Here is a 66,554-nt window from a genome sequence, read left to right as displayed (position 1 = left end):
TAACTTGGCTCCTCCTGCCACACATGGGCACAGAGCTGCCCTTAGGTTCTGGGGGCCTCAGTGGCACCCCGGGCCCTGGCTTCCCCAGAGCTTTCTCCTCTCTGGTCTCAGCTGTGCCCTGCCTCTCTTGGTTTTGAGGCCTTTCTAGGCCTTTCTCTCAGCTCCATGCTCCTGTTTCTTGGTGTGTGCATGTGTGTCTGTGTGTGCGTGTACCTCAGTTTCCCTGAGATGTTGGTGTAAACTGTCTCAGTGCCCATCAGTGCCCCTGTGAGTTGGGCGCAGCCCCAACTCCAGGAGAGAATCACACACACACCCTCCCTTGTCTTAGCCTTCCTCTCCGCTTGGGCTCTGCTTGTCCTGACCTTTGCGGGGGCTCGGTGACCCTGGCAGGCCCCTCTGTTCCTGCCTCAGAGGTTTCACCCTCTCCTTCCCCTCTGAGAAGCTTGGACTCTCAAGAAGACTCTGCCCACAGAGATTTCACAGAATTTTCAGGATACAGGCAGGAGGTGGGGGCTCCTATGCCTTTTCCCTCAAATGCACCACTGAGTAATACGGGCAGGTAACGGAAGAGGAGCCCAAGAGGCCTTGGGGTGGGAGGGGAAGCTAGAGGGATTTTCTCACAGGTTGGGCTGGGCCAGATGGGTGAGGTGGCCACTCCCTGATCCAATCTCCTGTGTCCAGGGCTGTAACTTCCTTGTCATCTCAGGCTGGCAGGCAGGGAAGTGCTGGAGAAGCAGAGCCAGGAGGAAGGGCCCGCCCAAAGTGGGGCCCCCGTCTCAGGGTAGACAAATAGCTACTGTTTTCAGAGAACCCCCATTCTGAGGGGGGAGACCCAGTCCCTGCCCTCTGAGATCTGGGAAAAAGAAGTGTGTCTTCTCCCTGCCATTTTCAACAGCTGTATTCAGAGACACACGAGGCAGAGAAACAAGAGCAGATGCCCCAAACAGACAGACAGAGCTCCAGCCAGAAGGGCCTGGGAAGGTGCAGGAAAGGCTTGAAGAAAGATCTCTCCAGGGTGGGAATGAGCAGTCAGGTTGAGGGGGGATGGGTAGGCTGGGGAGCCAGCAACTGGATGCAGGTCAGACAGAGCCAGAGTCAAGGATGGGGTGGGAGGGGAGGAGGCGATGCAGAAAGAAGATAAAGGAAGAGCTCAGGCTGATGAATTAGGGCTCTTCTGGATTAAACCAAACACAATACTAGTATCCAGAAGGCCCAGCCTGATTCACTTTCTATTTCTTCTTCTTTTAATTTTTGGCGGCTTGGGGGCTTTGTTGCTTTGTGTGGGCTTTCTCTAGTTGTGGTGAGTGGGGGCTGCTCTTCGTTTTGGTATGTGGGGTTTTCATCCCAGTGGCTTCCCCTGTGGCACGCAGGCGCAGCAGCTGCAGCTCTCAGGCCCTAGCGCACACTGGCTTCAGTATTTGTGGTGCACAGGCTTAGTTGCTCTGGGGCATGTGGCATCTTCCCATACCAGGGATCGAACCTATGACCCCTGCATTGGCAGGTGGATTCTTATCCACTGTACTACCAGAGAAGTCCCTCGTTTTTCCATTTCCGAAACCAGCACAAGCAGCAACCAAAGCCAGACAGCCATTCTTGTTGTTTTCTTAGCAGTGTCTTAAAAAAAGAAGTTATTTATTTGGCTGTGTACTGGGTTTTAGTTTCAGCATGGGAATTCTTGGTTGCAGCAAGTGGGGTCTAGTTCCTTGACCGGGGATTGAACCCTTGCCTTGGGAGTGCAGAGTCTTAGCCACTGGATCACTAGGGAAGTCCCCAGACAGCCATTCTTGACACCTTCCTTTTTCTTCCCCCTTTCTAATGCATCACAGTCTGCACCCTCCACCGAATTTCTCTCCACCTTCTGCCTGAGCATCTCATCAGTTTCCTGATGGCTTTCCTTCGCTCCCCTGTTTCTCTGATCTATCTACCTGGCTGCTAGAAGAAGCTCCTTAAAACAGAAATGGAATGCCACTCTCTTTAAAAAAATCCTTCAGTGACTTCTCATGGCTCTTAAAATAAGAAATGCTGGGAATTCCCTGGCCATCCAGGGGTTAGGACTCCAAGTTCTCACTGCTGAGGGCCGGGGTTCAATCCCTGGTCAGGAACTAAGATCCCACAAGCCGCAAGTCTCAGGCCAAAAAAAAGAAAAAGAAAAACGTACTGTGGCCCTCATGTCCTTCAGACTCTTCATAATCCAGTCACTGATGACCCCCAGCTGCTCTGCACTCCAATTATAGGACCTTGAACTGCTCGAACTGTCCGTAGGGCCTTTACCCTGTAATTCTCTCTGCCTAGAGCACCTTCTCCTCTGCTCTACCTGACTGAGGCCTCCAGGGAATCCCTAAGCGCTTTGTCCTCCAAACACCTGCTCTTCTGACACTCCACCCACTCCCATTTGGAGTGAGGTCTTTATTGCACTCTCTTCCTCCTCTCCCCTTCTCCTTCATAGCACTTACCACAACAGGTGATTGCATATTTACTGGTGCATTTATATATATTTATTGGTGCATTTGTATATATTTATTGGTGCATTTATTTTGAATCATCTTTTCCTACTTGAGATCTATTCCCCCTACCCCCCCCCCCACATGCCCCATAAAGGCAGAAATCTTGCCCATTTTATTCATTTCGGTGTTCTCATCATCTAGTGGAGTGCCCAGCACCCAGGAGACTCTCAGGAAACAATAGTTGGATGAATAAATGAAAGGGCCCCTCCCCTGCCCCACCCCACACTCAGAGAGGGGCCTCACTTGCCCGGGGACTCTGTTTCCCTGCCCCCTGGTTCTGACCCTCTGCCCTCAGCCACAGCCTGTGGCCTCTCACAGGGCTGCAGCGGGAGGCCCTGGCCCCGGGGCACCCTGGTCTTGTAGACAGAGGAGGCTCCCCACCCAACACAGAGTCTCTGAAGCGTGGCCACTGAGTGTCAGCACTGATGCGAGAGGCTCCTTCAGGCTATGTGAGGTGCTAGGCTTTGAAGAAGCATCTGGGTGTCAACAGAGAGGGCAGCATGCCGTGCAGGGGAGGTGGAAGCAGACGCCTGCCCCGAAGAGCAGCGCAGGAAAAGCAGAGGCCACATCTTGAAAGGCTTCTAATACCTGTTTGGACTTTATTTTGGACAAAATGAGGGGCGGCAGCTAAGGGGATTTTGTACCTTGTTTTATTGTTTTTTAAACAGGTCGTGTGTGCTGAGTCACTTCAGTCGTGTCCGATCTTTGTGACTCTATGGACTGTAGTCCACCAGGCTTCTCTGTCTATGGGATTCCGCAGGCAAGAATACTGGAGCGGGCTACCATGCCCTCCTCCAGGGGATCTTTCCCATCCAGGAACCAAACCTGTGTCTCTTACGTCTCCTGCATTGGAAGGCGGGTTCTTTACCACAGGCGCCACCTGGGAAGCCCTTTTAACAGGAGACTGACAGAAAACATATTGGGTTGACCAAAGAGTTCGTTCAATGTTGGAGGAAACGCAAATGAACTTTTTGGCCATCTCAATGTTTTTTTGGTTGGGGGGGGGGGGCAGTGGGGTTTTTATTTTATTTTATTTTTTTTTAGTGGGGTTTTTAAAGTTTATTTATTTATGGTGTGTTGAGTCTTCGTTGCTGTGCACAAGCTTTCTCTGGTTGCGGAGAGCAGGAGCTACTCTCTAGGTGCAATGTGCTGGCTTCTCTTTTTTCTGTAGCTCCCCTTGTTGCAGAGCGCAGGCTCTAGAGTGCAGGTGCAGTAGCGCTGAAGGAGGAAACAGACGGAGCTGGACTCCATCTTAGGCCAGGCTGCGAACATTAGGCTACACGCATGGTCAGCCTCCCAGTGGACTCTGAACTTGGTGCCCGGTGTCTATAGAAATGGCATAACAATGGAAAACCAGACCCCCGGATAAAAGAGCCTCAGGACTTGTACTTGGACTCTCCTCCGTTGCCTAAAAGAATATGCTAATTATCTCTGTAACGGAACAAAGTGGTAAATTCCATTATGTTTATCGGGATATGACCACAGGCCTATTCATAAATGTCCACTGTTTATCTAGTCTTGTGATACATGAATCATGGGTTAACTTTGATCGTATCTCTCTTTTACCTTGTCCAGACTAGTTTCAAGGAATTTGGGGAGGTGGGTTTGAGCAAGTACACTTAGGGTATATAAGGTTTTCACAAAAACTGGTTGGGGTCCTTGGCTAAGAGGAGACTCTGCCTTGGGCCTGCCGGTGTAATAAACTGCACTCCACTATTTGCATTGTCCTTTGAGTGAGTTTGTTTCCCAAAACGCGTGGCTACAACAATGCACAAGCTTTGTTGCCCCACTGCGGGTTCTATATTCCTAGGCCAGGGATTGAAGCCATGTCCCCTGCACTGGCAGGTGGATTCTTAACCACTAGACCCCCAGGGAAGTGCCCCAATATGTTTTGAAGCATCCCCTGGCAGCATTGTGAAGGATAGATAAGAGACGCCAAGAGTTTACTATTGCTAAGTGCTATATACTTAATGAGATTTATTTTATTTAACTATTACAACATCCTTGTGAGGTAGATGTTATATATAATTGCTGTTTTCTAGATTAGAAGCCTAAGACTCATAGCAGCGCTCTTCCCTGGATAAGTGCTCCTTCCCATCCCATGGGATCCTGATGGGATTGTTAATCACCTTGCCAGACCTGTTCCTTGGCCATGGGTGTGGTGTGAGGTCCAGGCCCGGCCAATCAGTGGGCCCCTTGCCCTGACGACAGCGACTAGTCCCAGGGGCCAAGGGATGGTCATGTGGTATGAGCAGAAGCAAACTGAATCCCGGGATGTTCAAGATAAAGACTCTGGGAGAGAGTCCCGCTTCTTTGTGGATCTCAAGCTGTTACCGTGTTAGCCGGAGGCATATGAAACCCATTTCCTATGACGTAGAGATCATTTCTCTGTGACAGGATTGAAGGTGAACAATGCACAAAGGAACAGATGAGCAGGATGTGGATGCAAAGGGAGAGGTTGACGTATGCGTTTGAGTCGCTGGATTTAGCCACACCTGAAGTTAGACCCGACTGAAACTTCCCAGTCCCAGTACATAAGCCTTTCAATTACATTGTTTTGTGTTTTAAAAAAGCCAAATAACTGATTCCACAATCCCATATATCCAGAAAAGATGAAAACTCTAGTTTGAAAATACACACATTTCAAAAATATACATGTACTCTGCCCCTGTGTTCAGAGCAGCACTATTTACAATAGCCAAGACATGGAAAAAAGCCAAGTACCCATTAACAGACAACTGGCCTAAGAAGATGTGGAATACTGCTGTTGCTGCTAAGTCGCTTCAGTCGTGTCCGACTCTGTGCGACCCCATAGACGGCAGCCCACCAGGCTCCCCGGTCCCTGGGATTCTCCAGGCAAGAACACTAGAGTGGGTTGCCATTTCCTTCTCCAATGCAGAAAAGTGAAAGTGAAGTCGCTCAGTCATGTCCGACTCTTAGTGACCCCATGGACTGCAGCCCACCAGGCTCCTCCATCCATGGGATATTACTCAGCCACACACAAAAAATGAAGTATGATTATTTGCAGCAACATGGATGGAGATTATCATTCTAAGTGAAGTAAGCCAGACAAAGACAAATATTATATATCACTTATATGTGGAATTTAAACAGTAATATAGGAAATTTCCTGGCGGTCCAGTGGTTAGGACTCGGCACTTCTACTGCAGGGCGCCAGAGTTAGATCCCTGGTTGGTTCGGGAACTAAGATCCGTAAGCCACAAAGTGTGGCAACAAACAGACAAAAGCAAGCGAACTTGTTTACAAAACAGAAATAGACTCACAGATATGGAAAACAAATTTATGGTCACCAAAGGGGAAAGGGGTGGGGGAGGGATAAATTACGAGTACGATATTAATGTGTGTTAGTCACTCAGTCGTGTCTGACTCTTTGTGACCCCACGGATTGTAGTCCACCAGGCTCTTCTGTGCATGGGATTCTCCAGGCAAGAATACTGGAATGGGTTGCCATTTCCTTCTCCAATGATGTTAATAGATACACATTAATATATATAAAATAAGGATTTACTGTATATTCATTATCTTGTAATAGCATGTAATGGAAAAGAATTGAAAAAAATCACTTTGCTATATACCTGAAACTAACACAATATTGTAAATCAACTACGTGTGTGTGCAAAGTTGCGTCCAACTCTTTGTGACTCCATGAACTGTAGCCCACCAGGCTCCTCTGTCCACAGATTTTTCCAGGCAAGAAATACTGGAGTGGGTTGTCACTTCCTACTTCAGGGGATCTTCCCTAGCGCAGTGGTAAAGAATCTGCCTGCCAGTGCCAAAATCAACTATACTTCAATTAAAAAATACGACCCAGATAACTGAGGCCCAGGGAAACCAGGTAACTTTTCTGAAGTCACAACCAGCAAGTGGAAGAACTAGGATTTGAACCTCGCTTATCACTTGTGCTCACTTGGCCCCAATCACATCGTGATAACGTGAATTGCAAACAGGCAAACCAGTTAGGAGCTGCTGCTGGATAAACCAGGTGAGCAATGAGAAAGCTGGGTCTAGTGCAGTGGCGTGTGAAAGAGATCGTGATGGAATTTGGGAAGACACGGAACTGAGTGTGGAGGCTCAGGGAGGTGCGTGGGAGGAGGACCTAAGGGGCTTGGAAGATCCAAGAGACGGGGCAGACGTGGCAGACGGGGCAGAGTGAGAGATTTCAAGGCAGAGACAGGCTTGTCTCAGACACAGAGTGACATGGGCAAGAGCAAGGCCATCCTGTGGGTGGTGATGAGTCATCTGGAGCCACGTGGGAGGCCAAGGCCAGGCCTGTGGTCGCCCACACGTTGCGGTTGGAGGAGAGAGAAGGAACAATCGGAGGAGGAGGAGGGAGCTCTGTCGCCATCACAGGAGAAGGTGGGAGTCAGTTGCTCAGCACCTGCTGAGAGTCAGAGGATGAGGCCTTAGTAACTTTGGAAGCCAGAGCTGGGGACAAAGGAGGCTGGAGGAGGGGGAGTGAAGGTGATGGTCATGGATTCCACAGCAAAGGAAGGGCCGGTGATGAGGAGGGTGAAGGCCAGGTGGTTCCCTCCGCCTTGTGAACCTTGTACCAGTGCTGCTGAAACATCAGACTCTCTCACACTGCCTTTCAAAGGCAAAGCTGGACCCAGGTGACTTACCCAGCCCCTTCCCAACGAGCCAGAGACAGGTTTTATTTCCTAAAACATTTTAATAAAATTAACCAATAAATATTCTACACCGTATGGGCTACAGGGACAAAGAATGGAAGACAGAGGGCCCGTCTTTCCTACTTAGGCCCTCGGGTCCCCTTGCAGAAAAGGAGAGAGATGGTGCTACGGGCTGGTTTGGGGCTAGGACCAGGGTGGGGGTCGGGGGAGTGATCCTGGAATCGGTGATCTGGGCTCCATCCATCGTGTTGATATATGGGGAGGAGAGGAGGGGTCAATAAAAGGAGAGCCCCTGCAGAAGGCAACCCAGAACCCCCAGAAGTGACTGGGATGAGGGGAGAGCTAGCCTAGAGGAAGGGGTGGGGCAGGAGGCAGGGAGCATGGGCGGGGGGCAGCTCTGGTGGCTCTGGGGCCGCAGCCGCTTACTCCCGGATGTAGACCCTGGTGCACACGATGTCATCCGCCGTCATGGTCTGAAGGGAGAGAAGTCATTGTTAGCCTGGGAGGCCCCTGGTTCCTGTGCTTGGGGCAGGAGGGTTGCTTGGAAGTACTCTGCTTGGCCTCCAGGTCCAAACCTACTTCTTGGCTCAGGACGGTTCACAAAATGCCTGGGCATCATGTGATGGAGGACAATAGAGGCCCAGGGTCCATTCTACGCCTCCCTCCCCAAGCCAGGAAGATCCCCCCAGAGAACTGCTGGGGCCTTTCAGAGCAAGTCCTTTGCTCCAGGTGGAAGGGACACCCTTTTGCATTTGCACAAGGGTACTGCCTGGGACACAGACAGCCTAGTTCTGCCCCAGCAGCTCCATCAGGAGGCAGAGACCAGCCACCGTTGTTCTTAAATTTCCTGTACTGTGGAATGTCCTGGAAAATCTCTGAAGGTAGCACTGGGCTTGCCCTGTCTGAGCTAGGAGAAAAGCAGGAAGAAGCCTTACCAGGATCAGCTCTCCATCGTTGGTCAGTTCTCTGGTCCAGGAGGTCTTGGGACCCTCTCCCTTCAACAGCCTCTGCTCACAGACCATTTTGTTCTCGCTCTCCCATTTCACCAGGCTCTGTATGAGAGGGTGGCCAGGTGAGTTGGGCCCACAGCCAGGACAAGGGGGGCCAACAGAGGGACAGAGGAAGTGCCACCTTTCTATCCACCAACACTACTCTCCCCGCTGGAACTGGAGGAAAGAGTCAAGGGAAAGATTGGAAAATGTCATGGTGAGACACCAGGCAATGGATCCCATGACCCCGAGGGACCCCATCCCTGCACGCACCTTACAGGGTCTCCCATCCACAGTCTGCTCTTCAAACTCCTCTCCGATCTTGAAGTTGATCTCTGTGGTACGCACGGTGGTGGAGGTTTTGATGTAGAAAGTGTCCCCCTCCTGTTTGATCTCCACTGCTGGCTTGGATGCTGCAGCCACTGCGATCTTCCTCAGCATCACATTCACCCCTGTAGGGAGGGTAGAGGATGGATGCTCCGGGCACCTGCCTCACACCCTCCCCAGGAGACAGCAGGAGCAAGCTGAACTGTGAGTCGACTGGGAAGAGAAGGAGGCTTCCTGCATGTCCAAAAAGCGCCTTGAAGGGAGGGCAGGTGGTGCAGCCCTGATGGCTGGTGGGTTCAGGGAGGAGGGGCAGAGAGGCAGCGCCTCCCTTGGGATTTCTGTTTCTAGCTTCCACCTGGATGCGTCAGCAGCCCTGCACTGGGATCCCACGTCTCAGCTTTGCAGTCAGTTCTCCCCGGTCCCTTCATCCTGCTACAACTCCCCTAGGCTCCATTCACCTCACTTTTGGTCCTTTGTCCACCTTGCTTGAGACCATCTGCTGGGATGGGCTCATCAGAGTCACTGTGTCCACACCCCCACTCATGTGCAGGGCAGACTCTCCTCAGCCAGCGCTCACTACTCATGTCCTGAAGTAGCGGCCACTTCCCTCTTTGCCTACTCACCTCCCCTGTCTGGTGGCCTTGATTTGCTGAGTCTCTGTCCCTCCCAGAATGAGAAGGAACAGGGATTCTCAACAGGGGAGGGGGTGTGACAGCTGTGTCCCCCTATAGAATGGTCTGTAGCCTGGGGAAGCCACAGGCTGTGAAATAAGATCCATTAGGCCATGATTTCCATCTGGCTCACCCTCCTTTTCAGGCTGGGTGAGCCTGGGCTAATGGCTTAACCTCTCTGAACCTTAGATTTCTCAATTGTAAAATGGAAACAATAGCTTCTTCAAGAGCCTATCAAATGGGACAATGTGTGTTTAGGCTGGAGCACACACAGTGCCGGGCACATCTGTAAGTTTTCAAACAGTAGCTACTCTTATTGTTGTTGTTTTTACTGATTAAAGGAAGGCAAAGAAAAAGCCAGAATTGGGGCTCAAAGTTCCATGCATCAGACTCCTGTTCACCTGCCCTCCTGGAAGACATCTACATCCCTCTCCCCTCAAGGGACACTCCCCTCCCCTCCTGTGATGTACCCCGACTCCAGGATCACCCACCCTACTTCAGGGCCCAGGTCTTCTCATTCAGGTTCTGTGGGTTCAGAGTCCCTGTGACTGTTCCCCTGTCCTTTCCCAGACTGGACCCCTTCTCTCCTCTCCCTAGTTATTTAAAAGGAATGGGGTAGCCGGAGAGAGCAGCCCTCTGCCAGGAAGTCAAGCAGGCCGGGAGGCATCTCTAGTTGGGGCCCAGGTCCAAGCCCTGCACCGCTTCACCTGGCCTGGCCTCCGGCCCTGAACTGGAGCAGAACCATTCCGGGTAACAATGGATGAGGATGAGGGGCCAAACTGGGCTGGGCCAGGTGAGTGGCCTGGGATTCCCCTGATGTGGGCCAGACCCCCGGCTCTCCTCCAGACTTGGATCCCTAGAGAAACAAATCCCCTTTCCCCTTGGCACCAGCACAGACCCACTCTCCTGCAGGCAGAAGGGAGTAGGAGGAAGGCCTGTCCCTCAGGAGCCCAGGGGCCCATTTCTTGGTTGCTGATCTCTTGGGACCAGGGAGCAATGACTGAGGTTCCTAAGACAAATTGACCTGGTAAAAGAAACACATCCTGCTCCAACTCCTTGAACAAACAGACTGCTTCACTCTCTGGTGCTACCTGGGAAATTCATCCTGCTATCTAACAATTAGCTTTCCCGTTACAGAAACAGGAGCGGCTAGCTATGTGCTGTGCATGTGTGCTAAGTCCCTTCAATCGTGTCCAACTCTTTGTGACACTATGGATCATAACCCACAGGCTCCTCTGGCCACAAGATTCTCTAGGCAAGAACACTGGAGTGGGTTGCCATGCCCTCCTCCAGGGATCCTCCCAACCCAGGGATTGAACCTGCGTCTCTTACACCTCTTGCATTGGCAGTCAGGTTCTTTACCACTAGCGCCACCTGGGAAGCTATGTGCCATGACCATCATATTGGATGGGACGAAGAAGTGAAGTGAGTTAGAAGTGAAAGTCGCTCAGTTGTGTCAGACTCTTTGTGACCCCATGGACTATACAGTCCATGGAATTCTCCAGGCCAGAATACTGGAGTGGGTAGCCTTTCCCTTCTCCAGGGGAATCTTCCCAACCCAGGGATTGAACCCAGGTCTCCTGAATTGCAGGAGGATTCTTTACCAGCTGAGCCACAAGGGAAGCCCAAGAATACTGGAGTGGGTAGCCTATCCCTTCTGCAGAGGATCTTCTTGATCCAGGAATTGAACCGGGGTCTCCTGCATTGCAGGCAGATTCTTTACCAGCTGAGCCACAAGGGAAGGTGTGGGTATCCTCCAAATACCTGAGCATCTCTCCCCAGGAGAGAGACCCTTGAATAGGACAAAGAGGAGTGAGAAGGGACTGAGGTTCCTGCGGAAGCAAGGCTAGGTTCAGAGAGGACACCCCTCCCGTGGCCTCTGGTGACTGTGGTGCTGGGCCAGGCTCAGCTGACCTTGGCTGATTCAGGACTGTGTTTGTCTAACGGGTCTGTTTTCAATCTGTCCCCTCAGCAAGCCCCGAGGAGGGCACGTGGCTCTGAGAGACCCCACAGGGAGGACAAACAGACTGAAGACAGACAGACAACAGGGTTGGGCTTGGGATCTAATCCTCCAGCCGGGGCCTGCGGGTGCTCCAGGCCACTGCTTCGTTCACTAGGGAGAGGGGCCAGCATCCAGAGATGATGGGGGAGGAACGGCATCCAGGCTTTCCGAAGGGAAAACTTTTCTCCTTTCATTTCAACAAGGGTAGAGCAAGAAAGGCTGACAGGACTCCGAGAAATACTGCAGTCAGATTGCAAGAAGAACTAACAGTGAGGAAGGGTGTGGAAATCCTCGCTTTCCTCGCAGCATTCCAGACCTTTCCTCATTCCTAACTCATTTCTACAGCTCCCTGCCCCACACAGGGTGCCCTCTGCCCAGTCCAGCCAGAGTCTGTTCAGGCCAGAAATGGAGGGCTCCAGGGTTTCCAGGTGGCTTCCGAGTCGCTGAATTCTTGACTAATCTCCATCTCTCTTCAAAACCCTCTCCCCAGCCAGTCCAGGCTTTCTCTACCCACCCCCCAACCCCCTCACCCCTACCCCGGCCCCTCAGACACCTGAGGGCACACAGGAGTTGGGACAGGCAGTCTAGGTAGGTTCAACTTCTTCCACCTTTAACCAGCTGGGCTGCAGCCGGGCTCTCCAGGGAGGGAGGGAGGGAGAGGAGAACTTGGATTTTCCGAAAAGGAGGGGATGGCTGGGGTTTCACACGAAGCCATTTGTTGAAATCTAAGAAAGTGATAATTATCCAGAGCGATTTTAGGACTCTAGTTGCTCGCTGTAGGAAAATATTTGTCTCACAGATGGAGGGTGGGGGGAGCACAGTGGAAAAGTTCTGAAAGGGGAAGAAAAGGGAATCTGGGGGCCCTGCTGTGACGGATCACCTAGTGGGCGGAACCCGAGGCAAAGAGGTAAGGAATCTGCCCCCGGAGATTGGGTTACCTGCAGGGGGCAAAGGGGAAGGAGGCAGGAATGCCTCCGCGGGGGTTCGGCTGGGTAGAGACCCAGGCACTCAGCCTGGACGCAGTGTGTGCAGCTTCTGAACAGCGGAGAACCCCCTTGCCTCACCCCAAGAGATACCGACCTCGTGCTTCTGGTTTCTACTTGATTCAGAGGCTGAGTCACCGCAGCAGCTGGCACCGGTGGGCGCCCCGCCGGAGAAAGAAGGATTTAGGTATTCCGGCCCAGCGCCCCAGGACCCAGGCGTCTGGCCCCTATTCTTGGGGATGTAGGCGCCCAGCTTCCCACGCCTTGGTTCCAGCTTCCCTTTCTTTCTCATACCCACCTCCGATGCCTCGGCACCCCCTCTTCTCTCCCCAGCGATCAAAAATCTCCTTACCCAGCACTTTGAGCAAATCCTCGAAGTTCTCCGATCGGATGATTTTCCAGTTACCAGAGAAGTTGGGCATGGTGGCGGCGCTAGTGGCGGGCCCCTTAGATCTTTCCACTGGAGCACTGGACGCTGAGTCGTTTACTCAAAAGAGATGTCTCCGCCGCCTTGCGGGACTCAGGAAACCGGGAAGGTCCGAGGACAACCCAAAAGCCGGCCTGGGCTCCTGCGCGGACAGCTTTTATACCCTTCGCGGACCCGCCCTTGCCCAAGAACGAGGTGGCCCCGCCTTCCGTCCCGCCCCCCTCCCCACCTGTGGGGGCCTTGAGCCCGGTCCCTTCATTACCGTCCCACCCCCACCCCCACTGCGGCCTCTGGATCTAGACCCATGGGCGGGTCCAAAATTCACCGAGGGGGCCGGAGATTGCTGGCTCCCGCGCCAGTGGGTGGAGGAGGAGGCGGATGGGGGGCGAGCCCTAGGATTGGGCTCTCAACCGGGAAGGGAGGGCGCCGGGTCCGGGGCACAGAGGCTGGGGTCTCACATCTGCAGTCCGAGGCACAGGGTCGCATCTCGCCTGTTCCCCATCCCTCCCCAACCTGACACTGTGCACTCTGCTCCTCGGCGCCGGACCCGGCGACACCACCAGCTGGTGAACCACTCCTTGCGAGTCGGAGCTGGGGCGGCCGAGGTCCGCTCCGCTGAAGCTGGAGCTGGATCCAGGGTGACCGCTCCGAACTCGAGAGAGGCTGGGGGGTCCTGGGGTTCAGGGACCAGGCACCTAAGTGAGGCAACGGCACCCCCTGCTGGAACAACTCGAAGACGCTGGGAGGGGGTTCACCCTCGCCCCCCGCCCGAGACTCCCCACCCAGGTTTCGGGCTCCAGTAGTGCCTGATGGGCTGAAAGTTGGAGTAGGGAGACTCATTCCTCTTTAAGAATTGGGCGGGCGTCGAAGGGTTAAACAGGAGCCTTGAGCCCGAGCCTACGGAGGGCAGAGGTCACAGCCAATCACTTGACACGAGCTCTTTATTTAGGCGCTTTCTCTGTCACTCTGCTCCCCAGACCCCCGAGGGGATCGCAGTACATGGCAGGGAGGGGAGGCGGGGACAGAGGCGCTGAGCCCCCGGCGCGCAGAGCTGCCACCTCCGGGTGGGGGTGGGGGCGGGGGAGCGCGGGCTGGGTGCCCGGGGAAGGGGAGGAGCAGGGTCTCAGGTGTCACCATTCTGAGCCGTAAAACGGCGGAAGGAGCGGCCGCCCCTCGGCAAGCGTCTTTGAAGTGGGAGATCAAAGGACGGGGGTAGGGCACGGCTCCACGCGGAGACCCAAGTGGGAGTGGGCGAGACTCTGAGGGAGAGGGCCGGGAGACAAACAGAAATGGAAGTCAGGCAGGGAGCTTCGGAGACAGGCCAGGAGGCCGTAGACCGCCGACCGCAGAGGAGCAGGGTCGGGCACGGGGAATAAGGTACTCCTGAGAGAGCGGAACCCGGGGGCCCGTTCCGCGTTGAGGGACGCTGCGGCCCCGCTGCCCTCGGCCGATCGGTGCACGTGGTCCGGATGCCCTTAACGCACCCCCAGCCCCGCCACCCTCCCGGAGCTGTCCTTCCAGCTTCTTCCGAGGCGGGGAGAAAAATCCCCACATCTGGTCGCAGCCCTGGCCCCACCCTGCCAGCGTGGCCAAGGGTGGAGCAGAGGACCAGCTCTGCGAGATTCTGGGCCTTTAGAGCCTGGAACAGTGTAGGAGGTTAGGGGCCTTAGTTGGGGAGGACCCCCGTGGAGGAGAGCCAACGGAAAGGGTCTGGAGGATTTACCAAAGACTGGAGAACACGCTGGAGGTCCAGCCTCTGTGCTGTAAAGAGGAAAACCTCTGAATAATGGGTGTGTAGGGAAGATAATGCAACTAGGGTGACTCTGGCACAGGAAGGATGGAGATTAGACTGTAGAAAGGGCTTTTGACGCCCCCCACCCCCCTCAAAAACCAATAAAATGTCAATTCTGAAAAAGGAGCTGGAGGCTTCAGCCTGGTTTTAGGGTTCCAGGTTTTGTGTAGGGGACTTTAATTGCGGGGAGCAGGGTAGGGGTTGGCCTGGTCTTCTGCAAGTGAGGGGGCAGCGGGTCGAAGGGCTCTGGGAAGATGGATAGACAAAAGCAGAGACGGTGGAGGGAAGGGGTGGTCCCTGGGGGGTGCTTAGGGCTTGGGGTTGAGGCACTGCTCCTCCCCCATCATTCGGCTGCAGCTTCGCTGTAGGTAAAGGGAGGGGGATTAGGTTTTGACAGTGAAATCAGGCTCCCAGCCAAGGGGATGAGGAGACGCTGGGGGAGGGAACGGGGCAGAAACCAGACTCCGGCTGCCTCTCCTGCCCCCTCGCTGCCCCCTGCCTCTTACATCCAGGTCTCCTGTCCCTCTCCGCTCCAGCCTTCTTGAGCCCCCAGGCAGAAGAGTCCAGTCTCCTCCTCAGTAGGCATCTCTCCTACTGCAAAAAAGAAGGGCCAGGGCTGACCCTCTCCTCCACAAGCTTGTGACTAAGGATGTAGAAACCTCACCCAAAAGATGGTCACCAGGATGAGGGGGGCCTGGACCTACAGGAGCACAGAGGAGGGATGTGGTCTGGCTGAGGGAACTAGAGGGGCTGGAGGTGGGGGCTCCCTGGGGTGGAGGCAGGCCAGCCTGGGCCCACTCCCCTCCCTCCACTTCCTCACTCCCCCCATCCCACCCCCACCCCCCACTGGCCAGGCAGCCAGAATTACCAAAGAGACAGAAGTAAGACAAAGGGAAGTTGGGCTGGGAGGAGAATTTTTTCCAGATGTGAGTGTTTGTGGTTTGGCAGCTCTGGGCCTGAGCTCCAGCCCCTGCACCCCAACCCTGGCTGAGAGAGTTTGGGCAGAGGGTCCAGAGCATGGTGCTGAACAGCTAGGCTGGAGGTTTCAGCCTCCAGCAGCCCTGTTACCATAGGAGCATGGAGGCACGTGTGTAAGGGGTACTTAGGAAAAAATGCAGGGGAAGGGGGTTGGGGGGCATGAGGCTGGGGAGTAGTGGATGAGAGGGCTGGGGGACAGGGAAAGGGGGCTAACAGAGGAGGCTGGGGGAACCCAGGGGCAAGGGGCAGTGGCTAGAGCCCTGGAACCAGGTGATGGGGAGGAGCTTAGCCAGCATCAGTCACTCAGTCACAAACAACTGGCTTTAATTTCCCGCCGGGATCCATAAGGAGAAGGAATTTCCTAGTGTCGCTGGCCTTTTAATTATTACCAAATCTGCTGCAGATCTGCCTGGGGCAATGCGTTCCCCTTTCTAGGAGCCTGGGTCATACCTCTCTTGGGGCTCCCCCAGGAATTTGGAGACTCAAGTCGGGTGGGGGGGGTGCCAGATTGGTGAGAAAAGGTGGGGGAGCAGAGGCAGGATAGGGGTGAGGAAGAAACAGACAAGCTAGAGTTAGGAAAGAAACATTCTGGAGCTTTGTTCCCATTGCAGTGTGGCTATGTGGAAAGTGGCTGGTTTTGCAGAAGGAATGCAGATGGGCAGGCTCCTGAATGGTTGCAAGAGTAGGGTGTGAGTGGATGTAGATGTATGCACAATTAAGGGGTCTGGGGGCTTGGGAAGAGGAGGCTGCCCCACCTCTCTCCACCATTCCCTTGAGGCTGAGTCGGGGAGGAGTGATGGCAAGAGCGGGAGTGTTGTGAACCCCTCACCCTCACCCCCAACGGGGACCGGGAGATTCCCAGCCAAATGCAGCACTTGTAGAAGGGCCTCACCCTGCGCAGTGTTATTGCATCTGCTGGATCAGAGAGTTTGTTGGCGGAGAGTCATGTAGAAATTAAACCCAGGTGGGGCTGGACACCTGGGTCTCTGCCATACAGGGTAGGGGCCACGAAGGAAGCAGGAATTCTATAGAGGGTGGGAAGTGGGAGAGTAGAAGAGAGGAGCTGGGCCTTCCCCTGGGCAGGACAGCTGTATATCCTGGCCTCCCTGAGCCCTCAGGATTCCGTGCAGCACGGAGCATAGACTTAAGCATCCTGCCTCCAGGTCTGCTCTAATCCTCAACATTGAAGGAAATGTTCTGTTCTTGTGTCTCCCTGGGCTTAAGGACCCAGCATTTTTCAAATCTGTTAAGGCCCGGCTCTGATCCTCCCCAAATGAAATTGCCATTGCAACAGGATAGATGCAAGACCAAAAAAAGAGCTTCCAGCAAGCTAAAGTGCAAGCTGGGAGTCAGAGAGTAGAAAGGAGGCAACTCATTCCCAGGAACATCTGGGCACAGGAGAGAGATCCTGGGAACTAGGGAAGGTATGGTCAGAGAATCTGAGTGATGGGGGAAGGGGCAGCCAGACTCAAAGGAAGGTATGACAACGGCCCTGGCAAAGGGGGAGGCAGGTGGGGTCAGAAGCGCAGAATGCGAGGAGGGAGCTGCCTGTGACAGGAGGGATCACAGTTAGACCAGGGGAATCTGCAGGCACCCGGGCAGCCAGGCGGCTCCTCTGTTGTTTTTGGCTCTGCTACCTGGTTCCCAGCTCCATCTGCCAACGCTCTCCTCAGGGCTGGGCTGGGTGCACTGAGCTGGGCAGGCTGAGCAGTGGAGGGGGGAAGGAGGAGCTGGGGGTGCACTGGCAGAAGACATGTCCGGAGATCAAATCTCTGTTCCCTGAGAGAGGCCCCTGGCTCTGTTCGCCTCTTCAGGGGCAGGCGCAGAGGTGTGGGCAGTCATCGAAGAGCCTGGAGAACCCCTGCACAAGGCCTGGGCTCTTTGTTCTTCTGCTCCGCTACCCTGCCTCCACCACCCAGACTGCTTCTTGCCAGTCTGCCGTGGTAGCTCAATCCCTTCCCCCACGTAGGCCCTGCTCCGTTTTCTCTCCTGCTGCTACGTCACTCCAGTCGTGTCCGACTCTGTGTGACCCTGTAGACGGAAGCCCACCAGGCTCCCCCATCCCTGGGATTCTCCAGGCAAGAATACTGGAGTGGGTTGCCATTTTCTTTCACTTTCTCTCCTACTGCAGTGAAAAACACCAAATTTGACCCCCCTTCCTCTAGAGCCTCCTCGCTTCTCAAGAGAACCTCCAGGCTGAGGTGGGGATTCAGTGTGGCACGGATTGTTGGTGGCAGCTGCCAACATCTGAAGCCACATGGCCCTGGGCCTGACTCTGGCCAGCCGTGGCCCCTTCCCCACTCGGAAGGAATCCCCCCAGGGCAACACTGCTGGATGAAGAAGCCAGTCAGCCCTGTGACCTGCTGTAAAACTCCTGGCTTTTATGATGCAGTGACTAGGGCCAGATCCCTGTGCCATTTCCACTCTTGGTACTGGCCCCTTAACCCCTGGCAGCCCAAGGCTGTAGCTATGAAAAGCTTGGCAGAGTGGACCTTGGGTTTGCATGGTACCTGGGGACAGTGAAAAGATGAACAGACCCGGGAAAAGATGAACAGCCTGCGGTCCAGCCCAAGACATTTTCTGGGGAGCTCAAGCCCCCTCCCAGATATCTCTTCTCCCACTTTCTGGGGATGAGAAATGGAAGAAGAGCCAGGGCTCCACATAACTCCTCTGTCCATTGAGACAATCTGGAGTTTTTGGAGGAAGAAAGAAGTCGACAGGGCTGCAGGCTGATTCGGGGCTACATTCCTCCTCTGGCCTGAACTGCAGAAGGTGGGCACTGGGCCAGATAATCAGACTCTGAGACTGAAGAGGAAAGAAGTAGGGGGTGGTGGGAGAGAAGGGTGAGATCCCAGAGAAGAGACTGAGGGGGCCCTAGGCCTAGGCTTTGAGGTTCTGTATGGAGATAGAAAGAGAGTATTGGACCCACTGTCCCTGGGGCGCAGGGTAAGTGGGACTGACAGATCAGATTCAGGAACATTGGCCAGCTCGGGGGCTGAGGGACACCTCTTCAAAGCTCCTTAGCACTCCCATTTCCCTCCTTCTCTAACCCCCAAAATGCAGCTACTGTCTCCAGATAAGACCTGGTAGTTTGGCCCCCAGCCGGGCTCCTAAGGAAGCTGGCTGTGCTAATGGCTCCAGGGAGGAGGCTGGAACCCCAGGAGCTGGGTAATAAGGACCAGCTTCCCCAACCCCAGGGCCCTTCTTGCTGCAGACCAGGCCCAGAACAGTGGACCAGACTCCCCAGAGACAGAATCAGAGCTACAGGGGGATTTGAGCAGAGTAAGGGTGGGCTCCAGGAGCCCAGATTCCTGGTCCCTGCCCCCATCCTCCCATCTTGAGCAGGGAGGGAATTAAGAAGGGATGCAAGAGTTCAGAGTCTGGCCCCTTCACCAGGCTAGGGCCTTGTCCTTCCAGTGACCCCACCAACCTACCCCTCCTTATAGTAGGGCTGGAGACATGGGCGGGTAGGGGAGGCCCCAGACTGACCTAGCCCTAATGGCTTTCCCTGGGCAGCATGAACAAAATGGGAAAAAGATGTGTGAGGTGGGAAGCTCTGATTTCCTTTCCCCTGCGGGCGCCAGCTCTGGAAAATGTTAGCTGTCAAAGACAGACTGTATAGTCCCCCTGCCTCCCTCAACCCAGTACCCCTTCACCCCTCCCCATCCACCAGCACCCCCCTCCCACTGCCTGCCCAGATTCCCAGGGGGCACCGGGCTGGCTAGTGCCTGTGAATTTCAGTTCACTAGGCTGAGGACGCACACTGTCTGGACGAAGCCCCCATCTCTCCCTGCCTGCGTCTTCTCCATCAACCTGGGAAAGACATTCAGACGGGAGCTTTGGCACTTGGGGATCCTCAGGAACATGTCCCTGGGGGGTCAAAAGAGCCAGCAGATTCTGGATTTCACAATTGCTAACCTCCTCGCCACGGTCTCACGCCTCTTGAATCCCAGTGCTCTGGGACTGTCGGCTACACATTTCCAGGTTTCCAGATGATCCGGATTTCTTGTTAGCCTTCCAGCTGAGCTTGCAGCAGCTAGCACAGAGAGGGTGCCATCCTGAGTCAAGGACACACAGGGTGTGCCTTTCTCCCTGCCTGGGGGCAGTGTGGTCTCCATGGGCCAAGTCTCTCCTCTGATGAGCTCCCAGACCCCCTGGTACTAGGTTCCTAGGAGTCCCAGGGAATTGATTCCAAAGCTGGGAGGAGGCAGTTCCTGCCTTGGAGTGGAGAGTGGGCATGGGGGTGGCTAACCTCGCAGGAAAGCAACAGAACACTACCCTTGCTCTAGCCCAGGCTTCTTTGATCCGACCCCAGATCCACCCTCCCACCCTTCAGGAAAGCTTCCCAGACCCACCCACTCTGCCAGCCCAGCCCAGCATCCCTGCCCCAGCCTGAGGTCTCAAGCTGCCAAGGTTGGATTATCTGCCTCTGACTTCCCGTTGGTCATGGGTGTAGGCTCCATCGCCCTCCTCAGCTCTGAGGGCAGGGGCAGTCTGCCTTCTTCCTCCTTTGGTTATGGTTTGGATCCATCTCATGGAGTCTTTCCAAAGAAGGGACTGAGTAGGATTCCACAAGATAGAAGGGAGTGAAGGACCTGGCCTTTCGGTGAAGCTGCCTCTGGTCTGGGGATGCCAGACAGTTTGGGTTCCTGGTGCTGCAACGGGACAGGAGGGTCAGGGTCCCGGGCGATGGCCCAACCCTCAGTGCCCAGGTCTGGGAGAAGAGTGGCTCTGAGCCCGCCACTGTGCGAGAACTTCCTATGCTGCCTGGGGTCTGATCCCAAAGCTCGCTCTTCAACACTTCAGAATGGAATCTGGTTAGGCCTGGGAGAGGATTAAGATGTGCTTGTCTTTCCATGCCAAATTCTTAAAAATATCTTCTTTCTCTGCCTCTCCCTCCACCCCTACATCTCTCAAAATCCTATGCATTATATACACTCTTTCAAAGAAAGCACGGAGTTGATGGTATCCCTAAATAAGGCTAGGAGCTCACATATTAAAGAAAAAAACAAAACCAGCAAAGTCAGCACAGTGAAGCGGTAGGAGGGCAGAGAGCAGAGCAGGAAAAAAACCTGTGCAGCAATTCTAAAAGACCAGGGGCTGGGGTGGCAAGGGCTCACCAGGATCCCTCCCTGAGCTCAGCAGTGCCACTAGATGTCACTTACCCATTTAGTCACTGCCTGGAGGAAATGCTGCAACCCTGACTGTCCACCCAGAAACGGTGGCAAACCTCCACCCCTGACCACACACTGGGTCCCCTACTGGTGAGGGTGCGTGTACTTCCTGAGCTATCTGGTGGGCTAGTATGTACAGGAACTTGGGTGAGAGTTGAAAGACCAAAGATGCCAGTCTTGGCTTACACATCTGTTCAGCATCAACCGCACAAGAGATCATCTATGTGTGCAAAGTTAATCAGTTTCAGATAAGGCTACTTACCAGCTCCTCCGCCTCAACTCCTGTCATCTCTGGCCTAGATTACAGCAAGAACCTCCGCTTTGGTTTTCTGTTCCCACTCTCTTCCAGTCACAGCACCCACGGGGAGTCCTTTAAATCCTGAGTCAGTTCACACCATTGTTCAAAACCCTGCACTGGTGCCCGTTTCACGCAGATAGTAAGTCCCAGGGCTTACAATGGCCTACAAGGGTCTATATCATGGGCCTACGTCTCCCCTGCTCACTGACCCCCCAGCCCCTACCCCCTCCCCTTGGCTTCCTCTGTTCCAGCCGTGCTGCTCCCTAAATATATCAAGCATTACTCCTGCCTTTGCACTGACCTCTTTCTCTGGAATATTCTTCCCCCAGATATTTACTTGACTTGCTCCTTCACGTCTTTCAGTTCTGCTCAAATGTCACTTCCTCAAAAATGCCTTCTCTAAACAAACCGTCTAGAATCTTATGTACACATATCTGCCTTATCCCCTTACTTTTTTTCATATCACTCATCATCCCCACTACAAGGGAGGTCTGTGCAGACTCCACTGGCCTACGATAGCACCTGGTTTGTGCTCAGTAAATATTTCTTGAACAAATGGATGAAAAGTGAATGACTTCAGCCAAAATCAATGACTACTAAGGCTGAAAAAAATATCTTTCATTAGTACACTTGTTCTTGATTTAATCATTTATTTAACTGTCCTTGAAGATTGAAGGCAGGAGGAGAAGGGGACGACAGAGGATGAGATGGTTGGATGGCATCACCGACTCAATGGACATGAGTTTGGGTAAACTCCAGGAGTTGGTGATGGACAGGGAGGCCTGGCGTGCTGTGGTTCATGGGATCGAAAGAGTCGGACAAGACTGAGCGACTGAACTGAACTGATAGGTGCATAAAAGAGGTACTCTGATAAAAATCAGGTCTGAAAATGAGAGGGATACAGCCATACAGCCGTGGTGGAGGCCATGCCCACTGGCTGGGAGAGTTCAGAACTCTCCATGATGCCCCAGCTGCCCTCTTAGAAATCCCAACCCAGCTCATTAAGGCTCAGAGAATGTGTTTATGCATCTTCAACTCCTTGTTTGCAGCATCTGTCCACCTCAGGTCCCTGAGGATCTAGCTCAAGCTCCCCATCCTCCTGTTTCTAGTCCTGGGGAATTCCCTGGTGGTCCAGTGGTTAAGACTCTGGGCTTCCACTGCAGGGCACATGGGTTCCATCCCTAATCAGGGAACTAAGATCCCCACACACTGCGTGGCACAACCCCCCAACTTTGCCCCCCACAATATATATATATATTCATATATATATATGAAATCCTGTGGCCCCCTGGGGGCTTCCAGCACTTACTCAACAGGTCAGCCTCTCAGGTCCTTGATTCCACAGACTTCATCAACCTCGTCTCCATCTAGGTTTAGGCACTTGCCTCGGGGACCACACACTGTCAGCTGTGAGCATTTAAACTCTTCACTTTTCTGTTTGGGTTGCTGAATGATGCTAGAAAAAAAATGTGACAAGCAGTTTGCAGGGGTCCTGCAAATTCACTTTCTGACCTCAATCAGGAGCTCTGCCGTTGCTCAGAGGCCCTTCCTTGTGTTCTCAGTCAGCTCACTCTCCTGTCTTCTTGGTGGCTGCTCCACACTGTCTTTATTCTTTCCAAGTTTCTGTCCCTTGGCTTCCCCCTCATACTCAGCTGACCATTCTGCCTCCAATTTAATGAGCAAGCAAGGTCACCAGACCCTAATCACTTTATTCCACCATCATCCCAAGCCAGCTCCAAGAATTACCTTGCAGTAAAGTGGTTAGGACTCTGCGCTCTTAACACCAAGGGCCTGGGTTCAATCCCTGCTCAGGGAACTAGGACTACACAAGCTGCCACGTGGCCAAAAAGCACCCCCAAAACAAAACAAAACCCAACCATCTCCATCTGCCATCTGCCTTACTGTTTCCTCTTTTCTTTCTGACCCAGCAGACAAGGGATCCTGATTGCTGGCCAAGGCTAAGCTTGGCATCCCTCCCCTCTACTCTTTCAGGATCCACTGTAGCTTAATTCACCTGCCCTCTCACGAGCCAAGTTATGCTCTGCTGGCTTTGTCTATTGGCGCCTTCAGCCCTCACACTCCCACAGCAACCCTCATCTGCTTCCCTTCAGAGCCAACAAAGAACAGCTCACAGCCACTCCTTCCTCGCCTCGTTTATTCTCCAGCCTGTCTCGGCTGAGCTGCTGCCGCCCCTCTCAGACGCTGCTCAGATAAAGGGCACTGAATTGCTACAAAACAGACCCTTTTGTTGGCTCTCATCGGACTGGCTGTCCATGCTGTTAATGCTACCTCCCCCGTCCTGGGAGGAGTCTCCTTAGCTGTCCTCTTACCTGATGGTCCTCTCTCAGACCTCTCTTCCTCCAGCAGCTTCTAAGGACGGGTACTTCCTGAGACTCTGATTTTGACCTGCTCTTTATATGCCTTTGTATAAAGGCTTCATTCCAAGCCAAGGCTTTTATCTTACTATTGTGCTCTTGTCTCCTAGTTTGCAGCCCCAGATCTCATTTACTCTGCTAAACTCCAGTCTGGTACATCCAGCTGCTGGCTGGATATCTACACTTGGGTATCTTCAAGAAGCTCAAAGTCAACCCAATCAATACCCAAGTCATCTTCCTCAAAAACCTGCTCTCCTGCCCACCATACACTCTGTCTTGGTTAATGGCACCACTGCTGTCTATCCACTGTAGTTCAGAAATATCAAGGCAACCTTTAATCCCCTTGCTCTGATCTCTAAATCTTCTTGATTCTACCTTCTCAGTGATGCTCATATGCACCTTCCCAATTCATTAATTCAGGACTACATCACTGCTCATCAGATTACTCAAACAGAAGAACTCATGTTCTGGCCCTACTCAATCTTGCTTCCATTTGGCTGCCAGCATTGTCTTCCTAAAACTGAAATCTGATCACATCACTCCCCTATTTTAAATTCTTCGGCGACTCTAGACAGTGCTTGCCACAGGGCATTGATATCAATTTACTGGTTTCTCTGCTTCAGGTTACTATAAGCAACTGGGGGCACATGCCATTTCTGTGTGCCTAGCACAATGCCTGGCACATAGCAAGTGTTTAATAATAAACATTTGCGTGGCAGGATGCCAACCTCATCAGATGCTGCCTGGCTGTGTTACCAACCCAGTCAGAGAGTGGTTAAGAGCTGAGGCTCCAGACAGACAGACCTGGCAGGTCTGCATGCCAGCACTGCCAACTTCCAGCTGTTTAGCCTAGGGAAGATGTCTTACTTTTCGTCAGCCTCAGTTTCCTCAACTGTTCAATTGGAATACTACCATCTCCCTTACGGAGAGTAGGACCACGCTCCTAAAGACTCAGCACAGTACCTGACTCAGAGAAGCACTCAACAAATGGCTGCCATTATTATTATTAATGATAGCAACCATTAGCTAGACTTCAAAGTTAGAAGAGAACCCCAGGATTTTAACACCAGAACCACTGAGGCTCCTAGGAAGCAAACTGATTTACCAGCACAAACTGAGTAAGTAGCAAAATCAAAATTGATGTCTAGCGTCTACATAGCAATAAAATGCTCTTCTGCTATCAACTGTTTGGTGGACTTGCCCTAAGTTACAGGGTAAATGAAAAGTGCATTGTGAACAATACACAGCCTGTAATGCAGGATATTCATAAGTGCCCTTGGCAAGGTACAGCTGCACACATGGGAATCTGTGTCTCTAAACTTGGACTTAGGCTAATGTGCCTTGGGGCAAGTTCATAATTACAGTACTGTTCATCTTTCCTTCTGTCAGCTGTAATCATCTGTTAAACTAGGAATCAAGTGATTCCTTGTTAGAGTCTTGATTCAATCAGTGGTTTTTTTTTTTGGCTGTACCACGTGGTTTGTGGGATCTTAGTTCCCTGACCCGGGATTGAACCTGGGCCCTCTACAGTGAGGCTGTGGAGTCCTAACCACTGGATTCCCAAGGAATTCCCTCAACCAGTGGCTTTTAAGGGTAGAGAGAATGGCAGCACTATGACCTGAAATTTCAAAGTACACTTCCCCTCCCAAGAATCACTTTACTATATGACATTTCAAAAGATCAGTGTGTTTGGCAGCATATACTTCTCCCACTCTTTTGCCCTTTATTGTTCTCACCTGCAGAAGGGGGCTCAGCATTAGGAAGTATCAAGACATGGAAAGAGTATTTGTCGGAAGAACATTTGTTTTCTTGTGCATATGCTCCAAAGGGCCTCAAACTTAAGGCAAACCAGGACTTGCTGATTGGTATTTAGGTAGAAATCTGCAATGGGGCTTATCTGTCATCAACTGGATGAAGCCTGAGAACAAAGGGGCAGAGAAAGAAGGGGATTAAAGTACAGGGATCCCCAGGCACCCTGCAGGGTGAGCTGGGCTCTGACCAGGAAGTATATGAGAAAAGAGCGGGAAAATGGTTGCAAGGTCCTCTGGTCTCCAGGTTCTTTTTGGTGAGCAAAAGTGAGACTTAGCCCTTCCCAATGCTGGACGGAGGGCGCCTGAGTCGGGGGGTGAAGTAGAGCATAAAAGCCAAGTGCAACTAGAGATTACCATACTAAGTGAAGTAAGTGAATAAGAGAAAGACGAATACCATATGATATCACTTATATGTGGAATCTAAAACATGACACAAACGAACTTGTCTGTGAAACAGAAACAGACGCACAGAGAACAGACACGTGGTTGCCAAGGAGGGAGGTGGAGGGGATGGATCAGGAGTGTGGGGTTAGCAGCTGTAAACTGTTAGATACAGAATGAACAAGGTCCTACTGCAGAGCACAGGGAACTATATTCAACATCGTATGGTAACACAGTGGAAAATAACATGAAAAAGACTATATGATTGTTATATATAACTGAGTCACTTTGTTGTACATCAGAAACAATATTGTAAATCAACAGTATACTTCATAAAATAAATTACCCAGCCAGGTACCCTAAAACCTGAACTCAAAAGAGAATTTTCCACTTAGCTTCTAGTTTCCTGATTGCAATGTAATTAAGACTCACATTCATTTAAGACTTGTAACCCGTTTTTGGTGTGACCTTCCTACATTATTCCCACTTAAGAGATGTGTAAGAGCGCCTAGCGCTTCTTTGTGAAGTGTCATGGACATTGCTTATGTTGGGTTCAACAGGAACCAACTTGCTCAGAGCTCAACAGCTGCCTGTTCAAGCAGATGCTGCAGTGCGGGACACAGCAGCAAGACCACGTCCAAGGTCTCATTTGGCTGCAGCAAATTCCCTTCTATAGGCAGCCGCAACTGTGACTCTGGCCTCTGGAGCCAAAATAGCCACTCAAGAGGGCAAGAGTCTCGGTGTATACACGGAGTCTGCATTCTCTCAAGACAGAGCGCAGACAGTGATCCCAGCCACAAGGTCAGACCTGTGACTCACTTTCCCAACATCAGGGTGTGTACCACCAAGGAAGAGCTGGCAGGAGCAACCAGGCTGGCGTCACCGAGCACCTTTCTCCCCCGCTCCATCCCTCCCACATGCCCACTCTCTGAGTCACTCTCCTGGTCACATACCCTGTGTGAGGGTGTTCGTGCGGCTTGAAGCGTCGTTTCAGGTGTGCTTGTTGATCTGTGGTAGGGCCGAGAAGGCAGCAGAGCACACGGGCGACAGACAAAGGCTTGGTCAGCGCTTCCCGATGACTCCCAGCAAACCAGGGTCCATCAGTGTCATCCAAAGACCCAGCCCCCCTGGCAGAGCTACAGTGCTAAGGAGTCTGTGGCAAAGCTATTTAATGTGAAGTTATAAAGAAAACACCACACAACTGTTTTTCCTTTATAAAAAATTTATCAAGGGAATAATTTGCATTTTCAGAGGCTTGGTTTAGCAAAGTAAAAGACTAAAACTCATTGAAACACTTTAAAATTCTTCTTTAACCTAGCAAGTGGGATTTAAATTAAATAAATTCTCTATCACTTTAGGAGACTGCTTTCCTAAATCAGAAAAATTGATTTCCAAGTCACTCTCTTACCTCTGCTGCCCATAACCCTAAGGAGAAGTAAACCTCACCAGGAATGGCTCCTCCGGAATTCAAGGTGGAAAGAATAGGTGATATCCCAACACAAACCAGATGTAGACTCTGAGCAGAAAGCAGAGTCTGAGAGATGCATTGTGATCATACAAGTTATCATCCAACAGGATACTTCTGAGAGTGAAAGAGAGTGCTGTTAATTGCTTGAGAGGAAAGGCATAATGAGACACATGGCCACCCTAGCGATAAGGCAGTTTGGGAAAAGACATTTCCCAGTTTGCCGTGCCCTTTGAAAGTCAAAAGACTTTCCCAGAAGCAAAGCACCTTGGGACACATGGTTAGCACCATTTAAGAGGTAAACGGCCCGGGGGTGGGTTCTGACATGGAGGCGTCCTCCTTCCAAGTAACGTTAACCAGACACACAACACCTGAAGTGAATTTCAATGGATGCTAAGCCTGGGGTGCAGCCTCCCTCTCCCAGAACCCCTGGCTTCCAAGGTGCGGCGCTGGTGGGGCTGTCCATGGCCTACTGCCCCGCCCTGGCTGTGTTGCTGCTTCCGCCTGCCGCATCGCCAGTGACCCCTAGTCTTTAGGGGGATTCTGGGCCAGGTGCTGTTCCCATTCAACTTCAACCAACTTGTACAGCTCCATGGTGGCCTGAGCATCTTCCACTGAGGAATGTCCACTTTTCCCAGCCTGAACAAGGGAGGAAGAAAAGAGCATGAGGCTACAAGAGGCCATTTCCTCCCTTCCCAACTGGTTCTCTCCAACCTCAGTGATGCTGCTGCTTGTGCAGTTAGCGGGCTGCAAAGGCAGACCTCTGGTGGGGCCCCACTCATCACCTGATTTCAGGGGTTCAACTCCTATACTATGGTGTGCCTCAGTCCTTTCTGTGGCAACAAGTACACACCATATTGTTCTACATTCTTCTGTAGAAGCAGAACAGACCTGATCATAGACAGACCTTCTGAGTCTTCCATCTTCCCTAGTTCCTTAACTAATCTATGTATGACATGTCTATACTCTCATGCCAGGCAGACCACCCCCTCTTTGACTGCCAAACATATGAAATACTAAGAGGCCCCTGAAGCCACTTTATGGTCAGTTAGGCCACCACATCTACCTGCTTCCCATTTTTCTTACTTAGGGTTTTAGTCCCACTTTTAGGCTTTTTTCCTTTTCCAAGTACCCTGGGGAACACTCTGGGAAGCAGGAAACAAGAACTGTTATGCCTAAGTAGAGATGGACCTCTCTGCCCAAAGTTCTTCCCATCAGAGCATCTCCCCCTGGATCTTTCTACAGTCAGAGGAATCTGAGTGTCAGAGCCTGGAGAGAGGCACCAGGTGAGCCTTTCCCGTCCAAGCCAGGGGTCTGGCAGCCTTTGGGGAGACGCTACCTGGATGTCCCGGTTCAACAGCTTCTTGGTGAGACTCTTCAGAGACATGGTGGCGTTCTCTGGGCAGTCAGCCTTACGGTTGAGGAGGGGGATATGAGAGGTGTCTCGTGTGAGGGACTTGGGATGAATGTACTGAAGGGCTTTGAAGTCGTTGTGGATGGCATGCCCCACCACTATCTTCCCGGCCAGAATCTTCAAGATCTGAAACAGACATGGAAGAGGAGGTGGTAAGAAGCACGACTCACAGATGCAGCCTCTGCATTCTAAAAGTCCAACACAGCTCTAAGTCCTCCTAGGCTCTTTTCACCACTTGCTCACCTGTCTCATCCCTGAAATGCCTTCTCCCACAAGTTTTCTTTTACCTGAAATCCATCTCCTCTCCCTGAGGTAAAAGTAGGCATCTTTCATGGTGTAACCCTGTTTGGACGCCTAGCCAGTGGTTCCTTATTGTCGCATTAATTTCTACCTCAATGTGATGTTCATGTAATTACCTAGTTCAGTCCTGGCTTGATACTTGAAGTTCTTTAACCATGATAATTGTTACGTTGGCCTTAGATACAGGCTGGGACAATTACTGTAAAGATGGGCTCCAGGGAGGTAATGGAAGCCCCCAATTATATGCAAATTGATATGCGTATGTTTCTGTGTTTGTTTTGGGAGGGAATCTATGGCTTTCATCAGACTCTCAAAGGGCCTACAAGCTATAAAAAATTAAAAATTGGGAATTAAGAATTGGCAGTCCAGTGGTTAGGACTCAGCACTCTCACTGCCAGGGGGACCAGGTTTGATCCCCAGTTACAGAACAAAGATCTCACAAGCCTCAAGGTATGCCCCACCCCCTAAAAAAAAAGATTCATTTCCAATGAGGATGTCGAAAGAATATGCCATGAACTCTGAGGGCTGTTACCAAAATGGGGTTCCAAACAGACCGCGAAAGAGTTAACAGGCCTGGAATCAATGCCTGGCCTCTCAATGGGACCCCCTTGGAAGGGTACAGACTCATTTGAATGTACTTTGGTCTCATACCCCAGCTTGGGCACTGATTTTTATGATGAAAACCAGATATAGTCTAATCAACTTGGTATTTAGTCGCCCCTACAGTTTACTGACCACTAACACCTTTACTTTGCATTAATTTTAACACACAGCCTTCATTAAAGCTAAGTGGATGTGCTGTTTCAGACCCACCCGATCTTCTGACTCTCCCGAGCCTTTGCTCACACTTGAGGGTGCACAGGATGTTCTTTAACTCTTCATGTTCTTTCTAAAATCTAGCTGATGAAATTCCTCCAACTTACTGCTCTGGCATATGAGAAATGACTGGAACAGTGTGTCTAGACAAGACAAAGAATGTGGAGCTGAAATTACACAGTGGATCAAGGGTGCCCTCTGGAGGCCTTCCAAGACCAGCAGCTCCTTTCCGCTTCCCCTCTACCAGCTCATCCTCCTTTCCTGTTCATTCAGCGTGCCTCCAGTTTTCAGCATAGAGCTTACAGTGGCTAGGATTGTTCAGTGAATGAGATGAGAACCCCAGCATATCAGGCCTGTGTCTTTTACCCCCTTCACTGCAGGCTGCCTGTTCCAGTTATCCACCAACTTTCCACACTGCCACAGGCCACTTCTTGCTTGGGAAGCGCCCTCCACCTCTCTGTTCTCAACCCCAGCCCCACCTCTACAAGGTATTCTCAAATTGAGCCCTTTCCCCCTGGCACTCATGCCTGCTACTCTGTCCATCACAGGTTGCTGTTTTTCTAGCAGAGTCCCAATTAGCCAGATGAGGATTCCACTTGGGATCTAAAACAGATCTAATACAGTTTATTACACCAGCTATTTGTAAGTTTCCAGGTTCTTACCACTCTTCATCCCAAAAGAAAAGCCTTCTTTATCTGCTACTCCCATCCACTCCAACCATCCCTCCACAATCCTTTGGTGCCTTCCCAGAGTGATATCCTTTGCTGAAAAATGATTTGGACCTTGCCCTATCTGCTTCGCTGCTACCACCATCCCTCATGCCTCCTACCTGGTTCCGAGCAATCTTGAAGGGTGTAGCATTCACCATGTGCTGCTTCCGGATACCACTCCATCTGGTCCGGTAGTCCACAATGTGGCAGGGGGGGAGGATGTACTCATCATAGAGCACATCTCCGTCGTAGTTGACAATGCTACATCGAGCCAAGGAACTGACATGCCCCTTGGGTCCAGTACCCACCATCTCACAGTCAATTGCCACCATCTTCCCCGGTATCTTCTGGGATACCCCAGAGTATTTATTCTCTGAATGTGTATGGGTGGAGTTCTGTGGGCCATTCTTGGGTGGAGGATTCTTCTGGGATCCCTTCTTCTGGGGGCGAGTTGGGTGGCTCTTAATCTTTGGTAGGGCGCTCTGGAACTCCCCCAGCAAATCTACTTTAGCCACAACAGAACCAGCCTTCTGTGAAGGGGCAGGAGTCAGCCAAGGCACTGCAGCTTTCTTGTCCAGGGACTGCTCTGACCCACTGCTGGAGGCAGCTGTTGTCTTCTTCTTTGGAAGGGGAGTGGCCTTCCAAGTGCCATCTACCCTGGGAGTTTCCCCTTTCTGTGAAGGTTCTGAGTGCAACTTAGGCACCTTGCTAGGGGGCTGCTTCTTCTTATTGAGGAAGCCTTTCCGTTCCAACAGTCGCCTCTTCTTGACAAATTTTCGGTGCTTGGCATTTCCCTCTAATGCCTTTTTGGGGGGAGGCTCGCCAAAATCCAGATTGAGGAGTAAGGTAGACATGATGACACTGGATGGTGAGAGAACAGTTGGGAAGAACAGCTTACAGATGAGAGGAAGATAGAAGACTCATCTGCTGAATCCCACAGACCAGCATTTGGAGGTTTGCAGCATACCCTAGGGAAGAAAGCGATCCTGATAACGGAGCCCATAGGCTTGGGAATCAATAAGACCCATCTTTGCAGGACTTAAGAGAGAGGAAAGACATCAGAATAACCTCTCAAATAATGTGAAATGACAGAAGGAGAACTTCATTCTGAACCAGGAAGCCTGGATTCTAGAAAGCTCCACAATTCACCAGCTGTATGGTATTAGGAAGGCCATGTCCCCTCTCTAGATCTCAGTCTCATTTGTAAACTTAGGGGGTCGCAAAACCAACTAGCTGAAACTGCGATCTACAACGCCAGAATAGGTGAACTCTATCATCTGCCCATGGAGGGAACGTCTAAGTATGCTCAAAGGCAGTGACAGGTTTGGCAAAGTTGACCTCTGGATTACCCTAGCATCCCCACGCGGGTCCCACGAGTAGAGATACAAATTCAGGCACTCATCTCCCTCGTTTCCAGGTGGGGGAAATCTCCACATGCATCTCACTCAAGTCTCTGTCCCACGAAAGGACCTTTGACAACACACACTGGTGGGGGAAGGAACCGAGTCTAAGGATCAGCTGCCATCCACGCCGCGGAGCCTGCCTCGCACGCTCACTCACTTACCTCCTAGATGGACCCGCTAAGACCGGAAGCGCCAGGAGCCGGATGCGGAAATTGGCGCGCGTCGGCGGTGCCCAGGCCGGCAGGCCCGCGGGTTGGAACGCGCCGGAGGCCGGCGCCCGCGTACCCGCACGGCCCCTGTCTCCGGGAGCGAGGCCAGGGATTCCGAGTGTGTGGACAGCGGCAGCGGCGGCGGCGGCGGGGGCGGTGTGGGTGGGGGCGGGGGCGGGATGCGCTCCCCGGCCCCTCTAGCCCCGTGGAGGTACAACTCGAAGGTGTGGGGAAGCCTCGACAAACGGGAACTGAAATGCGCGGGACACCCCCCGGCCTCACTTCCGGAGAGGAGAGAAGTGTACGGGAAGGGGCGGGATCTGGAGGCGAGACCTGGTTCTTGGCCCGCCCCTATTCGTGAGCTGGGCACTGCGCGACACCACTGTGACGTCACTGCGCTGGCACCCCCGCCCCGCTAGTCTCAGACGTAGAAACCTTGGTGCTGTGGGACGTCGCGACCTGTGACGTCAGGAGTGCGCCTGAAGTCTTCACCCCCAGCCTGGAATCCCGGAAAGGCAACATCGGGGACCGGACACTTTTTCTTCTGAGACCACCTGAAGTGCTGAGCCCAGCCCGGGTCCCGGACCCGCGTGGTCCTGACCCTGGTTCTCTCCTCATTGCTTTCTCGCTCCCCGCGCCACCGTCTGGGCCCCGGAATGCCCGGGGTCTCCGCCCGGCGCCTCTCTCATGAAGAGAGGAGACAGCTAGCGGTGAACCTCACCCGGGTCGTGACGCTCTACCGTTCCATCCTGGACGCCTACATCATCGTGAGGCCACAGGGATGTGGGTGGGGTGCTCCTGCTTGTGTGATTGGCTACCTAGCCACGAATAGGGGAGAATCTGGAGAGTTAGCGTCTGATCTTTTTTTCTAATAGTTTTTTTTCAGTCTTTTGTCTGTACAAGAAAGGGTTAAAGCTGGGGCAAAACCCCCGATTCTTTTTTTCCCCTGATGACCTAAATATTAATATTTCTAGCATGTGGGTTGTTTTTCTAATCTCCTCGTGTCCAGAGTAATAAAGCGCATGGGCGTTTGAGCCATGCTGCTGCGGCAATGTTGAACTATCCCAGCAACATGTGAGGTGTTTTCAAGAACACACATGTTCGTTCATTCAGGTTTTGAATAAATTCCTGTTTTGCCATGTAACGGACAATTCTAACTTTGAAGTTAACAGAGTCGGACTAGAATCCAGCCTTCCCTATCCTGTTAACATTAGGCATAAAAATTCCTCCTAGCCCCAGATCCTCAGCTGTAAAATGGATCCCATTTTGAAGGATCATTGTGAAGAATAAATGAGATGATGTATAAATGCCACCAGCATCCACGGAATTATTCATTTCCCAAACCCAGAAGCCATCCTTGATTCAGCTCTTTTCTGATTCAGCTCTTTCAACAAGTCTGTTGATTCAACAGAATTCACCAAATTCACCCATATGCCTCCATTGACACTGCTACCACCCTAGGTCAAGCCAACATCATCTCTCTTCTGGACTACTTCCTAACTGATTTCTGTATTTGCTTCCTCCCTTCCATACCCATTTCTTCACAAAACAGACTGTTCTAAAAATGTAAATCTGATCGTGACATTTCTTGCTTCCTAGGTACTCTGGGATTTCACAGGAGGCGCTAGGGGTAAAGAATTCGTCTGCCAATGCAGGAGACCCAAGAGATGTGGGTTCAATTCCTGGGTTGACAAGATCCCCTGGAGTAGGAAATGGCAACCCACTCCAGTATTCTTGCCTGGATCCTAATTATAGTTACCATTACCTATAAAACCCTACAAGCTCCCTTTTAAACCTGATCACATTTCATTCTCTCCCACATTCACTATACTACATATACACTGGCTTGATCAGGGCCTTTGCACTTACTGATCTTCCTGGAATGTTTTTCCTCAACAGAAAGGCAATTGAGTAGGGTGGTTAAGGGCAAAACTCTAGGGTTGAATTGGTTTCATATTCTAGCTGTACTACTTACTAGCTTCTTGACTTGGACAGATTAATGAAATGCATTAACATATATAAAATGTTACAGTATCTGGCATATTAAAGTATTCTGTATTTGCTACTACCTGAATTTTTAAAAGTTGAGATAGAATTGACATGTAACATTTTAGTTTCAGGAGTGTAATGTAATGATTCCTATTTGTATATATTATGAAATAATTGTTCAGTAGCTAAGTTGTGTCTGACTCTATGTGACCCCATGGACTGCAACACACCAGGCTTCCCTGTCCACCACTGTCTCCCAGAGTTTGTTCAAATTCATGTCCATTAAATGAATTCATGTCCACTGCATCAGTGATGCTATCTAACCATCTCTTGCATCAGTTAATATCCATCGCTGTACATAGTTAATTTTTTTCTTACGATGAGAACTTTTAAGATCTACTGTCAGCAACTTTCAGACATAGAATATAGTAGTATTTACAACAGTCACCATATTATACATCTCCATGACATTTACATTGTAACTGGAGGTTTGTACTTTTTGACCCTCCTCACCTATTTTACTTACCTCCGCCCCTGCCTCTGGGCAACCAAGGCATGCAGTGTTTCACATGTGCTGTATTACTCTAAGAGTACACTCTCAAACTCTCCATTATGTTACTGTCTCATTAGTGTTTTATTGTCTATGTGGCTCTTGATGTTACTTGAAATAATTTCTTTAAATGTTAACTCTGCAAGAGCAGCGATCTTGTCTGTTTGTTTTGTTGTTTGTATCCCCTGAGCTTAGGATAGAACTTGATGCCTAAGCAAAGCTCCAGAATTTGTGTTGAACAAATAAATGAATAAAAATACATTCTGGCAGGGAATCCCTGGTGGTCCAGTGGTTAGGACTTGGCGTTTTCACTGCAGAGAGCCCAGGTTCAGCCCCTGGTCAGGGAACTAGGATCCCACATGTCACATGTGATGACCAAAAATAAAAACAAACATTTTGGCATATATAATGTCTGGCGTCTGTGGTGTCTGGCACATGTAACAGTAGGTTACTAGATGGTAACATACTGATAGTGTGTGTTAGTCACTGCTGTGTTAAGGAGGCAGGTGCAAAGCCACCACACATGCCCTTAAGTTCAGCTGAGTGGCGGACACACATATAAACAAGGGGGACTTTGCTAAAAGGAGAAGTGTGTCCAGAATGCAATTTGGGCTCAGGAAGGAGGGGAAGGCTAGAGCAGACTTCAGAGAAGTGACTCCGATGAGGAGAGGTTCCTGCTAGTTGCAGCTGGTGGCCATGTGTTGTGTGGGTAGGGAAGAATGGGAGGGGAAGTAGCCTGTTGATTGCTTCTCCCTTTCCCCTGCAGGAATTTTTCACAGACAACCTGTGGGGCACACTCCCTTGCTCATGGCAGGAAGCACTGGATGGACTGAACCCGCCACAGCTGGCCACGCTGCTGCTGGGGATGCCCAGAGAAGGGGAAGTGGCCAGGTATGGGCAAGAGGGACCCTGTGCTGGGGGACTCGGAGCTGAGCCCTGCAGGGAGCCATTGCTCAGTCTCACAGGGGCTTCCTGGGTTGTAAGCTGGCACACTCAGGATGCAATGGGACTATTCACTGGGGGCCTGGGCGGGCTATCTCAGGTACAGGTCGGTGTGGCCACTCACCCTGCTGGCCCTGAAGTCCACAGCCTATGCCCTGGCCTTTACCCGGACGCCTGGGTTTCAGACCCCCTCAGAGTTCCTGGAGAATCCCAGCCAGAGTTCCCGACTGACAGCTCCATTCCGGAAACATGTCAGGCCCAAGAAGCAGCATGAGATTCGGAGGCTGGGAGAGGTGAGGAGATGGCTGGGGTACAGGTAGTATCTGGGGGCCTTGGGGACTCCTTAAGTAATCCTATGGATTACAAAGGTTTGGGCACCTTTTATCACCTATAGGACCAGAGGCCCTAGAAGGTCCCTTCCTTGGCAGGTATACTGTAAGCCTATCTTCATCCTTTTGCTGGGTTGATTGGTGGCTATAGTTGAATCACTGTCTTATTCTTGTTCTGATAATCTTCACAGTCTGCTGATGGCATCACAGCAGGACTCTTGTTCTATGGGGACTGAATCACTGTCCTGAGAGGAGCAAAGATAGTAGCCTGAGCCGGGGTCAGCACACCCTATTTTGGTTTCCATGTCTCTTGTCTCTTCCATGGCACCCCCTACCCGTCTTCCTCTGCCATCCTCAGCTCCTCTCTGCTCTCCTTATGAGTGTTTGCCCTGGGAGCCAACAACCAATGGCCAGGGGGCCTTTGTTCCCTCTTCTTTCAGCTGGTGAAGAAGCTGAGTGACCTCACAGGCTGCACCCAGGTTGTGGATGTAGGCTCAGGCCAGGTGAGCCAGACCCATAATAGTCTGCTTTTGTTTTTTGTGTTTTTTTTTGTCATGGGGATAGAACAACTAGAAGGCGGGTTGTCAGGCCCAGAAGGGCAAGTAATAAGGAATGCAGGAAGTAAGCTGGGCAGAATTTAAGTCTCTAGGGGCCTGGTACTCAGGTGTCCAAACCATAGATAGGGATGGGGACTATGTAGGGGACCCTGAACAGGGCTGTCTTTACCCCCCTTCTTTTGACTCCAGGGCCATCTCTCCCGCTTCATGTCGCTGGGGCTGGGGCTGATGGTAAAGAGCATTGAAGGGGATCAGAGACTGGTGGAGAGAGCCCAGCGCCTAGACCAGGAGCTCCTACAGACTCTGGAGAAAGAGGAGAAGAGGAACCCAAAGGTAGACCAGCTCTTCCTGCAGCCAGGACCATGAGACCAGGACTGCCTTGGCTGAAACTAGGCACCAACGCTGAATTCTCTCTTTTAAATGTCTCAGCTCGAGACGGTGTGTCCCTGTTTCTGCTACCTCCTTCACCAAAGCCTCATCTTAAAGGCACTTTCTAGTTAAAAAGTGCTTTCTACACCGATACATCCTCCTCACAGCCAGCTGTACAAAGTGGCCAATCAGGTATCAGCCTCATTACAAATGAGGAAGCTGGTATTCAGAGATGAAAAGATTTGCAGTTAGTAATGACAGACGCAGTATCTATCCCATTTCCTCTGCCCCAGTTGCTCTCCCACCTTCCTCCTTGGGAAGGAACTCAGGACAGATCCCTTCCTGTGGCCCGAGGTGGTGTATGGACAGGAAACAGGCCTCATATCTGCCTTTGTTCTGTCCTACCTCCACAGGTGGTCCAAACTGGCCCTCGTCACCCCCCACACCACGTGGTTAGGTGGGTGGACCCCACGACCCTGTGTGAGGAGCTCCTGCTTCCGCTGGAGACCTCACCTCAGAGCAGGGCCCGCCTGCTGCTGACGGGCCTCCACGCCTGTGGGGATCTGAGTGTTGCCTTGCTGAGGCACTTCTGCTGCTGCCCTGAGGTGGTGGCCCTGGCTTCAGTGGGCTGCTGCTACATGAAGCTGAGTGACCCTGGTGGTTACCCACTGAGTCAGTGGGTGGCTGGGCTACCCGGCTATGAACTGCCCTACAGGCTTCGGGAGGGGGCCTGCCATGCCCTGGAGGAGTATGCTGAGCGGCTACAGAAAGCAGGCCCCAGCCTCCGAACCCACTGCTACCGCGCGGCACTGGAGACCGTCATCCGGTGTGCCCAGCCTGAGCTCCGGCGGCCAGGCGTGCAGGGGATTCCCAGGGTCCACGAGCTCAAGATCGAAGAGTGAGGCTGGGGGACGGGGCGGGGGGGTAAGATGGGGGGCATCACCTACTTGGGGTATGATTCCCCTCCCACCCCAACTTGTCAGCGTGTCCTAAAGAAAATCTAGACGTGCTGGGTTGGGGGAGGGGGTAGTGACTGAGTTCTGAGACAGCTTCAAATGTTCTTTAAAAGGCAGTTGTCACTCTTTTATCAAATTTTTGAAATGATAAAAATATGGCTAAATAATTGGACATATGTGCGTGCTAAGTCACCTCGTGTCTGACTTTTTGCAACGCTATGGACTGTAGCCCCCAGGCTCCTTTGTCCATGGGATTCTCCAGGCAAGAATACTGGAGTGGGTTGCCATGCCATCTTCCAGGGGATCTTCCTGACTCAGGGATCGAACCCCACATCTCTTAGTCTCCTGCATTGGCAGGCGGTTCTTTACCATTAGCGCCACCTGGGAAGCCCAAATAATTGGTTTGTCTAAAAATAAATTTTTGGATTGATTTGCTATTGAATGGACAGTTCACGGCCAGAAAACTCTTTAAATAAAAATGCATCTTAAGGGACTTCTTTGGTGTTCCAGTGGCACTCCCAATGCAGGGGCCCCAGGTTCGATCCCTGGTCAGGAAACTAGATCCCACATGGCACAACCAAGACCCAGCATAGCCAAATAAATATATATATATTTTAAATGCATCTTAAGCTAGAAAAGCAGAGCTGGAATTGAATTAGAAACAGACAGTTTGAATGGAGGAGTGACTTTCTAAGCTGAGTACTGTCTATGACTGACCCAACAGATATGTGCAGCGGGGGCTACAGCGGGTGGGGCTGGACCCCCACCTGCCACTGAATGTGGCTGCCCTTCGAGCTCACCAGGCCCAGGAGAACCGTGTGGTGGCCTTCTTCAGCCTGGCCCTGCTGCTGGCCCCACTGGTGGAGACGCTGATTCTACTGGACCGGCTGCTCTACCTTCAGGAGCAGGGTGAGGGGGGCCACACCAGGGACCCAGGGCTAGAGGGGCTAGAGCTCTAGGGGTCTCCTTCAGGTCCCCGCCCCTACACCTGCTGGGACTTGGCCCATCACCATGGTGATTCTAGGACCAGTAGCTGTTTCAGCATCAGACAGGGGTTGGGGGGGTGCTGTTAATGCAAATTCCTGCTGAATCTGGATGCCTGTCACCATAGGATAGGTGAAACATCCCTGAGGCGCATCTTAAGCCAGCATCCCTACAGTGTGTTGAGGCTTGCCTCCTCCCAAGTCAGCATCTCGGGCACTCATGTTCCTGGTAAAAGCGGGGTTTCCTTAGATCCCCTTGGGCCTCTCCTATGCGGAGAGGAGCTATGCCTACAGGTCAGGCAGGAAGTGGGTACAAGTTTGTTTCAATTCTCTCCTGAGTAGCCTTGCCTTTCTCACAGGCTTCCACGCTGAGCTCCTACCCATCTTCAGTCCCGAACTCTCTCCAAGAAACCTGGTTCTGGTGGCCACCAAAGGGCCTCTGGGTGAGGCCTTCTCTCTTCTGGAGACTGAAGACAACTGACGCAGCCAGAGGAAGGGTGCATCTCAGACCCTATCTGAAACTGCCAGGCACCACGCTGGGAGGCAGTCTTTGCCTCCTCAGCCAGAGAACCAGCATCCTGCATCCTCCCTGGCATCTGGGTTCCCTACAAACCAGCGTCATACTCTTTCTCTCCCTGTATATGTTATATAATATTATGCAGAAGTTTATTTTCAATTTATTAAAAAATTGAAATCTTTACTCGTCTACCATTTCTATTAGGTATAAAGGACAGACCAGCATCCTTCGTACTGAATCCTGCTGAGGTTCTAATTTAGGTTTCATACTCCCAGTCCCTGCAGTCTTCCTAACAGGCAGCGCCCTGTTATTCAGAGGTCTCTGTGAGGGGAAGCTCTCTCCCTTCGACCTCCATCTGAGAAATCTGCAGGCCCTGCCCTGTGGGAGGACCCCCTTAAGATTGTTAACTTCCATCCAGGTTTTGTCATAACATCAGGACAGATGCTCCCTCCCTCAGCCCCTGAAACAGGGGTCAGGGTGCAAGTCTTACCAGAAGACAGAGGACCCAAGGCTCTTTATTAGTGTCTGAAGAAGAGGTGGCCGCAACCTTCAAGGCTTAAGACGAGGAGAGAAGTGGCTCCCCCAGACTCAATACCAATAGACTTTCTTGTGTCTCCGAGTCTCCTGGATCCCCATCGCCTCCATCACTTCCTCCTCCAATGTCTTTAGACGAGGCACATAGGTTTTTTCTAGAGCATCTTCCACTGATGTGTCTTTGGGGCCATCTATTGAACCAGAGGAAGGAAGATGGGTGGGAGGGCTTCTTAACATCTCTTACTCCCACTCCCACTTTTGTTCCTGCCCCTCACCCAGCCTCACCAATCCATGTTTCAGGGACGATGCCATCAGCTCTGGGAACATCAGGTTTTGGGATGATCCTTCCTGATCTTGTGGACACTCGTACTCGCTCTCCTGCCTCGGTGAATCTCCACTCCACTTCAGTGGGTTTCCTAGTAGAAAGAAGAAGTGAGACCTCCAGGGAGCAGGTCTCCCTGCTATCTTCCAGCCCCAAAGTCACCATCTTATTTCTCTGCTACCCCTGGACTGGGGCTTCCTACAGGAGGACATGTCCATGAGATGGCCCCTCTCAATATCCAGCACATCCAACCCACCATTCCCTTTGGATAAATATGGTCAACAACCTTCCAACAGAAGGCAGGAAACCCTCTGACCAGAGCCCTTTAGGCTTGCCTGTCCATAGGATCCACAAGTTTGACTTGGTTGTGGAGCAAGGGTGCTTCGCTGGGGACCATGGTTCCCCGGAAATCCACAGTCTTGCCAACATAGCGGTAATGCTGTCCAAAAGAAGGGGGGAGGGTGGCTATCAGAAACCAAGGGGTGTGAAGGTGGCTTGTCTACCGCAACTCAGAGCATTCAGTCCATGCTGAACAGTGAAAGGTTCGGAGGTTCAGCTGTCGCACCAACCCCTCAGCCAGCCTCCTTCCTCCCTGTGCCGCTCTTCATAGACAGGGACGGATGGCACAGGCTTCCTGAGCATCACCACCCTCACTCTTTACTTACTGTATTCAGTCCCTCGACAACCACCCAGTTTCGCTGCCGGATAACTTGAACCACTTTGCCTTGCTTCCCGGCATCCTTGCCTTCTAGGATCTCTACCTGTGGGCAGATAGCAAGGGTCAGGGAGGGCGATCCTCGCCCGGGAGCACTCCACCACCCAACCTGTCTGAAACTCTCACCCTGTCCCCACAGAACAGATGCCAGTCTTCCTCAGGGATGGGTTCCACAGCCACCCGGCGCCGCCTGGTCCCTGGAGGGTTCTTCTTCTTATCTGCCAAGGAGCCTGGGCGGCTCATCCCATAGCGGTAGTTGGGAGGCAGGGTGACCTTAGATGCCAAGGCCAGCAGAGCAGACAGCCGCATGGCTGGAGGCTGCGAGAAGTCCCCTGGCCAGCGAAAGACCCAGAAATCTTCCTAGTCAGCTCTGAGGTAGACAGAAACAAGAGGGCAAAGAAACAAGAGAAGAAACATCTTTTTAAGCACCTACTCCATGGCTCAATGGACTCCATCCTACTGAATCCTCATAAGATCTATCTTCACTATTACAGATGATGATATAGACTCAGATAATTTAAGTGACTTGTCAATGGTCATAATGTTACTATGTGGGAGAATCAGCATTCAAACCCACAGACACCTGACTTCAAAGTCCAAAAAAGTTCATTGAGGCCAGGACCATGTTATCTAGATCCATCCTGAATCTAGAAGATCCTAGTAGGGTCTGGCACATAGTGTTTAGTTGCTCAGTTGTGTCTGGGTTTTTTGTGACCCCATGGATTGTAGCCGGCCAAGATCTTCTGTCCATGGGATTTCCCAGGTAAGAATACTGGAGTGGGTTGCCATTTCCTTTTCCAGGGGATCTTCCTGACCCAGGGATTGAACCCAAGTCTCCTGCATTGGCAAGTGGATTCTTTACCCCTGAACCACCTGGGAAACCCTTGGCAAGTATTAGGTACTCAATAAAAAATCTTTCAATAAATACACCAACAGCAAGATGTAAAGAAAACACTGGCATAAGTCCGAAAACCAGGCAATTATAGGTTAAGACAAACAGGCGGCAGAGATAAAAACTGGGATTAAGATGTCCCCATGTGCATGCACAGTTGCTCAGTCATGTCCAAACTCTTTGCAACCCCATAGCCTGCTGGACTCCCCTGGGCCTATAAGACTTCCAATTCCTAATCTCAATCAGGAAACAATCACTTCCCCCTGAGATAGTTTCTTTTCTAAAGGAAAAAGATCCAGAGCAAGACTGTCGGATTACAGAGACCTACAATTCCAAACTAAGTATGTACTCTAAGCTTCCCAGTTCTTGAAGGAAAATGGACTAACCCAACGGGCACGTGCTACCTTCCAGTGGCCATGCTAAGTGCGTTCCTGTGTCATCTCATTTAACCCCAAGGACAACTGACGAAGGAGGTACCATTAACCTTGCTCCATAGTAAAAATGAAGCCTAATTCAAAGAACAATTAAAGTTCACTATGATGACATTAAAAGCTCTGGACTGGGTAGTCAGAGGACCTGAGATCTAGTCTCTGCTCCACCATCAACTCATTCTGTGACCCTTGTCTTCTGAGCTCAGTTCCATTATCCATAAAATTTTACAGAGCTGTTTCTGTCATTCAAGTTATTTCTAAGATTTTAACAAAGCAAGACAGAATCATGTGGATAGTACTATCCTTTCGGGGTAAATTTAAAAATACATATTCTGTCATAGGCATAAATATCTACCAGAAGGAAACAGGGACCAACTAAAGTACTTATTTTGGGGAAGACGAAGTTTGGGAGGGCTGTTCCTTGCCATAACTTTTGCATTTTCTAACTACATACATTTTAAAATATATATCAACTGGTTTATCTGAATACTGAGATATTGGGTCATTTTTCTTCTCTATACTTCTCAATATGGTAAACAAAAGACCTAGTACTATTTTTAATTAATGCTGGATGAAGATGTGGCCACAGGACTGGAAAAGGTCAGTTTTCATTCCAATCCCAAAGAAAGGCAATGCCAAAGAATGCTCAAACTACCGCACAACTGCACTCATCTCACACGCTAGTAAAGTAATGCTCAAAATTCTCCAAGCCAGGCTTCAGCAGTACGTGAACCGTGAACTTCCAGATGTTCAGGCTGGTTTTAGAAGAGGCAAAGGAACCAGAGACCAAATTGCCAACATTCGTTGGATCACTGAAAAAGCAAGAGAGTTCCAGAAAAACATCTATTTCTGCTTTATTGACTATGCCAAAGCCTTTGACTGTGTGGATCACAATAAACTGTGGAAAATTCTGAAAGAGATGGGAATACCAGACCACCTGATCTGCCTCTTGAGAAACTTGTATGCAGGTCAGGAAGCAACAGTTAGAACTGGACATGGAACAACAGACTGGTTCCAAATAGGGAAAGGAGTACGTCAAGGCTGTATATTGTCACCCTGCTTATTTAACTTCTATGCAGAGTACATCATGAGAAACACTGGGCTGGATGAAGCACAAGCTGGAATCAAGCTTGCTGGGAGAAATATCAATAACCTCGGTATGCAGATGACACCACCCTTATTGCAGAAAGTGAAGAACTAAAGAGCCTCTTGATGAAAGTGAAAAGAGGAGAGTGAAAAAGTTGGCTTAAAGCTCAACATTCAGAAAACGAAGATCATGGTATCCGGTTCCATCACTTCATGGCAATTAGATGGGGAAACAGTGGAAACAGTGGCTGACTTTATTTTGGGGGGCTCCAAAATCACTGCAGATGGTGATTGTAGCCATGAAATGAAAAGACACTTACTCCTTGGAAGGCAAGTTATGACCAACCTAGACAGCATATTAAAAAGCAGAGACATTACTTTGTCAACAAAAGTCTGTCTAATCAAGGCTATGGTTTTTCCAGTGGTCATGGAAAAACTCTCATGGATGTGAGAGTTGCACTATAAAGTAAGCTGAGTGCAGAAGAATTGATGCTTTTGAACTGTGGTGTTGGAGAAGACTCTTGAGAGTGAGTCCCTTGGACTGCAAGGAGATCCAACCAGTACATCCTAAAGGAAATCAGTCCTGGGTGTTCATTGGAAGGACTGATGTTGAAGCTGAAACTCCAATATTTTGGCCAACTGATGCGAAGAGCTGACTCATTTGAAAAGACCCTGGTGTTGGGAAAGATTGAAGGCAGGAGGAGAAGGGGACGACAGAGGATAAGATGGTTAGATGGCATAACCGACTTGATGGACATGAGTTTGAGTAAACTCCAAGAGTTGGTGATGGACAGGGAGGCCTGGTGTGCCTGGTGTTCATGGCATCGCAAAGAGTTGGACACGACTGAGCGACTGAACTGAAGTTTAGGGCCTCAGTGTTCCTTCATTCAGAATTTAAAAATGCTTAGGGAGCACTATTATGTGACAGATCTACGGTTAGGAACCTTACTATTCCCGGCATTTGATCATCACACTGCTGTTTGGGGGGAGGTTGACAAGAGACGAGGAAACCAAGGCCGGGAGAGCTGGTGACTTGCCCTAGTTCATACAGCTTGATAGTAGCAGCACGAATCTCAAGACCCGAGTCTCCTGCGTTGATTGCCATAAGACGTCCCTTAACCTCAGCCATTCTAGATCTGAAGCTCAGACAGGCGATCCCAGAAGCTCTCCCGCCTTAGATCTTTCTCTTCTTTCTCTACCAGCCCTGGAGAGGCTGGTGACCTTCCGCAGTGGGGCTTCCATTGCACGCTCTAGGGGAACTGTTGTGTAGGTATTGATCCCTCAGGCCCCGGCTCCAAAGGCTGCTTCCACCTCCAGTCCCATCCTAGGTGCGGGTAATGATCAGCCCCCAGCGGTCTTCAGTACCCAGCCGCTCCGAGCTTCCGATGCTTGGAGACCCCAGACGAAGCAATTGAGCCATGCCGGGGCAAAGGACCTTACCGTTCCCACCTCCCCGACCAACCCAGAGATCCCGAAATCTCTGGTTCACGATATCCTCACCTCAGCTTCCCGCTGATCCGCTGGCCTCCGCGGGTCCCATAGGCACGTGGGACCCACGCCCCGCCCAATCCCATCACTCAGATTTCTGGGAAATGTAGTCTAATTGTACAAGGGACGCTCAACAACGAATCTAGCCTCTCTGCATGCTGGGAGTTGTAGTCCGCCGCTACGAAGCAAGAGGGAAGCAGGAAATCTGACCGGGTAGGAAATCGAGGAAGCGTAAGAGCACCGTGAAGCACGTCGGGAGTTGAAGGCAAAGTCGGATAGGCTGCGGTGCCAGGGACATTCTTGCACGTGCTTTACGTGAAGGCCGCTGGGAATTGTAGTTACCAGGGACCATGGCTCCATTTTCTACGTGATTGCGGCTTCTTCAAAGCAGAGGGCCTTCCCTTTTAGTGAGACCACAGTCAGTACTCTCCCCGCCCGCCCTTCTCTGCTGGAGGGGGCCAAGGCAGATGACCAAAGTGTCACAGCTTTCTAAAAGGATGAAACCTGGCCTTTCGGTACCAGTGGATGAACTAGTCACAAAATGTCAGACTGGAAGAAACCTCAGAGAGGATGAAATCCAACAATTCCACTTAATTCGGGAGTATTGAGAGGATTCCATGCTATGGACCGCCTCACCCTTCAACAGTTATCGGTAGCAGGCATCCCTAGCTTTGCCCTTGAGCCTCCAAGTTGTTTCTACAACAGACTCAACCCTCTCTTTCTTGGCCATTGTGAACCTACTTCTTGTGCAAACTTAAAAAGAACTTTCCCAGGTGCTTAGGGGGAAGCTATGTTAAACTGGCTGGGCAGAACCAGAGTACTAGGTGCAGTATTCTGTGACTTCGCCCTCATGTGGAAATTTCGTTGTTGTTCAGTGTCTGTCATGTATGACTCTGCGACCCCCATGGACTGTAGCACGCCAGGATCCTCTATCCACCACTTTCTCCCGGAGTTTGCTCAAACACACGTTCATTGAGTCAGTGATGCTACCTGACCATCTCATACTCTGCAGTGCCCTTCTCCTTTTGCCTTCAATCTTTCCCAGCATCAGGGTCTTTTCCAATGAATATTCAGGGTTGATGATTGACTGGTTTGATCTCCAGACTCTTAAGAGTGAAATTCTATGTGGAATTGTAGGTATTTCAACAGACTGAGAATGGAGGAAGCTGGCACACCTTACCTGAATCTGAGAAGTGAATTTGGAAATCATTTGTAGTCTCTTTCCCCACTCCCCTGCACCATCAGTTAACCAACACACCTCCAAAGAATCAGTCAAAATCCAATGTAGTAATCAATGGGTTTTATTTTCCTAGAACTGAAATCATCTACGGTTTTCAGAGCTAAACTTCCAAAGCTACAGTCAGCAATTTTTCATCAGAGCCCAAGGGAGAGGGGCAAGGGTGAAAGAGACAAGAAACCGAAGAGGCAAATAGACCACTAGAAAGAGGTTGGGAGAGGGCGATTATTTCCCTCTGGCCTCTCAGTGGGTTACAAATCGGATCTGGTGACAACACTGAGTGGATCAGATCGGGGGTATGTGGATGGAAATGACATCAGCAGGAACACCAAAGCTCCAACTACAACAAAAGTCATCAAGCCCCAAACAGAAGGGGAGCCTCCCAGTGCACCTCAGAAATGGGGGCAAGAGTGGGGGGCACACAAAGGGATGGGGGGGGTTCTTTAAAATTTTTTTTTTGTAATTTTCTTTTATTAAAAACATTTCCTAAAAAATGTGTCTTTTCCTTTATGTCTGGGTGACGTGTGTGACTGTAGGCTGGCCTTGAGCACTGGGAGAAGAGGGAAAAGGGTAGCTAAGGGTCTCCCCAGGGCATCCCATCTCTGGCCTGAGATCTAAAGGGGGATGGATACTCCTCAACACTCCCACCCAAGCTGGGTGAAGTCAGCCCTTCAGATCTCAGGTCCTTGACCCAAAGAACTTGGAAGAACCCAAATCTTTTGATAATAAACTGTAACTCCCATAACACCTGGGGTCTGCATTAAGTGAGACAATTGCGCATTGTCAATCATCAAGGATTTATGGAAGGGAGCGCCTCGCCCCCTCCTCCCGCCCCCCCACCCCCTACCCGAGCTGTCCCACTTTCCCTGAATCCAGGCAGCTGGGATAATAGGTGTGGGAGGAAGGGACAGGAGCTCAGGGAGATGTCATTCTCTTACCCATCCCCCCATTTGAAGTTTGCCCCTCCCAGACCCCAGAAGCCCACCCTGCTATTCATTCTCCATCCCCTCCATTCATAGCCCTGATCCCAGCCAACCTAGACGTCTAGAATGCCCGGGGAAGGGGGCGAGGGGTGTCAGGAGATGGAAATAGCCAGTCCAGGCCCTAACAAGTACACTGGGAAACAACTCCAGGCAGGGAGGGACACAATGGCGTCATCTCATCCCACAGAGCAGAAGACACGGACCTGACTCAGGTCACAGGTGTGTGGGGACACGGAGGTGAGGGCCACGTGGCCTGCCCCATCGGGGTCAATCTCCAGGGTCTGAGCTCAGAAGGGGGGAGAGTGGGAAAAGGAGAGTGGGTTGGGGTGGGGAAGGGGTTCCCAGTTTGGAGGCCATGGCCAGTTTCCCCAGTAGCACCCAGACAGCAGCAGGAACGGGGCAGGGGCTCCTCTTGAAACATTGGTGGCTACAGGCTGCGGGGGAGGGTTGGAGGGGAGAAGGGTTAATGGTGTGGCCTTGGCCTGGCCAGGCCCCAGCCAGCGCCGTTCTCCTGGGAAAGCCCCCCTGCCTCCCAAGAGGCTGACTGCTGCAGGCCCTCCTCCTCCTCTCAGCAGAGGGCCCAGCCCTCCCAGCCCAACTGCCAAGGGGCAGGGGGCTCACTCACCTCTCGTGATCTCTCAGGCCCGGGGCCTCGGCGTCTTCCTTGGCAGCCTCTTCCTCTTCTTCCTCCTCTTCTTCCTCCTGAGGAGGCCCCCGGCCAGAGCCGGGCTCAGACGGGGTACTGTTCTTCTCCGCCTCCACTGGAAGGGGCCTCTCACCCTCCAACGTGGCCCCCTCTTTCTCCTCCCCTTCAAGGTCTTCTGCTTCCTTGGGGCGTTTGGGGGAGTCCTGCGGCGGTTGGGCAGAGATAAGGCACGGCTGAGGCGGGACGGGGAGAACGCCCGCCTCCCCCTGCTTTCCCCAGAGGCTCCTTCCTGGGCAGACCAGCGCTCTTCCAGCCCTCTGCCAGCTGTCTCCTGCGGCCCATCTTCTAAGGAGGGACCCCCCCGCCAAGACTAGGGGTTGAGCCTCTCAGACTGGACACTCCCTAAAAAAGTAATAACTTCTCTCCTCAAGACTAGGAGCCCTGCTTCTGGGAGCCCAGGCAGGGGGCAGTTACCTCCAGTAGGTCTCCCGCTCTCCTCTTCAGCGCTCCCTTCTCATTCTTCTCCTTGGTTGGCTCGTCAATGACTAGCTTCCCTTCCTCATCACTGCTTCCCTCGGCATTCCCCTTCTTGTCGCCATCACCCTCAGTGGCTTCGGGCTCCGGTTCGGGCTCTTCCACACAGCTCTTTTTCTGGGAGGACTGTGGTGGAGACAGTGGAGGCTGAGTGGCACCAGCAGCTGCCACGCAGGGCCCCCTCCCCAGATCCCTCCCTCGGCCACTCACTCCTTCCTTTGCCCGCCTCTCCCCCGCCCCCACCCAGGTGCCCAGTCTCACAAGTGATTTGAGACCCACCTCTGTCGGATTAGCCCCGGGGTAAACCCACTGGCCGGGCAGGCAGGGCTCTGTGCAGGAGGGGGGAGGGCTGGAGCAGGAGGCAAAACCTCGGGTCAACTTCTCCCAAAGGGAGCTGGGACCCTTTCCCCGCCAACCCCCGCCCCCCACCCTCCCGCCTCATCCTGCCCGGCTCACGAGCACCTCCTCCTGGAAGCCTTTGTGGAAAGAGTTGAGGCCACATCTTCTATTCACTCTGGGCCCGCCAAAGGCCTGCCCCCACTTACCGCCTCAGTCCTGTTCTTGCCCCTCCCAGGCGCTGTCTAACAAGTGGCCCCTCACCACAGCTACATCGCACACCCAGAGCCCCATGCCCTCTTGCAGGAAGCCCCCCACCCCTCACCCCATGAGCTCCTACTCTGAAAGCCCTGGTGTTGGTTTCTGAGCCCCACCCTGTTCATGAAGACTAAGCGCCACAGGTGGGCCCTGTGTGATCACACCTATGGCCACACCTGCTTTCCAAAGGGGGGGGGTGGTCTCTGGGGGCGGCCGGCAGCTCACCTGGTAGCCAGAAGCCTTGACGGTGGGGTTGTTCTCGATCTCCCACAGCCCCTCGCTGAACCCTTTCCTCTTGTTGGGCTTGCCAAACTTCTCCTTGGACTCTTCGTAAGGGAAGAGGTCTTTGGGGCCCAGGAATGCCCTGGTGAGAGATGGGAGACTGTGCTCTCGAGCCCCTCACTGCATCTGAGCTGCGCAGCCCCACAGGCGAGGGGTGCTGGCACCACCGCTCTTCCCCCCAGCCGGCCCTCCCTCCCACTTCTGCTCCCTCACTCACGTCTCGTGGGTCCCAAAAAAAAAGACTTGGTATTTGTTGGCTGTTGATTTCACGGCAGCCTCCGGCATCTCGTCAATCTGAGAGCAAAATGAGGAAAGGGAGCATGAGCTGGAGCCCTAAGGTCATGAACTGGAGGCCAGAGGACAGGTGCTGTGGGGCTGACCTCTAAGGCACACACGTGGAAAATCAGACTGAGAGGGACCCAGCAGTTCACCAAGGGGGTTTCTAAACCATTTTTAGCAGTAGGACTTTGTTCAAAGGAAGTCAGACACAAAAGCCCAGCAGAAATCCTCCCTCTCCTTCACAAACCAAACAGCATCCCTAAACAGATCCCGTCCACAAGGCTCCATGTCTCCGCCATCACCCTGGTGGGTCCACCCACTGCCACGCCTCTTGCCTGGACTGAAACCACAGCCTCCGTTCTTGCCTCACTACAACCCATTCTCCAAGCTGCCACCAGGGGGAGCCTTTCCAAGTGCGGGTCTGAGCATTCTTCCTCCCTGCTAGTGGCTTTTCAGGATTCTAGGGACCACCTATTCACCATTATCCATAAAGTCAAGGTCTGAATTCCAGTGCTGCCACTAATATTTGTATGACCTTGGGTAACTTACAGAACCTCAGTTTCCTCATCTGTAAAATGGAGAGTGTCACAGTCCAAGGGTTGTAAGGCTTAAATGACCATAATGTGGTCCGTCCCACATATATGTTCGCTATTGTCGTCTTCTCCCAGTACACTGTCCTTCTGCGCTCTGCTCCAGCCACACTGATCTCAGTCTTCTATACTCACTAACTCCTGATCAGCCTTCCGACCTCAGGCCCATCATCACTTCCTCCAGAAAGCTTCCCCACCTCTCCCAATCTGATCGGCTTCCCAGATAAAACTCTCAGCACGTCTCCTTCACAGTGCTTTTTACAATTCCAATATTAATGTCTATGTTGACTATACCTTCCCCAAGATCAGAGAAGTCTGTTTATACGTCCAGCACACTGCCTAGCACACAGTGGGTACACAATAGTCACTGGATGACTATGAAACAGACTGCTCTGACTGAAAGTGAAGAGGTGAGGCCAAGGGGCTGCCTATTTAGTATTACCCAGCAGTAGCAGCTCCCCCAAAGAATTTTGGGGAACTCTTTTTGAAAGTCACGTGACATACACTCTCATTTTACAGACAAGGAAACTGAAGCTCAGAAAAGTGATTTTCCCAAAATGACAGGACAAGTTAGAGAGGGCCAGATGTCAGAAACAGCTCCTGACTTGATTCTCTGCCTCAAATGTCCCTAGCGGGTGAGGGATGCTGTGATGGAGAAGGCACAGAGGTCTGAGGCCAGGGAAATAGTGAGATGCAGTGGCCTACACAGCTTCTCCCGGATCAGGCCCTAGAAGCCCAGGCCAAGCTGAGTTAGGGGAGGAGAACTACAACTCCCAGCAACACTTGCAGCAGCCCCAGCGGCCTGGCTTCCCGCCGGACAGAGGCCAGGTGGCCATGTTGACTGGGGCCCCAGGCGCAGATAGGAAAGAGAGACAGGCCAAAGCAGTGATTAAACACACACAGAGAGTAGAACAGTGTGTCTGACTAGGGACCTGGGAGACAGGGAGGCTGGAAATAAACTGACACACACCCAGGAGAGGGGGTGGAACCTGGGCAAGAATCTGAGGGGCATCTTGCTCCAGACATGGAGTCTTCAGGCTCCTGAGCACCTCCCCCCTTGCCCTGTGGCCTCTGGGGACAGAGGTCCAGCCCCTCCTCCCCAGGAAGGCCCAGCACAAACTATGCCCTCCCCACCACCCAGAGACACGGGTGTGAGAGCAGGGGGTGGAAAGGCATGCTGTCCCCCCACCCCAGCTCAATCCCCATCGCCATGACAACCCAACCCCGCCCCCAGGGCCACTCAGCAACCAGGAATGTGACTGCTCCTCTCCCCCCCCTCCCCAGGCCCTCTCTCCAGATTAGGGAGGAGGGGACACTAACTCACACCCCACCCCCAAGCCTGGAGTCTGGCACCTGGGTCCCTGGCTGTGCCTGAAACCCCAGCCAGGGCTGAGGGCCAGGCCCTGCTCAGGAAGCCAGAGCTGGGGTGTGGGCGGAGGAGGAGCCGCCTCCACCAGGACACCTGGGTCCTGTTGCCAGCTAGTTCCCCACCCTCCTCTCAGAGGGGGTAACAAAAAATAAAATGAGAGGCTCCAGGGCTCAGAAATCCCAGGAGACAGGCAGGCATAAGACAATAATAGCAGAAGCCCTTTCCTAGGCCTCTTTCGGTGGATCTTTGTGCATCAGGAAAGAGAACTGGGGGTGGGGGGTGGGGGAGTATCTAAGGGTCCCAGTTAGGAACTCATCTGGGCTCCATGTTTTCAGTGCCACACTTGAGCCAGGCAGTAACAGGCTTGTAGGAAATGTGATGCAAGGGGAGAAACTGAGGCCCAGGAAAGGGGCTAGGGTGAGCAAAGGAGTCAGAAACAGGAAACACGCTCGAGGTGCTCTCAAGGAGCTGAGACCAGGCAAGCGGCGCTCCGACCTTTAGTCTCCTTCCCGTGGGAAACAAACTCAAAGAGAGAGGTGGCTCAACACTGTGATGGTATCCAGGAGGCCACCAGCTGCCCAGCCTCAGGGGCGGGGAAGAAACAAAAGAATGGATGGGAATTAAAAATAGAACGAGACACACCAGATATACCCACCCTGCTGACTTCTAGCAAAATAAAGGGTGGGTCGAGAGGAAAGAGGGAGGCCAAGGACCTGGGCAGATGGGCATCTACCCCCAAAAGGGTAATGCCACCCCCACCCCATCTGACCTTGAGAGTAGGCACCTGTGGGGGAAGGGCCAGGAGAGCAAGTGCTTTTCACTTTATGGAATTCCCAACCCCTCACTCCAAAAAGGGGAGACATTCCTTCTTCAGTGGATCCTTCATCCTTCAAGCCACAAAGGAAATGTCTTATCTTGCATTTGGAAGTGAAAGGCGGTTCTTCATCGACAACATAGAGGATATGAGGTCTCAGGGGAGGCCTGTGTCCCCAGTACAGACATGTGTCTCCCAGGCGGTGCCTTTATATCCAGACTGTGACTCAGAACAAGTGAGTCAAGGCTTAGTGAGTCAGGGTGGGGCCAGAGAAGTGCTGGAGACCCCCCACTGCACGTCCTCCACTGGCCAACAGGGGAGGGGGCTCTGCTCCTTCCCAGCCATTTTAGGAATCCTGGCAAGTTACTTCCCCCTGGCTGGGGCTCTTCCACTCCCACACCTGCCTACTGCCTTTGCCTGGCTCCTTCAGACAGGCCGGAGCATAGGAAATCCCATCCTGCCAGAGCCCATGGACACCTTCTAAGGTCTGAAGTTCCCAGGTGAGGAGTGGTGAGAGAAAATTAAACACCTCTCCCCCAGCCTCATACCCAATCCAGGCCCAGGGGCGCCTGGCTCAGCACACCGGAAGGCAGCCCAGAAGGCTAAGCCCACACTGACTGCCAGCCAGGGTTCTGACCACCACACCCAGGGCCCAGGCCTGACCTGACCCAGGAACCGGAAAATCTGGGGCAGGAGACAGTTGGGGCCAGGAAAGTGTGGCAAGCTGGAGAGGCAGAAAAGGTGGTGCCTGGGTGTGGGGGAGGGGCAGAGAGAGAAAAGATGGGTGAGGCCCTCGGGCTGTGCAGGTTTTCTGGGACTGTGAAACAGGAAGTGAAGAAAGGAGGAAGGAACAGAAGGGGAAAAATCCCTGAGTCTTGCAGGTTAATTGTTAAGTGCTTGGAGATCCCCCGGGGAAGTTAGGCAGAAGGAAGAGGAAAGGAAAAGATTAAGATGGAGTCACACCGTCCTTCCAGGCAGGTCTTGCCTACCACGTGGTCCCTCTGGCTGGACTCTGCAAACACTGGGCTGTTCCAGTCTCACCCAGAGTCAGTCACCCTCCCCAGAAGTAGGGCCTAAGGAAGAAAAGTCCACACATTTGCCTTCACCATGGCTGAGGGCTCTGGTTGCCTATTATATGGAACAGTTAGCAAGGCTCCTCCATTCCTCCTCCATCTCAGGAAGAGCCAGAGTCTCTTCAGACTCTGCCACTCTATAGACTAAGACAGCATCCAAGGGTGGTAAGGAGACCCCAATTTGTCTGCTCTTTTGGCATTCAAGCAGAATGTATTCGGAACATAACTACCTTGGGTGTACCACTCCCTCTAATTTTCATAATCAAGACCCAGAGCGCAGGCAAAGGGTGGGGTCCTATCTCTTTGGGATCCAGTCTGGTCCCCCTCCCCCAACTCTAACTTTATCTAAAGGGTCCAGCCCTCAACCGAGCAACAGACTGCCCCCTGTCCTAGAGGCCCGGGATGAAGAAGAAATAGACATTATTCCCAGCCCCAGTGCTGCCCTTACTCCAAGGCCACCAGAAACCCGAAGGTCTTCTTCATATGGGCCAGTATGCATCCATATGGGGCCCTCCCTTCTCTGCAGCCCTAAGGGGTCCTCTGCAACCCACATTCCAGCTGAGCCCCTTCCCCAGTCTCTGGGCTTTCTCCCACCCCCAGGAGGTAGGAGCAGTAGAGACCTCGGTTCAGTTCTTGCCCTGCCCACCAGGACCTTGGCATCTGAACCAAGAAGCCAGATGGATCAAAGGTGCAGGGTAAAGTACACGAGTGTCCACACACCACAAACAGACATACACACACACAGCTGACCGTGGCTGCTTGCTCACACTGCCCCCAGCCGCCACCACCACCCAAGTCCCCTAGGAGGCCTTGGAAGTTGGGAGAGCCCTGCTTCACTCTAGACTTCACTCCCACTCCAGAGGCCAGACATCTAGAAGTTTCCAGGAACAAGGAGCTCAAGGCATATGGGATTAGGCACATTTCTGAGGAGAGGGTACAGAGTGAGGATCTCCTGGATTTTCTCAGGCTGGCCCCAAAGTTGGTCTGCACACTCTGAGCAGGACCCAGGGGGGCCTGGACCAACTTTCCTCAGGGCAGGGTCTGGCCCAGATGAAGACACAGACTCACGTGGAAAAGAGCAACCCACAGCCAATAACGCAGTTCTACACTTGGCCCCCTCGTCCAGAAGACTCCTTCCCTCTACTTCTCTCTGCCCTTGGATTTCACTCTATACTCGAGGGCCAAACCCAAAGGCCCTACACCATCTTTGAAATAAGTTGCCGGAGGCACTGTCCCTTGTGACACCCCAATCTCCTCCAACAACCTCTGGCAACCTCCCATACAGTTACTTCACCTGTCTCAGTTCTAGGGGAAACACGATGAATGCTCCAGGCTGGGCTTTTGGGCCCCACCCTCCCACCTGGCCAGGTGCTGGGCGGAGGTGGTGGTGGGGCGCCTCATATTGGCGGGCTGAATCAACCACATGGCAGACTGGACCGTTCTGGCGGGAGAGGCTTAAGAAATGGGGAGGAGAAGCAACTCGGGTTCCCTCCACCTCCACTTACAGGGAGGGCAGCCTGGACTGGACTTCTCAATCCAACAAGGGCCCTGCCACCCTCAGCCCCAAGTCTGAGTTGGCAGCACACGAAGCAGTATTTTTGTGGGGTTGAGGAGTGAAGGGTACTAGCGGGTGATTTCCAAACCAGGCAGATTCCCTCTTCTTCCGCCCCCCACCTCCCAACAACGATTCCTCGACCCTCCCAGCTTCAGATCTCTTACGGATGCCCCAAACCAAAGTTTTGTAGAAGCGAACTCCGCCTCCGTTTATCCCTTTCTGGGCTGAGATCCTGCTTAACCATCTCATCTAGAAGAGGAGAGTTTGAACCAGGGGTAACAATCAGTGAAGAAACTGGGGGTCTCTAAGGGGGTCCCTGAGGGGGGTAGCAGTGGCGCTTGGGGGGTGGGAGGAGTTACACGACTGGCCCGTGCCCGTGTAGCGCGCCCGAAACCGCTGGGAGTATGGGGGCTGGGGGCGGAACTGAGCACGCGGAGCCGGGGGCCGGAAAGTGACCGGCGCTCTCGGTTCCCCACGCCGCGCACACGCCACTACGCGCGGACGCCGTGTGGCCAGGTGTTCGCCGCCGCCGCCGCCGCCGCCCCACCACCCCGCCTCCACCATTATATAACCGGCGGGTGGGTTTGGAGTCGCTTGGCTAAGACTCGGGGACTCAGACGCCCCCCCCCCGCCCCCACTCCCAACCCCTCCGCGCGGAGCGCTCGTGCCCTCCCGGGTGTTATGCAACCCAAGCCTGGAGGTGGATAGGAGGCGGCGGGCCGCGCTGCTCACCCGGGCCGGCCAGTGTGGGTAGCCCTTCATCTTGGCGAACACCAGGTCCCCGCATTTGTACTCCTTCTGCCGGTTGGATCGCGACATGGCGGGGCTCCGGGCGCCCCGGGCTCCGCGCCGGGCCGGAAAGCGCGAGCCCAAGTTTGCGCGTGCGGCGGTAGCGGCGCCGCTCCGCTCCGGCCCTCGCGCGGCCCCCGCCTCGATGGTGGCCCCCGGCCCGGGCTCCGGCGCTGCCACGGCGACTCCGCCCGCGCGCCGCACGGACGGGGCGGGCGCGGATCTGGGGCAACGCTCCGGTACGATGGGTGCGCGCTTGTGCAGTTGTTTGTGTTTGAAATTCAATTGCTCCCTCCGCTGCGCGAGGCCTCTTCCTCCACCCCCCGCCCGGTCCCCACTCCTCCCTCCTCCTTTTCCCACTCCTCCTCCTCCTCCTCCCCCCTCCGCGCTCCCTCCCGCGGCGGTTTGATGCGTGCAGCTTCTTGACGCCCTGTGCCTGCCACTGCCCGTCGCCCAACCTGGAGCCGCCTGGCGGCGCGCGGCGACACAGGCGTGAGGAGCCGATCGCCGAGCAAGCCGAGTAGGCTTTGTGTGCCCGCTGTCGGTGGGTGCCGGCCCGCCCGCGCGCCCGGGAGGAGCTGGCGCCCGGCTGGACGGAGCGGCCTGGCGCCCCTCCCCCGGACCCACGGGGCGCTCCCAACCGCGGCTTCAGCGCAGCCAAGTGTCGAAGTTTAGGCGTCGTGCCTCTGCCCTCGGCTCCATCCCTATCGGTGAATGTTAGCTCCGTTCCCGGTGCGTGGCTGCGTGCTGGGCGCTGGGGCGAGGGCTAGGTACGGCGCCACTGAGCACACAGAGGTTCGGCCTGGGCCTCGACGTGCTTACAGTCAGCGGGGTGTTCCCTAAAATGCCGGGCATTGCGCCCTACGACGGCCTTTGTGGAATTTGTTAGCAAGGAGATTTCGGAGTGCTTGTGGCACAAAGTGGCCACGTTCTGTGTGCATTAGATAGAACTGTTCTTTATGTACTTTCCGGCAAAAGAGATCTGGGCTTCACCACCAGCTAAACCTGCAAAGATGAGCTCCGTTCTAGTGAGAATAGACAGTAGAATGCCAATAAATCCCAATCCCACTTCGATGTAGCATGAAGTCACTACCTGTCTTGGGGAGGCACAGGTGGAGGTGAGAGTCTGGGAGAATCTGCGAAGGTTTTACAAAGGTGTTGACTTTGAGTTGGGTCTTAAAGGACAAGAGTGTGATTTTGCTGGATTCCAGAGACTACATTTCAGCTTAAGTTATATATTAAGAAATGATAGAGCCAAAACTTGAATTCGGGTTTTACCATTAAACCAAACAAAACTTTGCCATAATTACAATTTGCTGTCACTGTATTGGTCTTGGATTTGCCGAAATTCCAGACACCTGTGGTAACTTAGAAATAAGATATTTGGATTTTATGTTATAGTATTGTCTAGATTCTTAAAATTTTGCAACAAAATATTCTAGGTTTGAAGAGAGAAAATATGTGTTTTTCTTCCCACAATTTCCTGATCCTACTTCAAAGCATATGCAGAGTCTCCCTGACAAAGAACTGCAAGATGAAGCCAAAAGGCCCAGGTCCAGGGCCACATCCTATCATGCTGTTCACTAGCAGTGAGAATTGTGCTACCCTCTGAACATCTCCCTGAGCCTCAGTTTCCTCAACCTGAGATGGGATCACATTACTTTCCTGCCAACATCACAGACATGGAATGGCTGCTTATCTAGCCAAGGCCTGAGCTTGTTTCCTATGGTCCTTCATATCAGTTGGTTGTCCTTATGTCCATGGCAGTGCATTTCACAAGTTTTGCCTTTATACAGTATGGCCTCTCAGCATAATCCAACCTTGTGATAGGAGTCCCTCTGGCCCTGTCCACAGGCATTCCAGGGCTCAGGCTGCTGGCACAGCAGGACACTCTGTAAGGTCCTCATGCATGCACTCAGCCACAGACTTGTCGATTTGTTTCAATAGCAAATCCAAACTTGTTGCAACAGAGCTGCTAGGTCCCAGTAGTGTTTACTCTACCGTGCATTCCAGTTTGAAATGCAGTCAGTGTGATAGTCCAGATTCTGTCAGTCTAATACCTTTCTTTGTTGTTCTTATTGTTATTAGGAGAGAATCTTGTCACAAGTTCTTAGAGATATTTCAGTAAATCCAGTGTCACAGTTGGTTTCCTTTTAGTGTCCAAGCCAGTATTATAAATATGCTGTTTCAGTGCAACCAATGCATTTTTAAACTATTTTCCAATTTGGCACACCCCAATTTAGTTCAAGCCAGACTCCTATCCATTTCTCCACTTTATTGCGTGGAGATAGCAATAAGGCTTCTTAAATTCTTATTTTGCAGCAAATCTCTTGGGCCTGTTATTCAGCCCACCATGCAGATGCTGGTTGAAATAAAACAACCAGAATTCCCTTTGTTGCAGTAATCTCCCAGGCCTTGGTTGCAATTTAATATCCAAGTTCTCCTTACAATAACATCATCAACCAATTCACAGCTGCCTCTAACAACCAAGCCAAGAGCTGAAGAGGGTCAGTTACAGGGGCGGGTGTAAGCCTGCATCCCCTGGGACTCAGGTCTAACTTAGTGCTTTGCAGAATTCAGTGTGCAAATGAATCACCTGGGGAGCCTCTTAAAAAGCAGATTCTAGCTCAGGTTTGGTGTCACCTGCATTTCTGTTTCATCACCCCAGGTGCTGCTGCTGGTTTAAACCTCTGTTTGATTAGTAAGGTCCGAAACACAGGGTCACGGCCCCCAGGTGGCTAGCTCAGCTTGGAGCTAGTTCACAGATGTCTCCGTGAAATGGTTCCTTTGACGCTGGTGTTGGTTCTACATTTTTGTGGGAGGAAGGTCAAGAAAGAAGTCAGTGGACTTGGGGCCCTAGGGCAGAGAAGACTTGTGGGTGCTGATCTGGCTCTAGAGTTCTGAAGTGAGTCTGGAGGGGCAAGGTCAGAGAGATGGTGGGGGACTTATTTCTGACCATGTCAGGAGGAGGAACTGGCACAGCAGTGGGGTTGTGAAGCTTAGAATACTAGAGGAAGGTAATGTGGTCTAGGGGAAACTGTGTTTGCATGTCAAGGGACCTGGGTTTGAGATTGGCTTTTAACAAATGACTTAACTAGAATTTCTAAACAAAATGTTCTTCTACTGCAAAAATACTAGTACAAATAGCTACCCTTATGGGGTGGTTGTCAAAAGAAACGGAGATCATCTGAGTGAAAACCTTACATGCTCATTAGGTTCAAAGGAAATGTCAGTTTCCTTCCCTTTAACTCCTAAAAGAGAGTCGAGGGGTTTGGCTTCTGTCCCAGTCCTCAACACTGTGTGACCTGCTCCCATTACCTCTTCTTGGCCCTGGTTACCCTCTTCTGGAAAATGGAGGAGAGGAGGATGAATAGTTTAGACCAATAGTTTTCAAAACTGCCTCCGTTGCCCCTTCTCACTGGTGCCACCCAAAGTAAAAAAAAAAAAAAGAATCCATGCTTTTATGCATTTTACAATGAGTCAGAGTGGTTAAGAGTCTGAGATTTAAAAAAAAAAAAGAGTCTGAGATAACAAAGTCTAAGTACCTGCTTCACCACTGTGACACACTGTGTCTCTTTAGGAAAACTGCTTAACTCTCCCCAGTCTCAGTTTGCATCTCTGTAAAATGGTCTGTAAAAAGGAGTTGTGGTGAAGAGTGAATGAATTTAATGTATTTTAAAGTGCTTTGAATCGAGCCCAGGAACACGGTAAGTGCTTGATAAAATCACTTATCACTGTATTTAGATTTTGAATAATATTTAGTTCAAGAAAATGGGTTCCTTTGCAGTGAGCTCCTAGGTACCAGCCTTATGGGCTGGTAAAACTGGCACTTCTACCTGGGTGTGGGTGTTCACGTAGGCTTGGAAACCCGTTTACCTGGATTTGAGTCCCACTCCATCATTCACTCACTGCGTGACCTGCCACAAGTTACTCAACCCTTCTGTGTCTCAGTTTTCATATCTGTAAAGGGGGATGTTGATAAATCAATTAATATGTTGATATTCATAAGTGCTTAAGTCGGGGATCTTAGTTCCCCGACCAGGGATTGAAGCCTTACCCTCAACAGGGACAGTGCAGAGTCCTAACTGCTGAACCACCAGGGAATTCGCAGGTATTCAGTTCAGTCAGTTCAGTCGCTCAGTCGTGTCCAACTCTTTGCAACCCCATGGACTGCAGCACGCCAGGCCTCCCTGTCCATCACCAAATCCCGGAGTTTACTTAAACTCATGTCGATTGAGTCAGTGATGCCATCCAACCATCTCATCCTCTGTCGTCCCCTTCTCCTCCCACCTTTAATCTTTCCCAGGGTCAAGGTCTTTGCCAATGAGTCAGTTCTTCCCATCAGGTGGCCAAAGTATTGGAGTTTCAGCTTCAGCATCAGTCCTTCCAATGAATATTCAGGTATCTCAGATATTAGCTGTTAATATATTTATATTAAATTATATTAGCTATTTTCTTAAAAATGCTTATGTTGTATAACTCTTCTGTACTTATAATATCTTGAATAATAAAAATATTTTTAAAAAAGAATTCTGTTTTTTGTTGTTGTTTATTTTTATTGTTTTGGCCATCATGCAGTCTGCAGGATCTCAGTGTCGCAACCAGGGATTGAATTGGCCATGGCAGTGAAAGCCCAGATCCTAACCACTAGACCACTGGGGAACTCTTAGATTCTATTTTTCAAAAGTGAAAATCATTGGATTCATTCTCTATTCTCTATTCATTGTCTATTCTTCTAACATATCTATTTAAACTTTGATTAAAATTAAATGTTCCCTTCCTCAGTCATATGAGGCACTCTTTAAGTGTTCAGTGGCCTCATATGGCTATTGCTGGCTGTACCGGACAACACAAATATAGAACATTTTCATTATCACAGCAGTCCAAGAACAGCACCGTTCCAAGGCCATAGCTTCCCACTTGAGCTGTACATTAGCGTCACTTGAAGAATTAAAAAGTACTAATCCCTGGGCCCAACTCCTCAGAGTTTAATTGGTTGACAGTGGAAGCTACTAAAGGGTTTAGGTAGGAGAGACGCATGAGCAGAGGTGAACTTCCAGAAGCTTCATCTGAAGGCAGCATGGATGTGGAGGGGCTTAGACTTGCCAGGTCACAGAAAGGTTCTGCAGTGGTCCCTGCTGAGGGACGTATGACCCCACATGTGGAAGGGGCTTGGCAGCTGCATTCCTGGATTTTCTTCTCCACTCTTCCAAGAATTATGGTGGCAGTAGCTCCTTAGCCCTCAGGGGAGAGAACTTCAGCCTTCATAGAACAGGAAGGAGGGATTTTCTGGCGATCCACTTGTTAAAACTCTACGATTCCACTGCAGGGAAGCAATCCCTGGTTGGGGAACTAAGATTCTGCATTCCAAGAGGCATGGGTCAAACAAAACACCTCAAGATCCCCATGAGTTGTAGATGCCATTTAAAAAATTCAGCTTAATTAAAAAAAAAAAAAGTGAAGCCAAAAAATAAGATAAAAAATTAAAATTCAGCTTATTTTTGTATATGGAATTAATATGTGCATATGATACGAAATTTAGAAAGTCAAGAAGATAATTTAGTGACAAGTCATCTCATGTTACCCTCCCCATCCCCTGCCACCCCAATTTTCTTCTTAGAATCAAAAAATTACCAACTTTATACGTCTTCTAGTAATATTCTCTGTATATAATTTTCAAGCAAGTATAGAGCTGTTTCCTTTAAGCAAATTGTAGAATCCCATATATACTGTTCCACACTTTACTACCTTTTACTTAACATATATCTTAACTCCTTCCATTTCAGTCCACAAAGACTTGCCAGTCCACCTTCATTTTTATGACTGCATAATAGTTCGTGACATTTCTGTGTCAGAATGATGTATGTAGCCCCTGTTGATGGGCTTTTAGGTTTTTTCCTTTCTTTTGATAATACCAACAGTACTGTAGTGAATAATACTGTACCATTTCATCTCTTTCAGCAGTGAGGATCCTCACAATTTCCAATTTGCAAGATGAAAAAGGTTGTTTGGTGGCGGCGCTAGTGGTAACGAACCCACCTGCCAATGCAGAAGATCTAAGAGAAACCAGTTTGATCCCTGGGTCGGGAAGATCCCCTGAAGAGGGCATGGCAACCCACTCCAGTATTCTTGCCTGGAGAATCCCATGGACAAAGGAGCCTGGTGGGCTATGGTCCGTGGGGTCGCGTGGAGTCAGACACGACTGAAGCGACTTAGCACACACACACAAAGGTCATTCGGTGACATTATTTGCAGGAGTTTGGTGACAAATAGTGCTGGAAGTAACCTTGCTACTTATAGACAGAGGCATCTAAGGTTGAATGAGGAGCCCCCACCATGTACGGCCACAACCCCCGGGTCTGTCTGCTTTTCCCTTGGTCCCTGAGACTTAAAGGGAACCAGAGTCAGGCTGACATTAACTGGCTCTGATCACATCTGACTGCTCTCTTCAGCCCCTTCCCATCAAGGGCATTGCGCTGAGACAGTGGGGAGACCTGGGGAGTGCATGGGTGAGGAAGGGCCAAGTACCCTTTTCTGGAACGATAAGATTGAGCCCCAGTGGGTTCTCTGACCCTCCCCCTTGGGGGAGAGAGTAACAGTTGTGGCCCTGCTGGAGGAGGCTGATTAAGGCTTCTCTGGGCATAGATGGCAGAGGAGGCAGTGAAAGGCCTTTTCTGCCACCACATTGCCATGGGCCTGAAGCCTCTTTCATTCATTCCCACATATACCCCTAGGGCATTTGCAGGTGCCGTGCCAGGCCCTGGGGGAGTGTTGAGGGGAAGGGGTAGGTCTGAAGATGAACAGGTGGCTGGGAGTGAGTAGTCTGGTCTCTAACTTTCCTCCTGGAATCTCCCTTTCTGAGCATCCTGGGGATTTCCTTCACCCCTCTCCTGTATTTTCTAAGCTCTAGGTTTAGAAAACCCTTTCATGGTTAAACATCACCACCGCCCCTCCTTTTTTTTTTGATGGAGCAAATCCTCTGGTGGCTTCCTGAATAGAAATACTTAGAATGGAAAATTTGGAGAACTTACATGTCTGAATATGTCTTTATTCTACCCTCCCACTTGATTGATAGTTTGGCTTGGTGTTGAATTCTAGATTGGAATCTTTCCTTCAGATTATTTTTTTTACTTTTTTTTCTTAAATTTTTTTTGGCTGTGCTGGATCTTTGGTGCAAAGTGTGGGCTTTCTCTAGTTGCAATCGAGCAGCATGTGGGATCTTAGTTCCCCAACCAGGGCTCAAACCCTCATCCCCTGAATTGGAAGATGGATTCTTACCCACTGGACCACCAAAGAGGTCCCTCTTTTGGATTTCTGAAGCTCTTGTTCCATTTTGTATGTTACATTCTGTCCTGATCCATTTTAAGAAATCTGTTTCTTTCCTTTGGGAACTTTCAAGATCTTCTCTTTCAGTGTTCTGAAATTTCATACTGGTGGGGACCCATTTCTAACCACTATGTTGAGCAGTGGGTGGCCCCCTCCAATCAGAAAAAAAAAATGCTTGTCCCTCAGTTCTGGGAGGTTTTTTGTAATTATTCCTTTGATATTTACTTCCCTCTTATTTTTGAGGTAGGGGAACTCTTATTGTTCAGATACTACACCTTCTGGGTGGTTCTCTGATTTTCTGAACTTTTCTTTTCCAACTCTTCTAGTGAGAATTTAATCTGTGCTCTTATATTTTTATTTCTTAAGAATTCTATTGATTTTCTGCTTGTTACTTTTTTTTTATGGCATCCTGTTCTTGTTTCATGTATACAATATTTTCTCTCATCTGAGAAAGGATAGATTTTGGAAGTTTTCTTCTCCCTGCAGTTTCTCTATTTTCACTTGTTTGTCTTGTCTCTATCATTCATGTTAGAGTGCCTACTCATGTTTAAGAGTGAGGGACTTAAAAAATAGTGAGAGACTAAAAAGGCATCTTGGACCTATAGGCATGTGGTTGGAGCTTCTCATTTGAGAACTTGGTGTGGGGGTTTTCTGGATGGGAAATTTGTAGGGGGAATCTCTGATATGGGATTCCCTAGATCTTTCCTCTTGGGCTGAACACATTTCCTGTGGAGATTTCCCTCAGTATCTAGCCTTTAGGGTAAAGGCTGCTGGTCAACCTTCTAGGAAAAACAGATCTGGGGTCTCAGTATTCTATATGCATATTGCTTTAATTTCTTTGATGTCTATAAAATACCCATGCCTTTGACTGTGCCTAGTTTTCTTCATAGCAGAAGCCCTCTCTGTTTTATTCCTCTGGGAAACAAACAAAACAAAACCCCCCAAACCTTCCTTTATTTTGCCTGGGTTTGGCGAGAGGCAGTCTTCCCTTAGTATGAAGTGGGGGAGGGGATTCAGGGATCTAATATTTGCTAACCAGCTTTTAACCAGCTCTCACTTTTGTTCCCTTCCCTTCTGGAGGTACTTGATGCCCTACTCCCGGGCCTTTTGAGGTTTCTGCAGGTGAGACTGAGTCTCACCATCCTCCAAGGCCAGCTTTCTTCTCAGCTCTCTTGAATGTGTCAAATCAGTACCACTGATGCTTTCTACCTTCCAAAATGTCACTGTGCTCTCCTCTTCTCATGTCCCCATCTTTGTGGGTTCAAATCTTTTCAAAATGATCTTTCAGTTCAGTTCAGTTTAGTTGCTCAGTCATGTCCCACCCTTTGCGACCCCATGGACTGCAGCATGCCAGGCTTCCCTGTCCATCACCAACTCCCAGAGCTTGCTCAAACTCATGCCCATTGAGTCAAGGATGCCTTAGAAAAATTTCTTTAATTGAAGTTTCAGTAGAATTTCAGGAGGGTAATTTGAATAGACATACCTAATCTGGTTCCCTCCTGAAATTCTACTAAAACTTCAATTAAAGGAATTTTTCTAAGGCATCATATGGAAGACTTTATTAATGTTATTACTACTTTTGAATAGGTAATACATGCACAAGTTACAAATTTAGAAAGGTATAAAGGAGTAAGCAGTGAGAAATAAATCTCCTTCCCATCCTCGTCCTCAAATTTCTTTAATCAATTTCTTGCATGAAAACAACCTTTTGAGGGCAGGGTATCTACCTATTAAGGGAAATCAATGTTTACAGTAAGAGGACCCTGCTTAGAAAATATTTGTTTAAAAAAAAGATCTCTGCCCTTTTGGGGTGTCTCTTTACTGCAGGGCAGCAAGATGTGTTGACCAGGAATAAGGATAATCATTTCCCTTTGAAAGTTTCCCATTTTCTTTCCTGTCATACTCTATCCATTTTTCAGAGGAGGAAAATGAAACTCAGAGAAGTGACTGTCCAAATTCACCAGAAAGTAGGTTGGGGAGCCTAGATTGGAAAAGCTGGTATTATAAGGCAGCAGTGTCCAAAGCATTCCAGGTGCAAGGTAACACTGGAGAGGTGAGTTTCTCAGTGTGGTCCTTACTACACCTGCTTTGCAATCAACAGAGGAGTTGCTTAAAAATCCAGACTTCTGGGTTCCACTTCCGGGCCCCACCCACTGAAGAGGAATCTCTTAGGCTGGAATTCAGAAATTTGCATTTTTAAAAGTTTCTCAGTGATCTCAGGCACATTAAAGTTTAAGAATTGGTGGGCAGAAAAATGCTCTGGGGATCCAGAGCAGGGAGCAGACAGATTTAAGCAAACAGATGGAGAAAGCAACATATGAGTTTGTTGGTGAAGGCAGGGTGAGATTTAGACACATGGAGAAGGTGGGGAGGAGGGGACCATAGCAGCCTTGTCTAATGCAGAAGTCATGCTTAGGCTGTCACTGGCCCGCTTTGTTGTTGCCATCATCATCACCCACCTTGGTCATCCTTTCCATCTTCCTCTTTAGCCTCCTCCCTAAATCTTAACAGTCTCTCTGGGCTGAGCTTAGCAGAGCCTTCTGCTCTGGGAATAGGGAGATGGAGCCCACACAGAGGTGGTTTAGAATATAAAGGACACACACATAGTTGACAAACAGAGGGCACCCAGTCACAGTCAGCAGAAACGGGCAAAGATGAATATATAAGAAAAGGACACGAAATTACGGTGGACAGAGGACAGCTGCAGAATCACGAGCAGACACATGAAAGGTGGGAAAGGATACACGTAAACATGGGTGGATATAAAAGGAACTCATAGAGACCAATGAACAAGTCATACCAAAAGGCACAAGGAACACCAAACACAGAGACAGATACAGAGGACATATGCAGATAGCTGGGGGACAGGCAGATAAGGATGAACCTAAGGGAGGCCTCAAATCTGTGAAGGGGACTGAGATGTAGCTGGCCCCCCATCCCCACTAGGCTGAGTTGAAGGGATTAACCTGAAGTACCTAGCTCTGCCTTTTAAATGGTATGGACCTAACAGAAGCAGAGGATATTAAGAAGAGATGGCAAGAATACACAGAAGAACTGTACAAAAAAGATCTTCATGACCCAGATAATTACGATGGTGTGATCACTGACCTAGAGCCAGACATCCTGGAATGTGAAGTCAAGTGGGCCTTAGAAAGCATCACTACGAACAAAGCTAGTGGAGGTGATAGAATTCCAGTTGAGCTATTCCAAATCCTGAAAGATGATGTTGTGAAAGTGCTGCACTCATATGCCAGCAAATTTGGAAAACTCAGCAGTGGCCACAGGACTGGAAAAGGTCAGTTTTCATTCCAATCCCAAAGAAAGGCAATGCCAAAGAATGCTCAAACTACTGCACAATTGCATTCATCTCACACGCTAGTAAAGTAATGCTCAAAATTCTCCAAGCCAGGCTTCAGCAATATATGAACCGTGAACTTCCTGATGTTCAAGCTGGTTTTAGAAAAGGCAGAGGAACCACAGATCAAATTGCCAACATCCGCTGGATCATGGAAAAAAACAAGAGAGTTCCAGAAAAACATCCACTTCTGCTTTATTGACTATGCCAAAGCCTTTGATTCTGTGGATCACAATAAACTGTGGAAAATTCTGAAAGAGATGGGAATACCAGACCACCTGATCTGCCTCTTGAGAAATCTGTATGCAGGTCAGGAAGCAACAGTTAGAACTGGACATGGAACAACAGACTGGTTCCAAATAGGGAAAGGAGTACATCAAGGCTGTATATTGTCATCCTGCTTATTTAACTTATATACAGAGTACATCATGAGAAATGCTGGGCTGGAAGAAACACAAGCTGGAATCAAGATTGCTGGGAGAAATATCAATAACCTCAGATACGCAGATGACACCACCCTTATGGCAGAAAGTGAAGAGGAACTAAAGAGCCTCTTGATGAAGGTGAAAGTGGAGAGTGAAAAAGTTGGCTTACAGCTCAACATTCAGAAAATGAAGATCATGGCATCTGGTCCCATCACTTCATGGGAAATAGATGGGGAAACAGTGGAAACAGTGTCAGACTTGATGGTGACTGCAGCCATGAAATTAAAAGACGCTTACTCCTTAGAAGGAAAGTTATGACCAACCTAGATAGCATATTCAAAAGCAGAGACATTGCTTTGCCAACA

General features: G+C 51.0%; 5 protein-coding genes across 9 annotated transcripts; 1 reads left to right on the top strand and 4 right to left on the bottom strand.

The window, feature by feature from the left end:
* Window positions 1-7,572: 7,572 nt before the first annotated feature.
* Window positions 7,573-12,557, bottom strand: CRABP2 (cellular retinoic acid binding protein 2). The gene is given in 4 exon segments (NM_001008670.1): window positions 7,573-7,626; window positions 8,089-8,205; window positions 8,416-8,594; window positions 12,478-12,557. Coding segments are annotated over 4 exon segments (417 nt in total). The 5' UTR covers window positions 12,548-12,557; the 3' UTR covers window positions 7,573-7,575.
* A 14,008-nt stretch (window positions 12,558-26,565) lies between these two features.
* Window positions 26,566-31,906, bottom strand: ISG20L2 (interferon stimulated exonuclease gene 20 like 2). Of its 2 annotated transcripts, none has more exons than XM_024988684.2 (4): window positions 31,631-31,906; window positions 30,186-30,927; window positions 28,166-28,366; window positions 26,566-27,465 (listed from the first exon to the last, which is right to left on the bottom strand). In XM_024988684.2, exons 2-4 carry the CDS (start codon window positions 30,918-30,920, stop codon window positions 27,352-27,354), a joined length of 1,050 nt encoding a protein of 349 aa, XP_024844452.1. In that variant the 5' UTR covers window positions 30,921-30,927; window positions 31,631-31,906; the 3' UTR covers window positions 26,566-27,351.
* Window positions 31,907-32,081: 175 nt separating this feature from the next.
* METTL25B (methyltransferase like 25B) lies at window positions 32,082-39,053 on the top strand. Of its 4 annotated transcripts, NM_001015641.1 has the most exon segments (8): window positions 32,082-32,445; window positions 34,984-35,108; window positions 35,260-35,452; window positions 35,929-35,991; window positions 36,235-36,378; window positions 36,828-37,312; window positions 38,095-38,279; window positions 38,713-39,051. In NM_001015641.1, coding segments are annotated over 8 exon segments (1,428 nt in total). In that variant the 5' UTR covers window positions 32,082-32,334; the 3' UTR covers window positions 38,835-39,051.
* A 316-nt stretch (window positions 39,054-39,369) lies between these two features.
* On the bottom strand, window positions 39,370-44,381 carry MRPL24 (mitochondrial ribosomal protein L24). Its single transcript, NM_001034576.2, has 6 exons — window positions 44,351-44,381; window positions 40,568-40,811; window positions 40,392-40,487; window positions 40,062-40,165; window positions 39,690-39,820; window positions 39,370-39,595 (listed from the first exon to the last, which is right to left on the bottom strand). Exons 2-6 carry the CDS (start codon window positions 40,748-40,750, stop codon window positions 39,459-39,461), a joined length of 651 nt encoding a protein of 216 aa, NP_001029748.1. The 5' UTR covers window positions 40,751-40,811; window positions 44,351-44,381; the 3' UTR covers window positions 39,370-39,458.
* Window positions 44,382-46,051: 1,670 nt separating this feature from the next.
* Window positions 46,052-55,354, bottom strand: HDGF (heparin binding growth factor). The gene is given in 6 exon segments (NM_175832.2): window positions 46,052-46,992; window positions 47,184-47,407; window positions 47,679-47,864; window positions 48,558-48,696; window positions 48,832-48,908; window positions 55,027-55,354. Coding segments are annotated over 6 exon segments (720 nt in total). The 5' UTR covers window positions 55,114-55,354; the 3' UTR covers window positions 46,052-46,985.
* Window positions 55,355-66,554: the final 11,200 nt, after the last annotated feature.

This window comes from Bos taurus, chromosome 3, assembly GCF_002263795.3.
Source record: "Bos taurus isolate L1 Dominette 01449 registration number 42190680 breed Hereford chromosome 3, ARS-UCD2.0, whole genome shotgun sequence".
Taxonomy (NCBI): domain Eukaryota; kingdom Metazoa; phylum Chordata; class Mammalia; order Artiodactyla; family Bovidae; genus Bos; species Bos taurus.
The sequence above is the reverse complement of the archived record's forward strand: the minus strand, read 5'-3'. Positions and strand labels throughout refer to the sequence as shown.

What these genes read in the sequence shown, in the direction of transcription:
- ISG20L2 (XM_024988684.2), bottom strand. Translation starts at nt 30,920, where the DNA reads ATGTCTACCTTACTCCTCAATCTGGATTTTGGCGAGCCTCCCCCCAAA. An exon ending in TCAAGATTGCTCGGAACCAG is followed by an intron (nt 28,367 to 30,185) that starts GTAGGAGGCATG and finishes TGTCTGTTTCAG; the next exon opens with ATCTTGAAGATTCTGGCCGG. An exon ending in TGTTGAACCGGGACATCCAG is followed by an intron (nt 27,466 to 28,165) that starts GTAGCGTCTCCC and finishes TCCCTTGTTCAG; the next exon opens with GCTGGGAAAAGTGGACATTC.
- MRPL24 (NM_001034576.2), bottom strand. Translation starts at nt 40,750, where the DNA reads ATGCGGCTGTCTGCTCTGCTGGCCTTGGCATCTAAGGTCACCCTGCCT. An exon ending in ATCTGTTCTGTGGGGACAGG is followed by an intron (nt 40,488 to 40,567) that starts GTGAGAGTTTCA and finishes ATCTGCCCACAG; the next exon opens with GTAGAGATCCTAGAAGGCAA. An exon ending in CTTGTGGATCCTATGGACAG is followed by an intron (nt 39,821 to 40,061) that starts GCAAGCCTAAAG and finishes TCTTTCTACTAG; the next exon opens with GAAACCCACTGAAGTGGAGT.
- METTL25B (XM_059884656.1), top strand. Translation starts at nt 32,335, where the DNA reads ATGCCCGGGGTCTCCGCCCGGCGCCTCTCTCATGAAGAGAGGAGACAG. An exon ending in CACGAGCTCAAGATCGAAGA is followed by an intron (nt 37,313 to 38,094) that starts GTGAGGCTGGGG and finishes CTGACCCAACAG; the next exon opens with ATATGTGCAGCGGGGGCTAC. An exon ending in GCTCTACCTTCAGGAGCAGG is followed by an intron (nt 38,280 to 38,712) that starts GTGAGGGGGGCC and finishes CCTTTCTCACAG; the next exon opens with GCTTCCACGCTGAGCTCCTA.